At 53.6% G+C, this 68,344-nt stretch overlaps 4 protein-coding genes across 5 annotated transcripts; all 4 read right to left on the bottom strand.

Moving 5' to 3' along the window:
* Nucleotides 1-503: 503 nt before the first annotated feature.
* Nucleotides 504-6,337, bottom strand: LOC125086668 (keratin, type I cytoskeletal 9-like). The gene is made up of 8 exons (XM_047706017.1): nucleotides 6,149-6,337; nucleotides 4,537-4,619; nucleotides 4,269-4,425; nucleotides 3,834-3,995; nucleotides 3,017-3,142; nucleotides 2,687-2,894; nucleotides 2,078-2,170; nucleotides 504-523 (listed from the first exon to the last, which is right to left on the bottom strand). Exons 1-8 carry the CDS (start codon nucleotides 6,320-6,322, stop codon nucleotides 504-506), a joined length of 1,023 nt encoding a protein of 340 aa, XP_047561973.1. The 5' UTR covers nucleotides 6,323-6,337.
* Nucleotides 6,338-15,760: 9,423 nt separating this feature from the next.
* On the bottom strand, nucleotides 15,761-44,408 carry LOC125087548 (keratin, type I cytoskeletal 14). Of its 2 annotated transcripts, none has more exons than XM_047707983.1 (8): nucleotides 19,603-20,188; nucleotides 18,295-18,377; nucleotides 17,589-17,745; nucleotides 17,288-17,449; nucleotides 17,073-17,198; nucleotides 16,749-16,969; nucleotides 16,605-16,651; nucleotides 15,761-16,015 (listed from the first exon to the last, which is right to left on the bottom strand). In XM_047707983.1, exons 1-8 carry the CDS (start codon nucleotides 20,131-20,133, stop codon nucleotides 15,918-15,920), a joined length of 1,425 nt encoding a protein of 474 aa, XP_047563939.1. In that variant the 5' UTR covers nucleotides 20,134-20,188; the 3' UTR covers nucleotides 15,761-15,917. The 2 variants fall into 2 exon arrangements, with proteins under 2 accessions (XP_047563939.1, XP_047563938.1); XM_047707982.1 differs by lacking the exons at nucleotides 15,761-16,015; nucleotides 16,605-16,651; nucleotides 16,749-16,969; ... (3 more) ...; nucleotides 18,295-18,377; nucleotides 19,603-20,188 and adding exons at nucleotides 41,463-41,714; nucleotides 41,819-41,865; nucleotides 41,958-42,178; ... (3 more) ...; nucleotides 43,239-43,321; nucleotides 43,764-44,408.
* A 5,947-nt stretch (nucleotides 44,409-50,355) lies between these two features.
* LOC125087547 (keratin, type I cytoskeletal 17) lies at nucleotides 50,356-55,532 on the bottom strand. Its single transcript, XM_047707980.1, has 8 exons — nucleotides 55,008-55,532; nucleotides 53,860-53,942; nucleotides 53,305-53,461; nucleotides 52,530-52,691; nucleotides 51,773-51,898; nucleotides 51,459-51,679; nucleotides 51,333-51,358; nucleotides 50,356-50,568 (listed from the first exon to the last, which is right to left on the bottom strand). Exons 1-8 carry the CDS (start codon nucleotides 55,437-55,439, stop codon nucleotides 50,474-50,476), a joined length of 1,302 nt encoding a protein of 433 aa, XP_047563936.1. The 5' UTR covers nucleotides 55,440-55,532; the 3' UTR covers nucleotides 50,356-50,473.
* A 1,864-nt stretch (nucleotides 55,533-57,396) lies between these two features.
* Nucleotides 57,397-64,180, bottom strand: LOC125087549 (keratin, type I cytoskeletal 42). The gene is made up of 8 exons (XM_047707984.1): nucleotides 63,680-64,180; nucleotides 61,759-61,841; nucleotides 61,474-61,630; nucleotides 60,155-60,316; nucleotides 59,439-59,564; nucleotides 58,957-59,177; nucleotides 57,821-57,870; nucleotides 57,397-57,698 (listed from the first exon to the last, which is right to left on the bottom strand). The coding sequence occupies exons 1-8, from the start codon at nucleotides 64,178-64,180 to the stop codon at nucleotides 57,601-57,603; spliced, it is 1,398 nt and encodes a 465-aa protein (XP_047563940.1). The 3' UTR covers nucleotides 57,397-57,600.
* Nucleotides 64,181-68,344: the final 4,164 nt, after the last annotated feature.

Below are 68,344 nucleotides of genomic sequence, written 5' to 3'. Positions count from 1 at the left end.
GATGCATGAAGGAAAATAGAACTGCCAGTCTAAACTGCCAACTGCAAAATCATGAGCTAAATAAATGGTTGTCATCTGAATTCACTAAATTATGGGTTGTTTTGTTACAAGCAAAGGTCAACTTACAGAAAACGCAACCAACACTTTTCAAAGTGGATTCAGTGGGTTCTCCCTTCACCTCCTTTCTGCTCTTTTTTAATCCCAAAGAACAAATCAGTCAAAGCCCAAGTTTTATTTGCAGTAGGAATGCTTTATTAGGAACTTGAAATCAGGCAGGGAGTGGGATCACCCCGAGACCAGACAGTGAAAGAGAGGTCTCCCCAACCCTCCCAAGGGAGGGAGTCAATGGGCAGACAGAGACCCACTCAGGGCAGTCCCAAATGAGCTCTGGGGCCCGTAGCCAGCTGTGCCTGATGCCAGAAGACAATGACCAGGCTTCATTGGGAGGTTGCCTGTCTGGAGGACACTCAGCTGGGGCAGGGCCAGGAACGTTTACAGGAGCTCTAATATAGATTCTGGTAGCCTGTGGAGAGAGGAAGAGAGGTAAGAGTGTGAAGAGAGAACTTAGAAGAGGAGAAAGAGAATGAGACTTAAAGAAAGAAGGGCACACTGGGAGCAAGGAGACTGGAGCTCAAAGAGCTGGAAGAACCCAGGGGTCCCAGTGGCCCCCATCTAATTCCTAAACCTCTCCTGCAGCGGCCCTAACATATACTCTCTCATTTCTTTTTTTTTTTTTAAGATTCTATTTATTTGATAGAGAGAGAGAGCACAAGCAGAGGGAGCAGCAGATGGAGAGGAAGAAGCAGGCTCCCCACTGAGCAGGGAGCCTGATGTGGGGCTCAATCTCAGGACCCAGAGATCATGACCTGAGCCAAAGGCAGATGCTTAACTGACTGAGCCACCCAGTCTCAGCCCCAATACCCTTCCATTTCTGAGGATGAAGGCTCATGAGCCTGACCCTTTCTCCACTCAACAGCTATATTAGTAAATTTCTTATATACTGAGGCAAGGCCTCAACCACATCCATGGCCCTGCAGTGCCACTTAACACACAAAACCACATCAGACACCCTAGAGAAGGAGAGCTCCCACACACCTCAAGGCTTCTCTGAGCTAAACATTCCCAGTTGTGTTACCCAGGCTTTTACTACAATTTCATATTAAATTTTTATTTTATAAAATTCAACATACAAGAGGGGAAACTTTCTTTGACCTGGAGACCACTTGACTGTGTGACTCTTCTACATTTAGATTATTATGTTCAGTATCTGCTTTTTTAGATGGTTGCACCTTATAACAGACTTGTATGAGCCAACCATTGGCTACAACACCTGAACCTCTTTTCTACCTGAACTAATGCTGATCCAGGTCTCCCCACCCTCATGACGATTAAAAGTACTGGCTGTAGAGACCCACAGAGCTGAGTCCCTCAATTGTTAGTTGTATGACCTTGAATAAGCTACATATCTTCTCTGAACCTCATTTTCCTTATCTCTAAAATAGGTAAAACAATACCCACCTCATAGGGTGTGGTGGGAAATATATAAGATAATGCACACTTTCCAACCCATCTCCTATGCTATTGAGACTCAGAACATGTGTAGATTTGGTCCTAGCCTCACCCAAAACTCTATCAAAATTAATGAATGACAATTCAGAAACAAGGGCAAATGTATTACACCTCATTAGAGTGTATACACCTCCCTAAAATCTAGTTCTGTTCAGAATACTCATTTCCCAGAAAGCTCAAAGATACTCAAAAAGGGGTGGTAACTTGACAGCTTAAAACCTATGCCCCCCTGACCTCACAAGCTAGAGTTGTCCCTTACCTTGTTTATCATCACATTCACCAGATTTGGAGGAAGAGGACTGGGACTGAGATGATCTTCCACTTCCTTTGGATCCACTGCCTTCTTCATAGCCACTACCACTTCCTCCTCCAGAGCTACTGCCTCCACCATAGCTGCCTCCACTTCCTCCTCCAGAGCTACTGCCTCCACTTCCTCCCCTGCCTCCACTTCCTCCTCCAGAACTACTTCCTCCACCATAGCTGCCTCTACTTCCTCCTCCAGAGCTACTTCCTCCACCATAGCTGCCTCCACTTCCTCCTCTGTAGCTGCCCCCACTTCCTCCTCCAGAGCTGCTGCCTCCACCATAGCTGCCTCCACTTCCTCCTCCATAGCTGCCACCACTTCCTCCCCAGGATCCTCTTCCATGACTGCCTCCACTTCCACCTTGATATCTATTTTTGCCACCTCCAAAGTGGCTTCGTCCAGATTCATGAGATTCACTGAGAAGGAAAGATAACACAGAGAGAAAAATTAGTGACCCCACATACATATTCAAGGATGGACCTGGACAGAGTCAAGACCCAAATATGAGATTTCCTAAGGTTTCCTTCTGCAAAGCAGAGGACAGGCCGGGCTGGCATCACAACTTGAAGAGAGAGCCTCTCTCTCCCTGGAGCAAGGACTAGTCCCTTCTCTCATCTTTGCCAACCTCCTTTCCCAAAACCCAAATGCCTTGAGGTTCCTTTACAGAATGAAGAAGTCCCCAACCCATCAGACCCTTGTGTACAGGAACTTCCCCAGCTGCCTCTATCTAGAGGGACAGATGTAGTGTCAGGAGCATAGAAATTCCTAGGGATTCCACGGAGTCCCGGGGAACTTACAAGTCCTCCTGGCCACCCTCAAGGAGGATGCGGTAGGTCTTAATTTCCTGTTCCAGCCGTGTCTTAATGCTGAGCAGAAGGCTGTATTCTTGATTCTGGCATTCTATCTTTTGCCGGATCTCAGTGAGCTGGCCCTCCAGGTTACTGATCTGCCCCTGCAACTGCTGCAGCTGGCCACAGTAGCGGTTCTTGGTGTCTTCCAAGGACTTCTCCAGGGCCGATTTCTAGGAGGCAGAAGGAGGCTGTAAGAGGGATGCTACATCATAGCTCCTCCCCTTCACTCCAGGGATCATGCCAAGCCTTCAGTGCTTCACCCTGACAGAGGATCTAGAGCAGAACTACCAACCTTGCTGAGCTGAGACTGCAGCTCAATGTCCATCTCCTGAATGCTGCGCTGGAGCTGGGTCACCTCCTTGTGGTTAGACTCCATCTCCTGGCCACTGGTCATCACCTCCTGCTCCATCTGGCTCATCTAAAATCCAAGAGCTCAATGAGAACCAGGCTGGACCAGAGACTTCCATGGGCAAGGTTCTGTGCCCACCCCCATCAGGACCTTTACCTCTGGGGCCAAGAGTGAACCAAAAACAAAGACAAGTAATCCTGAGTTCTGGGTCTGCTAGCCAGCCAGGGTAATCAAATTCCCCCAACTGAACATTCCCTCTCAGCAAGGCTTCAAGACTCTTCACACTTGTCCCCAAACCACCTTTCTAACCTTATTTCAAACTGACCCCCAAAGACACACACACTATAGATATGCTCTTGTGTGCCAGGGTCTATGCTAAGCGCTGGAGGACCAAGGAGGAAGGGAGTCATCAGAGAGCTCAGTGTGGCATGAGAGGCATACTATGTACCTCTATGAGATTCTGAGGGCACATAGCCTTACATGAGTTCTTCATGCTCTGCCTGGTTCACATATGTAATAAACCATGAGCTTCTTGAGGGCAGCAGTCTTATCTGGCTCATCTCTGAGACATCAGGACTTCACATAAAACATGCTACTGACAAGCTACCCAATAATTGTGTTTGTGGTTTAATGAATGAAGATGGATAGGTGACAGCTGAACTAAGAGATGGAGGGGTGGGCGAATAGAGAGATGGGGTGGAGGAGTGGAGGGATCCATGGAAGAGAGAGAGAGATTGAATGGACAGCCCACTCTGCTCACCTGAGTCTCATATTGCACTTCAATGTCCTTGCGGTTCTTAGCACTGATCCACTCATACTCCTCACGCATGTCATTGAGGATCTTGGTGAGATCTTTGCCAGGAGCAGCATTTATCTCCACACTGACATCTCCAGAGTTCTGCCCAGTCAGCTGATTCATCTCCTGCCAGGAACAAAGGAGATGTGATGTGAAGGGGTGAGATCCTCTCCACCAACTTATAGCCTTCACCTCTCTCCCCAGAGGTTCAAAAAGGAGGCACAGTTGTGAAGGCAAAGCACAACTACCATCATAGGCAGTGCAAAGGAGGCACTGGAAGTGTCCTCATATGTCAGGGAGAGGGTGTCTCCCAAGCAGTGCCCCATAGCTGTCCCCTCACTGTCTCTGCATTTCTGTTCCTCCCTCTCCTCAATAAGCCACAAGTACCCAGCGCCGTACCTCCTCATGATTCTTCTTGAGGGCCATCATTTCCTCCTGCAGAGATTCATACTGCATCTCCATGTCAGACTTTTGCATGGTCAGATCATCAAGCCTCTTCCGCAAGCCATTGATGTCAGCATCCACTCCTTGTCGTAGGTTGTTCTCCATCTCATACCTGCACACCAGCCACAGTAGGGAATGAGGGCACCTGTCCCTATAGGGACCTTCAGAGCACTGAAGGTGGGGAAAGACTGATGACAGCAGAGGGAGTGGGAGCAGAACTCACTTCATCCTGAAGTCATCCAGTGTCATGCGAGTGTTGTCAAGATCCAAGAGAGTCTTATTACTGTTCACTGTGATGTTCACAATCTAAAAAAAAGAGGAGGTGGCATGGAACTCATGCTCCCCTGCTATGATTCCCTGCTGGGAGGGCAAGAAGCCAGGCAAATCTGTAAGAGATGAGGACTCCATCCAGGAAGATGCTTAAGAGGTAGAAGGAGCTTCCAACAGCTGGTACGACCCACAGAACTCTCATGGGCTTCAGCAAGGATGTTCAGTGTGGCATTCATTCATTCATTCATTCACTCAACAAATATTTAAAGATCTATTACAAAAGACACTGTGGAGTTTAGAGATCAATGAGATATTGCTCCTCAAGGAGCCCACAGTCAACTAGCACATCCAAAGTTATCATAGAAGAACTCAAGGAAAGGAAAGATGACATATGGCTATAGGAGATCAAGAAAGATTTCAGGAAGGAGGTGACAACTGAATTTGTCCCTGTGCAGCTAAGATTCCACATGGATAAATAGATGGAAGAGGTTTGGGGTAGAAGAAACAGCATATCTAGAGGCTGTTTATCAGAATTTGTAAAGGCAAGGGGAACAGGTGGGAACAGCAAATTGGCTAGACTGTGAGCTCCTCAAGACAGAGACCAAGTCTGCTACATCACTATGTCTGCCAAGGGCAACACTGAGGGTAGTCATTCATTAAATTGACTAAATGAATAAATGGATAAATGGACATTTGGATGGATGGATGAGTGGATAGACGGATGGATGGTGGGAGGGTGGGCAGATGGGAGAAACATGGGGGAGAATGGAAGAGTGGATAGATTACTTCTATCCCCAGAGTTCTATATCCTGTTCATCACGTAAACAACTAGCATGTGCACCTGGAAAGATTGAGACAAGCCTCTATAGAGGTCCAGGAGAAGTAGGAAGGAAATTTCCCAAACTAGAAAGCTCTAAATTCTCAGAGAGTGAGGGGAGAGGCAGGCACAGATTTTCTCCTCTCTTGAGCCATATGACCTACCTGTTTGGGGGCAGTAGCATTCTTACCTGTTTTTCATGTGATTATAGAAGTTTCAAATCAACAAGGACCTAAGATCTGGTCTGCCCATCCTCTGCATTAAATACATAGAACAGGTGCAGAGAGGGCATCAGGTTTCCCAGGATCACACAGTGAATTGATGGCAGACCCAGGACTGCATCATTGGCTCTCACCAGAGCGCCTCCATCTCTGTGCTCCCTCCACACTGCCTCTTCATTTCCAATATGGCCAGGCCAGGATGAGACCCCCTACATCCAGTCCCAGGTTCACCCATGTTCATCTAAGCCTCTTTTCTGCTCTGTTCAGACTCTGAAAGTGAGGAACATGATGGTGAAAGCCCAGAGCCCAGGCCAAAATCCCAGCCCTGGTACCATCAAGAACCAAACATTTTGTTTTTGATGAAAGCATAATGTTTCTTAAAAAATGGATTCCCTATTTCCTAAGCCTAGGGTCTAACATCTGACCTTTTTGAAAGATGAAGCATGTGAGTGTGTGTGTGAGAGAGAGAGAGAGAGAGAGAGATACAGAGAGACCAGGAGAGAGGGAAGAGAGTTTCCCCCACTTACCTGGTTCTTGAGGTCTTCGATAGTGTCATAGTAGGGCGTGTAGTCCCTGTGGAAGGTCCTAGGTCCCTGCTTGTCATACCATTCCCGGATCTTATTCTCCAGTTCCTTATTGGCATTCTCCAGTGCCTGCACTTTATCCAAGTAGGAGGCCAGCCGGGAATTGAGGTCCTGCATGGCGGTCTTCTCATCAGCACCCAGAATACCACCGGCACCACTGTCAAAGCCACTGCCAAACCCCCCAAAACCTCCTCCAGAACCACCTCCAAAGCCTCCTCCAGAGCCACCACCAAAGCCTCCTCTAGAAACGTCGCCAAAACCTCCTCCAGAAACACCTCCAAAACCTCCTCCAGAAATACCTCCAAAACCTCCCCCAGAACTACCACCAAAGCTCCCAGAGCCCCCAAAGCATCCTCCAGAACCACCACCAAAGCCCCTAAAACGTCCACCAAAGCTACCAGCACTAAAACCTCCCCCAGACATCCCACCGTAGCTGGAGCCAAAACTGCCAGCACCTCCCCTCCCACAGGCCCCAGAGCTCCTGGCTCCATAGCTACTGGAAGAGCTGAACCGGCCCCCTCCTCCACCAGCTCCCGAGCAGCTCATGCGGCTGAAGGAGGACATCATGCTGCCCCCGCTGCCCCCAGAGCTGCTGCGGCTCCACGGGGAGGACATGAACTGTCTGCAACTCATGGCTGGCTCGTCGGGTAGGAAGCAGTTGTTGGAGCGCTGCTAGCTCCCGAGTGCAGGGTACCAAGCCATCCCCAGGCCTTCCTACTTATACCCCCAGCTGAAGGTGGCACGCCTCTGTCTGCACCAGCCTCCCCCTTCGGACATGAAGGAGGTCTGGGATCAGGAGAAGGCAGGGCTGCCCCAGGCTCAGCGTCCTTTGTTGACTGCCCGGAGGCAGCCCAGCCTCTCTCCATTGTGTGGGGTAATTTGGTGATATTAGGCTGTCAGGGGTGCCATAAATCAGATCTGCTGCCAAGGGGGTGACCTAGATCTTGGGGTTTGGTCTCTGGCTGGCCTGACAGCGGGTCTGAGGCTTAGCCCCTCTGGGAGGGAAACTCCCAGGAGCAGAGTCACCTCCCACATTGATGATTATCACTGTCTGCACCCGTCCCTGCTCCCAACTTAGTGCCCACTGTGTGGGTGGTAGGACTGGGGTACCAAGGAGTTGTACCCTGCCCACAGAGAGCAGCCAGTGAGGGCGAGAAGACCAGCCCCGCCCTCTCAGAGCCCCGGTCTGATGGGGAGCCCAGTCCTTGCTCCCAGAGACTTCAGTCTGATGAAGGAGACAAGTGGCATGGCAGAGAGGCCAAGACGGTGAGAAAGCAACATGACCACCAGCACTCGGAAATGGCAACCGGGGCTCACACAAAAGACGCAGGAGAAGGACCAAGTACATAAAATGGTGCTGGTGCTGGCTGACCTTTGAGGATGAAGGCAAGGGGCTTGACTGTCCTGGTCCTCCAGCAGGGCCCAGCAGGGGCTATGGAATAGACCTTGGTTGATTGCCTAGCCCGTACTGAGCACTGGGAGGGATATAGAGATGTGTGGCTTTTCCAGCCCTCCTGGAACTTGCAAGCCCCCTACTCTGGCCAGAAAGTGAGAAGCATGTTCTGGTGAGCAAGACCAGAAGACAGAGATAAGGAAGGTGGGGGGTTCTGGTGCCAGACTACCTGAGTCAACCCCAGCTCCCCACTCACAAGCTGTGTGACTCTGGCAAGTTATGTATGTGCTCCGTGCCTCTGCTCCCTCCTCTGTAAAAGGATGTTGTTAATGGGGTGCCCGTCTCCTAGGTAGAGACCCATGAGAAGTGCTCGAGAAACGGTGTGACTGCCTCTGGTCATTCAACCCCAGCAGCTCTCTGGACTCTGCCCTCACCTGGATCTTTGCCATCGGCTCATAGCTGCTCTCCCTGCTTCTCTCAGTCCTGACTCCTCCTCCACACAGCAGCCGGAGTGGTCTTTCCCCCAGACTTGACCACATCACTCCAGTCACTTCCCTTCACCTCCAAGATAAGGTCCACCTTCCTGGCACTCAAGGCTCATACTGATCATTCCATCCCAGACTTATCCACCATTGTTCCCCAGACCCCCTAACCAAATCCTGCAATGCTCCCAAATGCCCCTCAAACCTCAGATAATGCTCAGAGCTTCCAGTTTGCTGCAATTCAAATACCCCTCCATCTTTTCTACCCAGAGACTCCTACTCATCTTTGGCGACCCATTTGTGTGTCCCCTCTTCCATGAAGCCCTCCTGCATCCTCTTCCTCTGGCTTTGCACTTTGCTCCATTGTTCAACTGGTCCTTGTCCCAGTGCCCAGCACCATGTCTCATCCAAGTAAGATCCCAACACATATGGAGTAAAGGAAAGATAACTGGTATTCCAGGTAGGAGAGGCTAAGATCTACAGGTGAGAAGAGAGACACCAGGGGGTCAGCAACAGCTTCTGGAAAAGGCGATGACCTCTGGGCTGTAGCTACAGGATGCTCAGGCTTCATAAAGGACCAGTGTTTCTTGAGATGCTTTTAAGCCATGCATGGAGACTATGAAATAATATTGAGTCACATAGTGAAGAAAACATTCTTTTTTCTATTTTTCAACCTTCCGATCAGTCAAGGAGAAAATCCCAGTTGGACCCTACAGCCCCTTCAACATACCTCCCTAGTCGCCAATCGCCATTTCACAAACCAAAGCTGGCCTTGGGCTCAGAACCTACAGAAAGCAACAGCATCTAGTTAGAAGTTAAGTATTTACTTATATCATTTCCTTCTATTTCCGGCAAGTGATTCTGATTTTCATTTTTTGGTAGTAACAGAGTAGTATAGGATTTCCTTCATAAGCATCTATTTGTTAAAATGACAGGTGAGCTGATATACCAAAATGCAGTAACTATTTAAATGGGTGATACAAAACACTAATATAAAATGTTAAATGTCAAATAAAAAGTTAAACAGGAAGTTCAAAAAAATCTTGATGACATTGTGTGAATGCCTAAGACACGGGAAACTTACACCACGGGTGGTGGCAAGTGTGTTGTTTGTAAACCTTTCCCAGGCTCCTGCCAAGCTCTCTGGTGAGCCCAGCACCTGCTTGAGATGTGATTGGAGCCCTGGGAAGGCCCTAGCCTTTTTTACCTCCTCCCCTGGTCCCTGTGTGAGCCTGTCACCCCGGGATGCGCACCCCATGTCCAAGATGCTGGAGCCGGACAGAGGAGGGGTTGGCAGAGCTGGGTGAGCAGGGGAGGCCAGAGCCAGAAAAGCAGCCCCTCTGGGGTCCTGCATGTGCATGCTCAGCAGAGGCATTCATGTCAGGGTGGGGATGGCCCAAAACATCCAGGCCTGACAGTGCTGGGACAGTTGGGACCCGCCTCCCTGACCAGAAGCTTCCAGCTGGGGTACCTCTACCCAGGTGGCTTTGGTGAGAGAGCCCATTTCCAGCCGGGGTCCAGAGCCCTCCAACCCCTGTCCTCAGCCACCTCCTCCCTCCACCTTCCTGACAGCCTGAACCCACACACAGCTCAGAGCAGCATGTGGCAACCCGCAGAATTCCGGGGCTGCCTGCCTTGGGCGGGAGGGGGTGGTGCGGATGGGGACAAGACACCCATCTGCCTGGGGGACAGCGAGGTGAGAACTTAACAGTGCATGTGCTTGATTGTCACAGCTGGCTCTCCCCTGAATTTTGGACTTATCTGGTCAATTTTCTACCTACACTGAGGGAACCCTGGTCACTGCCAGCCCTGCTCTTCCCTGAGGGCTATGAAGTCCAGGCCTTTCACCCACCTCCGGGCTGTCCCTGCGCATCTGCTCCAGGGCTTGCCGAGCTCTCTCTCGGTCTCTCTGCTCCCTCCATCTGGCACTCCTCACTGGGGCTCAGGAGGCCCGGCCGTGGAGTAGAGAAAGAGGGGCTGCCTCCCAATCCTGGGACCTTGGTCTCAGTCTCCTCATGAGAAGCCGCCCACACACGGTTGTCAGGGGCCATAAATACAGCGCAGGCATCAGGGCTCGCCAGGAGGGGTTGATGGATGAATGCCCCACTGCTCCCCATGGGCAGCCCTGCTCCCCACATCTGCCAGTGCCCTCCACATCTGGCCCTACTTCCAGTGTCAAGAGGAGCTTGCTGCACTGGACAGTCCTACGGTCCGGAAATGAGGCCCTCCTCCCATAGCCCCTGGGCACCATCCCCTCCCCCTAGCCCCCACCAAGTTCCCTGTCACAGGGATCCAGACCACAGAAGAGGGTCTCAGGGATGGGGGAGGCTCGCAGAGCCCTGGCTTGGGTGAGTGATTTCTTCTAGCTCACTCTCATACCCTCTCAGGGCTCAGGGCAGCCTTCTGAGTTCCCAACTGAAACCCCTCCTACAGGAAACCTCCAGAGCACGAGTGAGAAATGACGCACACTCTGCTCAGGGCACCCTGGCGCCTGAGACCCAGGGCGGGTCCCCAAGGCCAAGGCCACAGTCCACACCTGCCCACCACACCAACCCTGGCAGAGCAGGCCCTGCCCACAGTGGGTGGGGGGAGTGGGACACAAGGGGCTGCTCAGATTCAGGCAAACAGAGGAGCAGAGAGGAAACCAGATCCACCTAAGGTGTTCCCAGAGGGCAGCGGGGAAGGGGGCTGGGGACTGAGGGGGCAAGGACAGAATTCCTCGGGCTTGCCTGCAACCAGCCGCTCACACCTCACACTTGCTGTGTCACTGAGCCCCAGGTGGGGCCCAGGGAGCACCCTGAGTCATCGTGCGTGGCTGTTCTGGGAGGCAGGCGTGGGCCCGCCGGCCAGGCCTCCATTACCCATCTAGGCAGGGACTGCTTGCTGGCTCAAGGTCAGGTGCCTTCACCTGTTTGCCAACACTTCTGTCCTCACATCTTAGGCGACTGCCACCACCCCACATAGCCAGAACCCATGACACAAGGGGCCCTGGGCAAGGGTGCCAGGACATACCTAGCAAAGAGGTTCAGAGCACCAGCTTTTGGAGCCAGACAGTTCTGAGTCCAAAGCCAAGTTCTTCCATTCATTTGGGGAAAGTCGCTTCCCCTCACTGAATCTCAATTTCCCCACTGTAAGTTGGGATTCTTTTCTTAAGTGCTTGCTCTATTCCAGGCATTGTCCTAAGTGCTGGGGATAAAGCTGTGAGCAAACTGGACATTTGCCCCTGCCTTCTTGGACAGTCATGGGATAAAACAGATCATCAAGAAGAAATGTATAGTTCAAAATTGGGTTGGTAGAAAAATGGGGAGTATGTAATAAAGATGAAATCCATCTGGGAGATTGGGGAGGGCCTCCCTGGAAAAAAGACACTTAAATAAAGAGTGAGTAGGAGTAGGCCAGAAGAGGAGCATCCTCGGGAAGGCATAGACAGCATGTGCAAACATCCTGAGGTGGAAAGGAGCGACATGACTGCAAAGGCAAAAGGCCAGTGTGGCTAAAGGGTTGATGGTAAAGCTTAAAAGAGCTAATGTAAAGCTACTTGTGTGGGTCCAGCACCTAGTGGGACATGTTCCTGCCCATGACACTGTGCCTCCCCCTAAATTCCCCTGGAACCCTGTGGACAACTTGGGTTATCAGCCCTCTCTCTTGTTATCAGTCTACCCCTCTGGTCTGTTGAGCTCCTAGTAAGATTGAGGACTTGTGCTCAGTGGGGGTTGGAGAGGAGGGCACACAAAGTTTGGAGGACCATGATTTCTTCCATCAAGAAACCTCCAGGGCTCCAGACAAGACCCCATTGCTTCGCCTGCCCCGTTGTATTTAATCCTTACAATTGTTTAATGAGGTAGATACTAATTTTAGACCATTTTACAGGTGACTAAATTGAGGCTCAGAGAGGCCAAGTGTCTTGGCCACAGCCACAGAGCTAAACAAACAGAAGGTAGAACAGGGCTTATGCTCCAGTTTGTGGGAGCTAAGACGGACACACAGTTCAGGGCTCCTCTCCATCCCCAGCCTCACACCCCTTCTGGGGCCCTCTCTACCTTCCTCTTCACTTGGCCTCTCTCCTTGTTTCAGTCTATCTCAATGCCCCCCATATTCCTTCACTCATGAAAGAGCACATTTCAATAAATATGTGTGAGTGAGTGAATGAATGAATGAATGGTCCTCACTGCCTAGTCCTAGCCCAAAGCCTTCACTCTTGTCTCTGACTCTGTCTCTGTTCCTGACTCTCTCTCTGTCTCTCTCTGTCTCTGACTCTGTCTCTCTGTCTATATGCATTTGTTTCTAACTCTGTGTCTCTTTTTACCCTTTCTCTCATGCCGAGATGCCCCAAAGTTTGGAAGGATACCTCCAAGGAAAAAGCTTCCTTTCCCAGGGCTGGCCCTACAGCTGATGGTACCACACAGGGAAGTCCCTGCAGGAAAGTGCTGGCCCAGCAAAGGGCAAAGGAGGAGCTGCTGGTGCGTGTCCTGTCTGCCCGAGGCCAGGCCCTTGCCCCAGAAGTCCCTAGCATCCCCGTGTCCCCTCTGTGGCACCATCCAAGCTCAGTGAGGTGGGCCAGGCTGCGACATCAGGACCTCCAGCCTCCTGGGCCTAGGACGTCCTTGGGGCTGCCCCCTCTGACACTCAGTTGTAGGACTAGTTTGGCTACATTACCCAAATCAGGTACCAGTGGCCTTGAGGAAGAGCCTTTCATCAAATCAGGTAACCACAGGCTGACATGCTACTTAGGCCCATCAAGTTCCCTGGACACAGTTGAGTTCCTTTCACAATAAAAAGGGCGCCCAAAACTAAAGAGGACCCAGTATTTCAAGGTGGGCCCATCCATAAGACAAAAACCTCGGAGTCAGCCAGGAAAAAATTCATACTGGTCCGGTGGGGCTCTCAGCTTGGTCCTATCCCTGAGCCAGAACACAGCAGGAAGGAAGCACAGGCCTGGTCAAGGACCAGAGGCCTGAGTGCCTGGTCCACTTTCAGTCTGTATGACCTCGAGCAGGCCACCATCCCTCTAAGTTGAGGAGGTTGGGGGAGCGGTCGCCCACACTCCTCCAGCACTGCCCCTCTGTACTCTGAGAGGGCGTGGAGAGAGGACCACTGGTGCCAAATGGCAGAGGCAGAAGGGAGCCAGAGAAGCCACGTGACCTGCCCCAGGCATCCCACAGGCAATTCCTTCTGCATCCACTAGACTGTGCTGTGGAGTCACTTTCCTGGTTTCCTATGGTTCAAATCCGGGGTGGCTGTGGGGAGGCAGTCTTGCTATTGTCATCAGAGTCTGGCCCTGGTCTTTAGGTGGTTCTTGTGGTGCCAGACCTTGTGAACATGGGTCAGCAGCATTACTCAAAGCGTTGACTCCACTCTTCCCAGTGCAATATAGTGGTCAGGGACCCCAGAGAGGGAGGTCTCCATGTGAGCTTCTGGCATGACGGCTCTGTCTGCTTTTTCCCTGTGGGGCCCAGACAGGGTGGAACCACCTCAAGACCCACTGTTTGAGTTCCTTCCCTCCCACTATTGAACCTGCTTTCAACCAGGTGGCCTCCAGCCACCATCGTTACCATCAAGCACTCCCACTCCTCCTATATTCCCTGCAAACAGATTTAATGGTAGCCAGCCAAGAGGAGGGGAAGTTCACCACACCACACTCAAGTCTAAAAAAATCTCACATTCTCTATTCCTCTAAAACAGATCTCTTTTGGGGGTGGAAACTTTAATCTGCCACCATCTCCACAGCAGAGTGATGTCTGGGAATTTTTACACAATCTGGAATGTTCTAGGCTTCCATCCTCATGGAAGGATGGAAGGTTTGGCTCTTTTCCCAGATCCATGTGGACTCCCAAATGGGAACCACTCCCCCAATTCCTGCCATACATGAGTTCATTGCCCAGCTGGGAATACTAGTCCCTGGGGTCTGGCATCCCTAAAGATATCATGTGGGTCTTATCACTCTTAGGGCCACAAAACCATCCCTTCCCAGTATCCAAGGAAACTCCTTCCAACACCCTCCTCCCTGAGTGGTCCCCTCATACTTCCAAAACTAATCATTCATCTCCAGAATGGAGCACCCTCCCCCAGACATCACCCAGATAAACACTTCCTAATGCCAAAACTCAGGTAAAAAGACATCCCAGAGTTTCAGGAACACAAAGCAGGCCTCTCTTCCCTGGGGTGAAGATGAGGTGAAGAGAAACCAACATCACTTCATTCCAATTCCTAATAACTCACCCTATTACTCTGCCATTTATAGAGCACCAACTATGTGCCAAACACAATGCTAAACTCTTTCCTGCATGAGATCATCCAATCTACCATTGGCCTTATGTGGTAAGGGTTTTCATTCCCTATTTTGTAAAAGAGGATCTTTTCCAAATTCTCCCAGGCTAGTCCGTGTGGGAGCCAGGACTCCAACCCAAGGTGTCTAATTCCAGAGCCTGGGCTCTCAAGATCCCAGATCCCTTGCTCTCAAGAACTAAGACTTTCTTTAACCCCGGTCCCATCCTTGGTTCCGCCTTGAAGTTTCATTCACGCAGCCAAATGAATGAGCTCTTGAAATTGACACAGTGACTAGTCAACTCTTCCCTAGCTCAAGGCCACGAGCCCCACCCAACATCTGGAATCTTCACTATGCACTCAGGTGAGATCCTCCCCTTTCTCCCTCTTTTCCAGCCCCCTACAGAAAGAAAGACTTTCCACCAGAGAAGTCTCCTGCAACATACAACCTGTGCATTCACTTACTGGATTCCCATAGTAACTCCAAGAAGCTGAGTTCACCATGCTTACTAGGTAAGTGAGGAAACAGACTCTCCAAGATCACAGAGCTATACAGAACAGAGCCAGTGTTAGAATCCAGTCAGTCTGTTCCCAAAGCCTGTAAAACTGCCCTCATCATAGATGGAGAATCACCACACACGAGAGGTAATTCACCCAGTATTGTTCACAGTGAATGAGCCTGCACAGTGCCAGGCCCTGTGCTAAGGGGCTTCATGCATTCTTCCAGCAAATCCTCACAAAAAGCCCATGAAGTAGGTAGTGTCATTGTACCCACTTTACAGACAGGGAAAGGGAGGCTTGGAGATGATAATCAACCTGCACTACACCAACTGATAGCAGGCCGGTTCCGCCCCAGCTCTAGAGGCAAGAGCAGGTGGGATGGAGGGAGACAACTTCTCAATAAAGCACGAGTTCTTACTAGGTTTCTGGACCTCCACTGATAAGTTTAGGGGACCCATGAACCTCATGAGTTATGTGCAAGTGTGTGTGTGCTTATTGGGCTGGGGGAGGAGAGAAGATCTATAGCTTTCAGTATATTCTCAAAGAAATCCCTGATGACAAATTGTTTAAAAAAAAAAAATCTTTAACCTTTCACAGTGCCTGGCACACAAAAGGCATGTTGTGTCCTCGTTATCGGCAAGTGAATAAACAAACCAATGAATAAGTGAGTAAATGAATGAATGAGTAAGTGAATGAATGTTCCTCCGTGCCCTGGGAGACACCACAACGACCTAAGACACACTTCTATCTGTATCTTTCGAGATGAGGAAATCCAACCCAGGACCTGAGCCCAGCCCACCCCCAGGCCCTTTCTCCCAGTCCCAGAGGCCGCAGCCAGGTGCTAAGCTCCAAAGAGATGCTTCCCCCACTTTCTCCCCACCTCCACTCCTGACAATGACCAGGCAGAGGCGGGAGTTGTGCAACTCACAATGAAGCTTTATTGATTGCCAGGAGGGGGAAAGGGTGAGGAAGGACTCAAGTGTGAAGTGCTTGGCGGGCAAGAGAGGGGATCCCCCAGTGAGATCTGTGTCCACATGGGGGGCCTCCTAGGCCTGAGCGATGCTGAGCAGCCTCAGTTCTTGGTGCGAAGGACCTGCTCGTGGGTGGACACCACCTTGCCATCGTGCACATCCATGACCTTGGTGCGGATCTGGCGACTGGAGGAGGTCACTGGGGAACAGGAAACAGAGGGTGTTACCAGCAGAGGACAGGCAGTGGAGAAACAGAGTGGGGAGACCAGGGAGCTGATGGGACTTAAATGAACTATCTCCCTGCTGCCCTCTACCCTGACTATCCCTTCACTCACTGCCCTATCCTAGCACTGATACCATCAACACATTTTTTTCAGACTAGAGCTCCCTAAGGTCAGGAGCAGAGTCTGTGTCCTCAGACTGGAGGCTCTTACAGACTCGGACCAGACTGGTTCAGTCCAGATCAACCCACGTGGACTGGTCTCATGGGAAGAGTCACTTGGGGCCGGGGGGCGGGGGGTGGGGAGGTGAGGGGGGGGGCTGTCCTTGGTGCTGAACACCAGAACCATGGGGTCTGCCACAGACACCAGGGGACAAAAGTAAAAAGTAGAGGCCACCAGCTCCTAACACTAAGGAAGATTTAGAAAATGGCTTCTCCTTCCCAAAGAGGTTTATTAGGGATCCTGGGTGAGAAAACTCTAGCTCAGCCCCTCAAAAAGCCAACTCCCTAGACCTGCTGGGAGACAGGAAGCGGTGATGTCCAGGCCTGATGAGGAGGAAGGTCTTACCGTCTCTGGAGGACTGAGAGCCAGAAGAGAACTGGGAGGAGGAGAGGCTGTGAAGACAGAAAAGGGCAAGATCATTAGACACAGGGAGTAGAACAGGTGAATGGGGAAGAGGGAAAGGACTGGGCTGGAGGGCAGTGCACTCACTGGGCATCCTCGCCCTCCAGCAGGCGACGGTAGGTGGCGATCTCCTGCTCCAGCCGTGTCTTCACGTCCAGCAGGATCTTGTATTCCTGGTTCTGCTGCTCCATCTCGCAGCGCAGCTGGGCCAGCTGCTCCTCCACGTTGCCGATCAGGTCCTGGATCTGGGCCAGCTGCATGCAGTAGCGGCCTTTGGTCTCCTCCAGGCTGTTCTCCAAGGATGCTTTCTGTGAGGGAGGGAAAGATCAGGGAGTCGGGGATCAATGAGGGTAGTCACTCCCTCCTGCCTAGTCCTGAGTCCAATCCATGCCTGGCAGCTAGCTCGCCTACCATGCTGAGCTGGGACTGCAGCTCGATCTCCAGGTTCTGCACCGTGCGCCGGAGCTCGGAGATCTCGCTCTTGCCGCTCTGCACCAGCTCGCTGTTGGTGGCCACCTCGCGGTTCAGCTCCTCTGTCTGCAGAAAAGAAAAAAAAAAAAACATTCACACTAGAAATACCTGGAAGGCCAGTCTTCTGGGTCCCTTCCACCCGGGATGACACCCACCTTGCTGAAGAACCAGTCTTCGGCGTCCTTGCGGTTCTTCTCTGCCATCTTCTCGTACTGGTCGCGCATCTCGTTCAGGATGCGGCTCAGGTCCACACCGGGGGCGGCGTCCATCTCCACGTTGACATCTCCACCCACCTGGCCTCTCAGAGAGTTCATCTCCTGCACAACCAAAGCACAGTCCGCAGTCAGGATCCTCACTGTGGTTCCCCAGTCAGAGATGTTCCTGGTCTGAGTATTGCCCTCCCCCATCTCAATTCCATCCCTTCCCTCCCAGCTCATCTTCTAAGCCAGCCCTCACCTCCTCGTGGTTCTTCTTCAGGTAGGCCAGCTCCTCCTTCAGGCTCTCGATCTGCATCTCCAGGTCAGCTCTGGACAGGGTCAGCTCGTCCAGCACCCGGCGCAGGCCGTTGGTGTCAGCCTCCACGCTCATGCGCAGGTTCAGCTCTGTCTCGTACCTGGAATGACCCGAGAGAAAACGAATGAGACACCCATCCGGGCCACACTGAAGGCTTTGTTCTCTGCCCCCTGCAGCCACAACCAGCCCCCGCTGTGGGTAGTTTAGGGAGTCCATCTTGAAAATGGCATGGTTGGACACAGCACCCATTGATGGCTCAATTCTGAGCATTCCTGGGGGCAGGGAATAAAGAAGTTCATCAGGCTGTAGAACTCGGGGAGCGGGGATGCTTCTGGCCCCACAACCAACAACAGGCAGGACTCCAACTGCAATTGCTTCCTGCACTTCAAGGGCAGGTGGGGAAGTAGGGAACACCTCTCCCTAAAGCAATGGCACCCAAACCTGGCTGTGGATCAGAATTACTCAGGTAGCCTGTTAAGAATAACTGAATCAGAACTCCAAGGGTGGGGCCCAAGAAGCTTATATTTTTACAAGCACCCCAAGGGGTTTTCACGTGGCCATCCTGGCAACTTGCCAGATCTGTTTAGGGAACATGAAAATGCCCTAGCCTGGGAAGATTGGACATCCCGAGCCACCACTGCAAACTCACTTGGTCCGGAAGTCATCAGCAGCCAGCCGGGCATTGTCTATCTGCAGGAGGACATTAGCATTGTCCACAGTGGCCGTGAGGATCTGCAGATGGAGAGGACACAGGTCGTTGGTCAAACAGACATCACTAGCCAGACTTCACTGCAGCCTGAGACATCAGGCTTACTTTCCTGCTCTCACCTGAGTCTCCCCTTCTCCCAAAGCCTTTGCCACAGCAACCTAAAGGAGAAGTCCCAGTGGTCCAGCTCTGACCCAGGACTTTGCTGACTCCTGGTCAGAAGAATGGCTAGAAACAGCCCTGGCCTTGGAACTGAAAGCCCTTGAGTCACGGCTCCTGGTTCCACCACTGATGGGTTGCAGGGCCTCAGTTTCCCCCACCTACAGAGGAGAGGAGGGACCTAAGATTCTCAAGACTCCCTTCCCAGGTCTGATTCTCCTCTTTGCATCAGCCAGCCCTGCCAGTCTTCACACATTCCTTTTCAAGCCTGCGAGATCATGGGACCTCAAGTGGGGCTTTCCCAAAAGAGGAGACCCAGCAAGCCCAGGGGATAAGAAAAGAAGAGGCAGAAGAACAAGAACAAAGATTGAACCCTGGATTGGCTGGAGTTCCCTCCCTCATCATCTGATTTACCTAATCCACAGAAGACATCAGAGCCAGACGCCCAGAAGCAGGATCAGTGGGGAGGGCTCCCAGGTTGGAGCAGGGGGTAGGGGTGGGGCTGGAGTCAGGTGACACCAGTCCCCCAGGCTCCCTCCTGTGCAGGCCATGTAAGGTGGGTCATCACTGAGTGTCTCTGCTGGGTTTTTGTGGGCCCCCCCCCTTCTGTGGGGAGGGGCCGGTGCCAGGGCCCATGGGCGGCAGCCGCCACGGCCCAGACTAATGAGCTAATGAGTGGTTTGGGTGTCTAGCCTGGTCCCGTTACAGCCTCGCTCCTCCCCTGTGCTGGGCAACAGGTAGCTGCCTCCTGCATTAGCAAGTGGGCCCAAGGGTTCTAGACTCAGTTCTGCCACTGATTTGCTGAGTGGCCTCGAGCATTTCCCAGCCCCTCTCAAAGCTTTGACTTCTCCCTCTGTAAAACACAAAGGCAGGAATCCCCTGTCTCACATGGCCTGGGGTCTGGAGCCCAGAAGGCCATGAGCTAGGCCAGGGACGCTGACCAGCTCTGCCAGAGGTGTCTGGAGCCAGAAGAAGGGATCTGGGGTTGGAGTCGGCCCTGACTTGGAATCTAAAGATGCCAGTGGCCTGAGGCCTCTATTGTTCCAGTGTGAGGTCGCTGGAATGACAGGTCCTGCTGCCCAATCTGCACACCTTGTTCCGCAGATCCTCAATGGTCTTGAAGTAGGGGCTGTAGTCCTTGATCTCAGCGGGCCGCTGCCTCTGGTACCAGTCCCGGATCTTCACCTCCAGGTCAGTGTTGGCCTCCTCCAGGGCCCGCACCTTGTCCAGGTAGGAGGCCAGGCGGTCGTTGAGGTTCTGCATGGTCACCTTCTCACTGCCCACCAGGAGCCCGTCCCCACCACCAAAGCCACCGCCGAAGCCAGCACCGAGGCCACCACCAAAGCCACCACCAAAGCCAGCACCCAGGCCACCACCATACCCTCCACCAAAGCCACTACCCAGGCCCCCACCAAAGCTGCTGCTGCTGCTGAAGCCGCCACCGTAGCCACCCCCCAGGCCGCAGGCACCCCCGGAGGAGTAGCGGGAGGAGGAGACGTAGGCGCTGGGGGCCCGGCAGGACCCTCCAGCCAGGACAGAGGACATGCGGCTGGAGCCACCGCCGATGCCACAGGAGCCCTTCATGGAGCTGGAGGAGGTGAACTGGCGGCTGCAGGTGGTCATGGTGCCGAGGAGGGAGGTGAGTGAGTGAGGAAGCGAGTGAGTCGGCAGCGAGGAGAGAGAGGTGCTCAGGTAAGTTGGAATAGGATGTGGGTGCTTTATACTCCTGAGTAGGGGGCGGGACTGGCATTTTCCATTCCCCTTGGCTTTCATCACCCACAGCCAGTGCCAACTCCCAGTCAGATCCCTCCCTTCCCCCGCCTCATCACGTCTATCATATTTTACTGGAAACTCATTGTTTGGGGTGTTTTTGGTTTCTCGTCCCGCCAGGCGTGATTCACATAGGAGGTGTGGGCCTGCAGGCTATACTTTCCCATCCGGCCCTAGGAGCCACGGCCCTCGGGAACCCAAGCACCGGGCTCGGCCAGGCGGCGGGGAGTAGGGCCTCTGCACCACAAACCTGGGTCCCAGGAACCAGGTGGGCCTCTGACATCCACAGAGAGGAAGTCCATCACTCCAGGGGGTCCCTGGCTGGAAAAATGCCAGCATGGCAAGGTTACGGGAGGCACAGCGATGCCCTCTCAGCATCACCATCTATGGAAAAAGACAAGAAGTTCTTGGGGGTCTTCCCAGATCTGACCTGCTAGGCTGTGCTAAGAAGCCTGTCCCATCCTGGAAACATGCCCAGCCAGTCCTGTGGCTCAGGCTCCCACCCTGCCACCCCCCTGAAGGGAAATCCAAGAGGCTTTCCCCAGCCCTGGGCACAGACTCTGAGATCCTCCACACACCTGTGGGTGGACCCATGGCATTGGCTGGCCAAGGGCAGCTGGCCAAGGACAGGTGGCATGTCAGGCACAGCCAGAGCCATGGTGAAAGAGCATGGAGTCAGACTGCTGCTGGCTCTGCTACGGACCCCGTGCCACCGAAGACCCGAAAGTTCTCTGAGCCTCAGTTTGCTCATCTGTAAAGTGGGGATAAATATCCTCTGCCCTGCCTCATGCAGTCAGCTCTGAGAATCCAGCGTGGTAGTGTATGCAAAAGGGGTTGGTAAGCCAAGTGTGGTTAGCATTGCTGTAGCCTAGTCTGGGCCCAAAGAGGAGGGAGCAACAGCCCTGGAACAGGACAGGAAGGACTTTTCCTTCTAGCCCCAGGGGCCTCTCAGCCACCCCCTCCCCGGCCACTGCAGTGGGAGAGGCTGGCTCAGGCACCCTTATTGGAGCCCTTTTGGAGCTGGTCCAAGGGGTTTGAGGGTGGGAGGAAATGCAGACGCTGGGAGCAGACTTGCAGGACCCTGACTCCCGAAATCCCTGAGGCTCAGGGGACGTTTCCAGGAGTCCATTTGGCTCTGCCTTGGAGGTTTGCATATCGGGACCTCAGCTGCCCTGCATCTCCCAGACAACCTCCAAAGCCCCCCCCCCCCCCCCCCGCTCTAGCCACGCCCCGCCCTCCCGCCAGCCCCTCCGCACCGTGGACCCCAGCAGGCATGTTGGGCGGAATGCAGTCGTGTCTGGGGCTGCCTGATGCGTCCCATCTTCCCAGACAGGCCCCAACAGCCCCCGCTGGAGGCTCCAACGCACTTCCTAGGATCAACTGCTCCCAGAAGGGAAGCAAAACCACTCTCTTCCCCCAACCCTGACTGCCACCAAGGCAGACGCCAGAGAGCACCCCCTCACTGGGGCTGAGGAGCTCAGAAGACAATGCTGAGACAGACACTTGAGGCTGTGGGCTCCCCAAATTTGCCGCCCAAGGACTTGCAAGGATCTGAGTAAGTAAGGGCCACACCTCGCCCCACCCACCCCTGACAGACACTCTAATCTCCTTCCAGAGGATGGTCCCCCACCCTGGCCCAGCCCTACACCTTCCCCAGTGAGAGGCAGCAGGGATTTTGGCTGAGGGACAGATGCATTTGTTAGGAGGCATATTGCTATTGGGTGTGGCAGGGGACCCACTTACCAGAGAAAAATACAGCACCCACAGGGACCTGAGCAGTGAGAATAGGTGCAGAGCCCAACACCAGCTTTCTCTGTGCTGCCCACCACCCCGTCTCCCCACCTGCAAGGAACCACGGATAAAATCCCTAGAGCACAGGAAACAAGAAAAGCTCTCCGTCTGCACACTTAACCTGATTCGGTGGAACCCAAAAGAGGTTCCTTCCTTGCCAGCCTCCAAGGGAAATCTAAAAGTTGAGAGGGATAGGGAACCGACGACTGACAAGCTCACACACACAATCTAAGAAGAGACTTTTGCCAGCCCTCCTTACCCCTACAGACCCTGGAACCCCAGCATGGAATAGAACTCTGATCTCCTCCACCTCCACCCTGCCAGCACCCAGGATTAGAACCCTGGCCTGGATCGTGGGACTAAGCCCTACAGACATGGAACCAGGCACAAATGGTCTAGTCTGGCGGTCACGACATTTTGAGGAGAGGCCGCTTTCGGGGACAGCAGGAGTTCATGGGATGGGGGTTTGTCTGTTGGGCGCTGGACTCCTAGACAGGCTCTGTGTGGACACTGGTACCTGGCCTTCACTCTGGCTGCCCCAAGAAGGAGGGGGCAAAAGAGAAGTCTAGGGCGGTGTCTCCTGTGGTTAGTGAGTCTCCCTGCCAGCCTGCCTCTGGGGACCAATGCCAATCCAAACAGGTGGGGTGGCTGAGCCAGGCAGCCCCCCCAACAGAGCCCGCATTGTGTGCTGAGGATGGGCTGGGCACCCAGGGGATGGGTTCCTTTTTTTTTTTTTAAGACTTTATTTATTTATTTATTTATTTAACAGAGAGAGAGAGAGAGAGAGAGAGAGAAAGAGAGAGAGCAGCAGAGGGAGAAGCAGACTCCCCGCTGAGCAGGGAGCCTGACATGGGGCTTGACCCCAGGACCCCGGGATCACAATCCAAGCCAAAGGCAGAAGCTCAACCAACTGAGCCACCCAGGAGCCCCAAGGGTATGGGTTCCTAAGGAAGGAGGGGACTTCATGATATCCCAGTTCAAGGAAAGAGGCAACACCCCTGTCCTCAGAGCCCAGTCTAATGGAAGAGACAGTCCCTGCCACCCAGAAGCCCCCAGCCTACAAGGAAAAAGAGGATACACATCAAAATTACTTAAGATTTGGACAAAGATAAGAAAAGTACAATCCCTAGGTATTAGTATCCTGGGACTGCCATGACAAATCACCACAAATGTGGGTTCAAGTAACAGAGGTGTATTCTCTACTGCTCTGGAGACCAGAAGTCCAAAATCAAGGGGTCAGCAGGACCACCCTCTGAAGGCTCTAGGGGAGAGCCCTTACTTACCTCTTCCAGCTTCTGGTGCTCCTTGCATCCCTTGGTTTGTGGCAACAACACCCCAATCTCTTCCTCTCCATCTTCACATGGCCCTTTATGTCTGTGCCTGTCTCTCTGTGTCTTTTTCTGTGTCTTCTAAGGACACTCATTCAGGGGAGCCTGGGGGGGTCAGTCAGTTAAGTGTCTGCCTTCGATTCCAGTCTTGATCCCAGAGTCCTGGGATCGAGCCCCACATTGGGAAATCCCTGCTCAGCGGGAAGCCTGCTTCTCTTTCTCCCTCTCCCTGCTGCTCCCCCTGCTTGTGCTCTCTCACTCTCTGTCAAATAAATAAATAAAATCTTTAAAACCAAAAAAATAAAATAAAATAAAAGGACACTCATTGGGTTTGGTGCTCACCCTAACCCAGTATGATCTCACCTCAATTCTTACATAATGACATCTGCAAAGACCCTATTTCTGAATATGGTCACACATTTCAAGTTGCCGGTGGACGTGACTTTGCAGGGGACACTGTTCAAAGGACCCACTATACGTGTAACAGACCAGGACCTGTCCACATTGCAGGAGCAGGGGTAGACACTGGGTGGAAGCATGGCTGTAATGAGATGTGAGCAGGGCCAGTCTAGAAGGCTTCTAGGGACAGCTGGGAGCTCAACATAGAAGGACGCTATGGAATGGGGCAGCAGAGACACAGAATTTTCAGGTGTCCAGGCTACATTTCCCACCACCCAATTTCTCTAGGCCCTTTACACACAGACAACTACTCTGGGAGAGAGCTCTTTTTTATATTGCTTTTAAATTTTTTTAAAGATTTTATTTATTTATTTGATACAGAGACAGAGAGAGTGCACATGCACAAGCAGGGGGAGGGGCAGAGGGAGAAGCAGGCTCCCTGCTGAGCAGGGAGACCAAGAAGAGCTCCAGCCCACATAACCTGAGCCAAAGGCAAATGCTTAACCAACCAAGCCAAGCAGGCACCCCTGCTTTTAAATTTTTATTTTAAAATCATTAAAGTTGAGAAAATAATACCGAGAGTTCACGAGCACCCTTCACCCAGCTTCCTCAATAGGCTCATGTTACATAAATATTGAGCAACAGATGAGTGGATAAAGAAGATGTGGTATATATACACAATGGAATACTATGCAGCCATCAAAAGAAATGAAATCTTGCCATTTGCGACGACGTGGATGGAACCAGAGGGTATCATGCTTAGCGAAATAAGTCAATCGGAGAAAGACAACTATCATGTGATCTCCCTGATATGAGGAAGTGGAGATGCAACATGGGGGGTTAAGAGGGTAGGAGAAGAATAAATGAAACAAGATGGGATTGGGAGGGAGACAAACCATAAGTGATTCTTAATCTCACAAAACAAACTGAGGGTTGCTGGGGGGAGAGGGGTTGGGAGAGGGGGTTGGGGTTATGGACATTGGGGAGGGTATGTGCTATGGTGAGTGCTGTGAAGTGTGTAAACCTGGCGATTCACAGACCTGTACCCCTGGGGAAAAAATATATTATATGTTTACAAAAAATAAAAATTAAAAAAAAATTTTTTTAAATATTGAGCAACTGTCAAAACAAATAAATTAACATTGACCCAATGCTATTAATTAACTACGGACTTTATTCAATTTTCTGGCTTTTCTACTAATGTCCCTTTTCTGTTGCGTGAAGGCACATTCCATTGGCTGTCAGGTCAGCTTGGTCTCTTCTGGTCTGTGACAGCTCCTCAGTCTGTCCTTATATTTCATGACCTTGACAGTTTGGAAGAGGTTTTGTAAGACCAAAATATCCCCCAGTTTGGGTTTTCCTGACAATTTTTTCATCACCGGATTGAGGTTCAGCATTTTGGCAAGAAAACCAGAAAGATGTGTCTTTGTCAGTGCATTGTCTCAGGTACAGAAGACATATATTAAATGGGTTTATTGATGTCCATTGGTTAAGGTAGTGTTTGCTGGATTTCTCTGTGGTAGCATTACTATTTTCCCACCGAAATTAATAAATACCTTGAAGAAGATACTTGGAGACTGCAACCATTCTGTTTCTTCTTCAAAAAAATTTTTTTGCATGAATTCTGTGTCCATTAGCTGTGGGAAAGAGCTCTTGATACCCAGTGAGCTTGAGAACCTCATTTTCCCTGGACTCCTTGAGGGACTATGACTTTTAAGAAACACTTCAGGGAAGGGGGTCCAGGCCCAAGAAAGGACTCTTTCTTCCTCTCTCATTCAATCCCAAAGCCAGACTGGCCCTCCCCAAACCCTCTCTGTACCCAGGCCACTGTCCTTGAAGACATACTAGCTATTTCTCTTTTTTTAAAGATTTTATTTATTTATTTGACAAACAGAGACAGAGAGAGAGGGAACACAAGCAGGGGGAGCAGCAGAGGGAGAGGGAGAAGCAGGCTCCACGCTGAGCAAGGAGCCCAACATGGGGCTCGACCCCAGGACCCTCGGATCATGACTTAAGCTGAAGGCAGATGCTTAATGACTGAACCACACAGGTGCTCCCATACCAGCTATTTCTGTAGCAATTGAGGTCCAGCATCTTTTCCTAGGCCCCCACCAGCCTGGAGGAAAGAAGGGGACAGTCAGTGTCTTCCCAGTGTCACAGGTAGAAAGTCCCTTTCCCCACCAAGTCCCAACCTTCTGTCTGCTTGTAGCAAGAGTAAAGTCTCCTAGAGCTGAGGGCTGTCACTTCTAGAAACGATATACTGGGGCCTGAGCCTACCTGGAGCTCAATTTCTGCCTCCAGAAATTGTGGGTTAGCATGGGGACAGGTAGAATTGCAGGCACAGGAGGTAGCTGGGAGCCTGGAGCACCTCCTGGAGGCCCCATGTCCCTGTTCCCCTAGAAAGGTCTGCCACCCACTGGTTTCCCAGGCCAGCCTGCCCATCTGGGCCTTGTCCTTGTGAGAGCCTGTGCTGACACAACAGATGGGCCGAGCCAAGTGTTTCAGTGTCCATGGCCTTGTCTGTACCTGCCAGCAGCTAAGGACGACAGCACAGACATCAACTGTCCCACATTATGGATGCAGGAGGCTCAGAGGTTGAGGTAATTCCCAAGGTCCACAGAGAGGAAGCTGGTCAGCCAGGATTCAGTCCCAGCTCTGCCTGGCTCTGAGCCTCACTTTTCAAGGACCAGTCCCCTCCTGATAAAGGGTCCCTGAAAGTCAGAGCCAAAGGTGGCCTCAGGGGACATGTAAACCAGCCTCCTAACTTTACAGATGGGCAAACTGAGGCCCCGGGAAGGAAAAGGTCATGTCCAAAGTCACACAGAGCCTGCTTTGCAAGTGCAAAAGGTTTAACAAGTGTTTCCCAGAAATCAGAGCTAGGTATGTTGCGAATACGTTGGGTGAAAAGAGCTGTGCCTGCACCCCAGAGTCACATTTAGGTTGTTAAGAATATGAAGGGTTAGGTAGCCAAAGCCCAGCAACAGATGTGTTCAACTAACCACCTATTAGCTACCTACTCACGGAAAGTAAGACTTAGATTTTCTAGCGAATTTCCCATAATGCTCACTGAAAACTAAGCTCCACCCCCTACAACCCAGCCCCCTCACCAACCCTATATCCCCAGCCATTTTTCCAGCCTCTGCCTAATTCCTACTTCTGTCCTCTCTTCCTGCCCAAATTCTTCATGTTCTTTAAGACCAAGCCTCAGTTCAACATACAGATTTAAGATACGGTTTCTGAAGACTGTGTGGCATAAAATAGAGGAGAGATGAACAAAAGGGAGGGAGAAAGGGAGGGAGAGGGGAACAGGAAATTGGTAAAGGTCTGTGAAAGGATGCATGGGATAGATGGATGGGTAAGTGGATGGGCAGATGGATGGACGGATGGATGGATAGATGGGCAGATGTACAGGTGGATGGATGGGCAGGTAGATGGGCAGATGGATGAATGGATAAATAGATGAACTGGCAGGTGAGTGAGCAGATGGAAGGATGGGATGATTGAAAGGAAGGACAATGGATGGAAATAGAAGAATGGAAGGTGGATAGATAGTGGGTGGATACGTGGAGAAAGGATGGATAGAAAACAGAGGAAAGGCAGTCATCCCACCCACCCCAGGGTGGGAAGCATCCTGCAGGAGCTCTCAACTTAGCTGCACTTTGGCAATGAATAGATGCTGAGCAAGAGAGGAAGTGAGGAAGGACATCTCTTTTGCTCACCTGAGCAAAGACTCGGTGGCATGAAATGCTGGTCGGAGGAAAGGACAGCACCTAAGCGTTGCTACAGCACGGAGCTGAACTGCCTGACAGAACTGAGAGCAGGTCAGGGAGATACAGGTGGAGCTGAGGATCGCAGACTTTCTCCTAACAACACTGGGGGGACCGAAATTTCCACACACGGGAGTGACCCTGTCAGGTGTGTTTCATAAAGACCCCTTTGGTGTCCACACAGAACATACTCTGGGAGAAGGGACAGAAAAGGGAAAACCTGGAAGATGTTGCCTTGTCATTATCCAGGTAAGGGATGGGGTCGGCTTAGACCTCTCCTCTGCCTGGAAGGCCCATCCCATCACCTTGGATCACCTGGCTTTCCCCTTCTCAGCCTTCCCACTGCCTCTGGGTTGTGTGCCAGCCCCCAGGAGAGCTTACTATAGTGCCTGAGGGGGCCACGAAATGTCTCTCACGTAGTAGGTGCTCAGCATGTTAGTTTACTATAATTACTCCAGCCTGATGGCGGAGACAGAGCCCTTGTCCTTGGAGATGTCCAGTCTGATGAGGGAGGGCAAATGAGTGTAGAACTTTCTCTACTCTCCAAGGGGAGCCTGGAGCCGGGGAGCCACCAGGTGGGGTGGGTAGTACATAGAAGACTTCTTGGAAAGGGTGCGTTTGACTCAGGTTTTGAAAGAAGGAAGAGCCCTGCATGGGTGGAGTGGGGAGAGGGCAATCCCAGGCAGGGGAGTGGCTGTGGGAACTCCAGTGCCAGCGGTGAGTCGAGAGGAATGTCAGCACCTCAGCTGGAATGGCTGTGTCAGGAGTCCTGAGCTACAGGGTCAGCAGAACAAAAGGCAAGGGAGGGAAAGGAAAGCAGTCCCCCAGTAGTTCCAGGACTCATGAGTAGAAAGAATAAGACCTCCACCAGACAGAGGCTGGGTAGTAATCTCAGTGCCCTACTGCCCTCCCCCAGACTGAGCCATCATGTGGGACTGGGGAAGGCCCAGGGTCTCCCAAATCAGTCAGACAAGGTTTCCAGGCAGGGCTCCCCCACTGATCAGCCATGTGACCTTGGACAAGTCACTGCAGCCCTCCCAGCGAGTTTCCTATCAAATGGGTATAGGAGTTCCTACTTTGCAGGATTATTGAGAGGACTAGATTACTCATGGTAAGTGGCCAGCATGGTGCTTGGCACAGAGTAACAATCTGGCAAAAAGTTCTCTTAAAGTAAGCCCTAGAGTTTGACCAATGGGAGGCAGGGGGTAAGCTTAAATGGAGAACAGGTGTCAAAACTCAGGCAAAGACAGAATCCAAGAAAAATGAGGGGCCCAGGATAGTGCTGGGCAGTGGAGGAGCAAGAGGAGGGAGGCCTCAGGAGAGCTGCTGAGGCCACCAGGCCCAGGTGATGAACTGCTGAGTCTGTGAGGGCCCAGCCAGGGTGGAGTCTATGGGAATGGGCAGGCCCGGAAGCCTGCCGGGAAGAGTCATCAGGATGGTTTGGGTGTGAGGAGAGAAGGCATGGGAGCTGCTGTAAGGCCCACATTCTGAGGATGGAGGCCCAGCACTCCCTCCCCTGCCTGGAAATGAAGAGGACAGGGAAGCAGCAGCTCAGGGATTCCAGTGAGGCCCCGAGGTCTCCAAAGCCCCACCAGTCACTCAGCATCACCCAGAGGCTGGTTCTTCTTCTCCCAGGCCTGCCTATCTGTGCAATGGGGCGACATCTGCATACACACACACACACACACACCATTATTTCTGCGTCACTCACCTCCAAAAAAGGGGGCTGGATCAGCTGATGATAAAAGACACGTGTACAATAAAACTGAAAATATCCAGCAACGGTCAAAGACAAATCAAAATTAGGTAATAGGGCACACTGATAAACATGTTTTGGTTGCAAGCAAAGGAACTTGAATTCGTTTCAAAAAGAGGCAATTCATTGACTCATTGTTCTCTCCCACTCTCCCCTCCAGCCTCAACACATACATACAAACACACGCATACACACACAACCCTTGTCCTTGATCTGCCTCCTGACTTCACCTGCACACGCCAGCCACCCCCGTGAGGCCGGGACCATAGCTGAGACAGCCCTGAACTAACCCTTCAACCTCACGGTCAGAGAGGATCAGCTCAGGACCCTGATATCATGAACTGAGCCGAAGGCAGAGGCTTAACCCACTGAGCCACCCAGGTGCCCCTTGCACTAGAGTTCTCCCTCCAACCCCAGGGAGGGCTGATATGGAGAGTGGCCAGAATCTTATATGACCAACCCAGCAGGCAACCTGCCTTCTGTCCATGACCAAGGAAAAGGGATCTGGCATCAGAAGAAGGAAGGCACAGATTTGGCCCCTAACTTTACAAGCTAAGCAGCTACCCCAATGCGTGTCTACCGCCAAACTCTACGGAGGTAGCTGCTATCCCCATATGTCTCTGGGTTTCTTGGCAGCCAAGACAAACAGGAAAACATAATGGAATATGAAGCCTTACTCAGAAGGAAGCATATTTGAGCATCCAGAGACAAAAACGTCTTCTACGTTCTGAGGTGTGAGAAGAATCTATCTTCAGAGATTCTGAAGGATGTGAAGAGCTTCTGTTTACTGAGTCCCACTCTGTTAAGCACAATGCTAGACATTGCCACTGATACTCTCATTAAATCCTACAAACCCCCTTGGGGAAGGTGTTGCTGAGTCTCTGTTATAGACTTAGAGAGGTAAAGGCAGGGAAGCTCCACTGGGAGCATATCCCGTGAATAGGTAGGTGCCCCCAAAGGTGCTGATGTGCTCCAGAAAGTCAGGTTCCCGAACCCTGGCAGCATGGCGGCCTGCCTCCTGTAAGCACCAAGTTCTGGTCCCTTCTCCTGGGTACTCACTGGCCAGAATTCCAACTGTCAGCACCAAAGACCTCTGCCTGGGGGCCTTCTCTGGCCACCAGAGCCCATTCTGCCTCTGCACAGGGCAGGCGGTAGTGCTGGAGATTTAACACCCCTCCCCTGCCTGACAGCCCCCTCAGCCTATCAGGATGGGAGGATAAACACCCCAGCTCCCTCGTCCCCTGGGAGGAACTCTGAGGGGGTTTTACTTCACTGTCCCTAAGAATTACACTACAGTGGTCCACAGTGTTTGCTTGCTGGATCACACACCCTTATTAGCTCCCTCCCCTTCCCTGTCCCACCTACCCTCTCCCTAATGGTGTTTCCTGAGACTCCACCCAAAAATACTTTTCGCACTTCAGTTCTTTTTTTTTTTTAAGATTTTATTTATTTATTTGACAGAGAGAGACAAGTAGGCAGAGCAGCAGGCAGAGAGAGAGGGGAAAGCAGACTCCCCGCTGAGCAGAGAGCCCAATGCGGCGCTTGAGCCCAGGACCCTGAGAGCATGACCTGAGCCGAAGGCAAAGGCTTAACCCACTGAGCCACCCAGGCATCCCTCACACTTGAGTTCTTGTTTAAGGATCTGCTTCTGGAACCCAAACCAAGGTACCTGAGAGGGGAAATATATATATTAAATGTGATATATTATGCTAATAGATAAAATATATTATCTTATATACATTATAATAACATAATAAATACTATAAATTGTACTAATATAAGAATATGGAGCACTTAACTTACAAAGAAGAGTACTCTTTATCATAAATTCCACATAGTCCATCCTTCATAGGATGCTTTCATCGATTTTTGCCAAATTCTTACAACCTGTAGTGGCAATCGACAAGGAAGTTTAGTTCTGACATGAATGCTCATTGAAGTTTTTATTTATGTTGAAGAGGAGGATCAAAGAGAAACAATACAGACGTATGCCCCAACTTGAGCCATTCATCAATGACATGAGTAACCTCTTCGCTGAACTAGATTTCAAATACAGAAAGCAAATTTTCTTACAATTTTTGCCATTAACAATGCAACAGCTAGAGGCATGACACTCTTTTAAGATTAGTCTGCTTTAAATTGGTGCAGCCACTTTGGAGAACAGTGTGAAGATTCCTTAAGAAATTAAAAATAGAGCTTCCATATGACCCTGCATTTGCACTACTGGGTATTTACCCCAAAGATACAGATGTAATGAAAAGAAGGGCCATCTGTACCCCAATGTTCAGAGCAGCAATGGCCACGGTCGCCAAACTGTGTAAAGAACCAAGATACCCTTCAACGGACGAATGGATAAGGAGAATGTGGTCTATATACACTATGGAGTATTATGCCTCCATCAGAAAGGAAGAATATCCAACTTTTATATCAACATGGATGGGACTGGAAGAGATTATGCTGAGTGAAATAAGTCAAGCAGAGAGAGTCAATTATGATATGGTTTCACTTATTTGTGGAGCATAAGAAAAAACACGGAGGACATGGGGAGATGGAGAGGAGAAGGGAGTTGAGGGAAATTGGAGGGGGAGATGAGCCATGAGAGACTATGGACTCTGAAAAACAATCTGAGGGTTTTAAAGGGGAGGGTGGGAGGTTGGGTGAGCCTGGTGGTTGGTATTATGGAAGGCATATATTGCATGGAGCACTGGGTGTGGTATATAAACAATGAATTCCGGTATACTGAAAAGAAATTTAAAAAATCAAAATTTTTTTAAAAAAAGATTAGTCTGCATTATTTTTAGCATGTTTCCTTAAATTATTTAAGTCTAGATTTTCTTAAGTCTAGACAATCAATAAAACACAACATATCTAGCCCTGATTTGTAGCATTTACCATTTCCAAGGTGTGAATATCCTACTGCTTCACTTTGTGGGGGGGGGGAGGATGGGCAGGAAGAGGAGGGGTTGGAGGGGGGCTGCCAAGGAAGAGTTTGACCACAATAGGCATGCGCACAACTCAGTACAACTCCAAGCCCGGAGCAGCCCCTTGTGGATGCGGGCTGACTTCACTCTGCTCCTGCAGGAACTTGCCCTCTCTGCAAACTTGCTAAGAGTGAAATAAGTCAAGCAGAGAGAGAGTCAATTGTCATATGGTTTCACTTATTTGTGGAGCATAACAAATAGCATGGAGGACAAGGGGAGATGGAGAGGAGAAGGGAGTTGAGGGAAATTGGAAGGGGAGGTGAACCATGAGAGACTATGGACTCTGAAAAACAATCTGAGGGTTTTGAAGGGGCAGGGGGTGGGAGGTTGGGGGATCCAGGTGGTGGGTACTAGAGAGGGCACGGATTGCATGGAGCACTGGGTGTAGTGCAAAAATAATGAATACTGTTATGCTGAAAAAATTAAAAATTATTAAAAAAAAAAAAAAAAAAAGAACAGCAAGGCCAGGTGTCTGCTCCTCTGGAAAATCACCACAGAGGTAGCAGACTCCCTGATAACCTACCTACCAGTCATGCACCCTTAAGGAGGTCGCCCAGCCTCCCTGAGCCTCCGTTTCCTCACCTGTAAAATAGGATGAATATGGTGCAGGGACATAGCAAGGAATCTTGGCAGAGAGGAAGCAGGAAGGAGCCATTTGCTCCTTAGGAGGAAGGACACTACCGTCTGTCCCCAGCCTTGCTGCAAGAATCAAATGTAATAACGGGTCCCCTTCAGGTAGATACTAACACCCTAAATTCACGAAAGGAACTGAAATTCAGAGATGAAGGGATCAGCCAAGGTCATACTCCAGGCTCAACCCCAGGTTGACCTCTTGCCTCCTTCCACTATTCCACATTACCTTCTGCGAGGGAATACAGTCTAACTTTAGGGTTTTTTTTTTTAAAGATTTTATTTATTTATTTGACTGATAGAGATCACAACTAGGCAGAGAGGCAGGCAGAGAGAGGAGGAAGCAGGCTCCCCGCTGAGCAGAGAGCCCGATGTGGGGCTCGATCCCAGGACCCTGGGACCATGACCTGAGCCGAAGGCAGAGGCTTTAACCCACTGAGCCACGCAGGCACCCCTTTCTTAAAGGTATTTTAAGTAATCTCTACACCTAACGCAGGGCTTGAACTCACAACTCCAAGATCAAGGGTTGCTGGCTCTTCCAAATAAGCCAGCCAGGCACCCATGTTTTTAACTAGGAAACCAATGTGGTATTCAACAAATGAACTGATTTTATAGTTCTTAAATTTTTTTATGTACTTTTTTTGTTCCTATACACACACACACACACACAATTTTATAGATACGTGTAAAATTGTATGCACTCTTTTTTTTCCTTCCTATTTTCATGGATCTCTTCATTCCCTCTACTATCCATTACACCCACCTAGACTCCCACCCTAACCCCAAGGTAATCCATGTTAATAACATATGCACCCTTTCATATTTGCAGTGCTCCTATGTACGCACACACATATGCATTCACATAAATTCACACGTAAGTGTGAATACATACATATTCACATAAGTGAGGTCAGCATACTACCTGTTCTTTTCTGAGCCTGCGCTTATTTCCCTTTCCCCCAAAACCTTGAAAAATCTCTTCTAGCCATCCTACACAACTCCAACTTATTGACTCTGGTGGCTTCTTAATACTCCGTAGTATGAGCGAACCCCTATGTACTCAACTGTACACTACCTTTGTTTTCCTTTTTTGGTCACTGTAAATAATGTAGTGATAAATATCCTCGCACCCATGCCCTTTTATTTCTATTTTTTTTATTCATTTAATAATGAAGCCCTTTGATCATTTGAAAGTCATCTTGGATGTGTACTCACACGTAACGAACCCAGAAAGGAGCCCGAGAGAAGAAAAACTCTGGGAACTGAACAATGGATGAATGTGTTTGGTTTTCGTATTTTTTTTTTACATTATCACACTATCCATAAGGCAGATAAAAGCTACCTGTTTTATGTGTAACTATCCTATAATCATAGGACAGGAAGGGACCCCGCGCCCCAGGGATGTGTTTACAGGGAGTCGAGTCAGAAATGGACTCTCTTTCTAAACAGCTGACATCTTTGCTTTAACACCTCTTGACTTGCTCAAAGCCCTGAGGGCGTCCTGGACTGTTGAGGGAAGGGGGGCACAGAGCTACATCCGCCCATGGCAGTGACCACACAGCACATCAGAGGAAGCCTTGGTGCCTCAGCTCTGGCAAGACCAGGCTCCCATCCTCTCACTGCTCAGGAAGAAACTTGCTTTCTCTTCCATGCAGCTCATCAACACCTACCATGGTGGCTGCCTTGTACCAATATGACAAGGGGCATGTGGAATCCAGAGAAGCCTGTCCTCAAGAAACTTGCTTCTGGGGAACCTGGGTGTTTCAGACGGTTAAACGTCTGTCTTCTGCTCAGGTCACAATCTCAGGGTCCTGGGATCAAGCCCTGCATCCTTGGCCCCTCCCTCCTTGTTCATGTGCATTCACTCTTTCAAATGAATAAATGAAATCAAAAGAAAGGAAGGAAGGAAGAGGGAAAGGAAGGAAGAAAGAGAGAGAGAGAGAAAAAGAGAAGAGAAAGGAAGGGAAGAGAAAGGAGGGGAAGGGAAGGGAAGGGAAGGAAAGGGAAGGGAAGGGAAGGGAAGGGAAGGGAAGGGAAGGGAAGGGAAGGGAAGGGAAGGGAAAGGATAGGAGAGAAGAGAAGAGTAGAAAAGAAAAAAGAGAAGAGAAGAAGAGAAGAGAAGAGACTTGCTTCTGAGTCCATGGAAACCTGAAAGAGCAGAGGTCTGCAGTCCAAATCTAAGGTCTGACTCCACAAATCCTTACTAAGTGTCCCAGATGTGCTGGGTGCTAAGGGTTGTGGGGACCAGCAAAACAAAAAGCTTCATTTGTGTTTACGTCTCAGGGAACTGTCAGAAGGCCTTAAACAACAAGCCTCAGAGGTAGGAAGACAAACATAAGAAATGACTTATCTCAGACACTAGGAGGGACCCTGTGCTTTTTATAGCCCTTGGAAACAATGGGCCCAAAGAAGGCAAAACCTGACGCGCTTACCACTCATTTATTTACATCAGCAGATACACTTTATGGGCTATCATTAATTCTCACTCCAGCCATTGTTTTAGCTCTTTATGCAATTATCTAAAAGAATATTTCACAAACTTTGACACTAACTCAAGCCTAAAGAATCTGAGGGTGTGTTCAAAATAAAGTTACAAGGAACATTCGGGAGCACACAACCTCCTCATCACAGGTGCCATGATCTTAGGAAATGGGAAAGGCCAGGCAAGAGCAAAATGCTGGTCTGATTTGGGACTTGAATCTGAGCTTGGGGAATCCAAGCAGCAAGTCATTTCCAGAGGGCAAAGCTAGTTCCCTTCTTGAAGGAGAAGCTCACATTTCTGCCTTGATGCCTTCCTTTAAAAAGGGTTCATGTTTTGGGGCGCCTGGGTGGCTCAATGGGTTAAGCCTCTGCCTTCAGCTCAGGTCATGATCCCAGGGTCCTGGGATCAAGCCCTGCATCGGGCTCTCTGCTCGGTGGGGAGCCTGCTTCCCCCTTTCTCTCTGCCTGCCTCTCTGCCTACTTGTGATCTCGGTCTGTTAAATAAATAAATAAATAAATAAATAAATAAATAAATAAATATAAATAAAAACCTAAGGGGCGTCTGGGTGGCTCAGTGGGTTAAAGCCTCTGACTTCAGCTCAGGTCATGATCTCAGGGTGCTGGGATCGAGCCCTGCATCAGGCTCTTTGCTCAGCAGGGAGCCTGCTTCCCCTTTTCTCTCTGCCTATCTCTCTGCCTACTTGTGATCTCTGTCTGTGAAATAAATAAATTAAATATTTTTTAAAAAAAAAACATTTTAAAAGGAGTTCATGTTTTGTCTCCACACGATATGACAATGAAAAGGAGAAACATGTTTTCTTCTCAGGTAGTTTTACTAACTAGCTGGAAGACCCTAACAAAGTATTTTTTTCCCTTAATTAGTTGAAGCCTCACTTTCCTCATCTGTCAAAGGGAGGCCTTTATTTCCAGAGTTCCACCAGTTCACTGGTGGCAATAGGCACCATGAAGACACAGACACAGACAGCTTTTTTAGCTAAAGAGTATTCTGCATCCTCTGCTCTGACGTCTTATTGCTGAACAACTCATAAGCATGTGATCTAGTTCAGGAGTCTTTTAGCAACCAAGACCAGGAGTCTATCTCTATGTGAGGATCCTTTCATAAGGTCACCTTTGAAAGGGAGAGATGAGTTCATTAACAGCAGAGATTTTTTTTTTAATTTTTTTATTTTTTCAGCATAACAGTATTCATTACTTTTGCACCACACCCAGTGCTCCATGCAATCTGTGCCCTCTACAATACCCACCACCTGGTGCCCCCAACCTCCCACCCCCCACCCCTTCAAAAGATAATACTCCAATTTGGTGAGCAGGTTTTGAAACAGGTACTCTCATTCCCTGCTGGTAAATTATGTAGAGTGGTACCACTTCTCTTGAAATGAACTGGACAGTATAAGTCAAGACCCTTGAAATAGTCGTTATTTTCTCATCTAGTAATTATACTTCTGGGAATCAAGCCTAAGAAAATAATGCAAAATATTTATAAAAGCTTTATGCAGAAAGAGGTTATTGCTGTAATATTTTAATTTACAGCAACAAAAAAAAAAAAAAAACAGTGGAAACAGCATTGAAATGTGGACACTTTTAATAATATAGGAAAGTACTTCTCTTAAAATATTAATAAAATTTAATACAATGTGATATAGTGTGATTGTAGATGGATAGGTAGATAGATAGATAGATAGATATACAGACAGATAGACCTGTAATATATATATATATATATGACAGAAACTCACCAAAATGTCATTAGTGGTTGCCTTTGGGTGTTGGAATTTGAGGTTCAATCTGAGTCATAACCTCACCTATGGCCCAGAAGACAGTATCAATGACCATAAATAAGGACACATGTTTGCTGAACAACCAACAATGATCATGCATTACAGAGTGATGAATCAGGCTCAGCAGCCTTAAAAGATGAAAAGTATTTTTCCAGGTATAACAGGGACTTTGCATCATTTATCACCACCCCTCCAAACACCCCTAAAATTAGTGTAAGTGGATAAAACATGTATTGGACAAAGAGAATAAGAGAAGGGATTATAGTAACAATATTTTGGGATCTAGGAAACAAACAAAAAAGTGTATTGGTACTTTTCCAGGAGAAGCCAAGAAGCAAGCAGATTCACACAACAGGACCCTGGGAAGCCTCTGGAATAAGAGGCACCAGGCACCTCTGAAGGTGGAGGGCAGGTGGGCTAGAAACAGGAGGATAAATGGGTCAAAAGTCTGTATAAAAATTAGGTATACCTCCATAGCTCCTTTCTACCCCAACCCTACCTGATGCCAACCACTCCTCCTTTACCCCGGGAGAAACCGGAGGTGTACTCTGGAGTATTTACCCAGAGGGACTAAACCCTGAGGGACCAAGCACAGCTAGGGGTGGGGTAATAAATTGATTTAATTCAGATTAACTGAGACTGAGACCCTCTCAGTCTCCTTCCTCCACATAGCTTCCTGAAAGCTGGTAGGCCAGGCAGAAAATTAGAGGCATCCTTCCTGAGGAAGACCCTACCCAAAAGAAAAGGTCTACATATACTGACATTTGAGGTTTCCCAATAGAACAACATAATCTCCACCAGATTGCTCTACAGTGAGACTCAGCAAGGGAAAAGCCCCTTACCATGTCCACACACACACACACACATACACACACACTCACTCACTCACTCACTCACTCACATTCCAATCAGCTTCTTAGTACTTACTCTTAAATATTAACCAAAAATCAAGAAACACAGACTTTGAGGGAAGCTTCTGGCATAAATGACAGAGATAAGACAAATCAGGAAAAAGGCAGCTGAGAAGAAACTGAAATGATGATGGAAATGAAAGAATTATTAAAGCCATGATCAATAGCTCAACAAGGTAAAAGGAAATATTATGTCTTTTTTTTAAGATTTTATTTATTTATTTGACAGAGATCACAAGTAGGCAGAGAGGCAGGCAGAGAGAGAGAGGAGGAAGCAGGTTCCCCGCTGAGCAGAGAGCCCGATGCAGGGCTCGATCCCAGGACCCTGGGACCATGACCTGAGCCGAAGGCAGAGGCTTTAACCCACTGAGCCACCCAGGAGCCCCAGGAAATATTATATCTTGAAACAACAACAAGAGACTATTTTTAAAAAGCATCCAGAGTTACTAAAATGTATCCAACTTTTTAAAAACTAAGTAATAAGGGACGCCTGGGTGGCTCAGTTGGTTAAGCGGCTGCCTTCAGCTCAGGTCATGATCCCAGAGTCCTGGGATCGAGTCCCACATCGGGCTCCTTGCTCAGCAGGAAGCCTGCTTCTCCCTCTGCCTCTGCCTGCCACTCTATCTGCCTGTGCTCACTCTCTCTCTCTCTCTCTGACAAATTAATAAAAAAAAAAAAAATCTTAAAAACAAAACTAAGTAATAAGATTGGATGGCAAAGTTTAGGGAAAGCTCAGAAAGTTGAAAAAAAAGAGAAGTTAGATGAAAAACAGAATGAAATACGTAGCAAAAAGAAGAGTTCCAGAAACGGAAAAATGGAGGGGAGGAAATTGTGCAATAAATAGGAACATGAATTTCTACACTGAAAGATGCTGTCAAGTGCCCAATCCAACAGATCCAACACATCCACAGGGAGGCAGAACATGTGATAGCGCAGCCAGCTAGAGAGCAAGAGAAGAGCCTAAAAGCTCTGGGGGAAGGGTCAGGAGTCAGATAGCATCAAATATCTAGAATCAAAACAGCATTAGACTTCTCAGTAGCAACACTGGAAGCCCGGAAATAGTGACACAATATTTTCAAAGTGCTGAGGGGAAAATTCTTTGCAACCTAGAATTCCATACCCAACCAAACTATCCATCAAGAATGGGAGTTAGACTAATGATGTTTTCAGACATGAAAAGTTTACACATCCTCTCTCAGGAAATTGCCAGAGGATGTGTTTCATGAAAATGAAGAGGGAAGAAAAGAAGAAGGGAGTCATGGGATCCAGAAAGAGAGAAGCAACACAGAAAGAAGGGATGTCCAAAAGGACAATGAAGGAAGATTTCAGGATGACAGGAGGCACAGAGAGCACCCAGAACTTGCTGGAGCAGGACAGTGGGCTCCAAGAGAAATACCTTCAAGAAGATAAAACTGATAGAATATTCAGTGTTTTAACATTTTAGGAGATCTATACTTCTGGCAGTGAACAAGGGAATACATTTAGGTTAGGTACACAGAAAACCTCAGCAAGTTAAAAAAGATATTTATTCCAAAGAAATGTAAAATAGTATAAAATATTTTTGACTATAAAGAATAGCTAAATAGTCATGATAATGTAAAATTAAACATTTCTCTAGTGAAAATATGGATATATTATTGAGAGAGTAGGAAGAAGGAGGGAAGGGCAATGTTGCATAAGAGAGCTGAATCCCCCTCCTTCACAGCAGGAAGTCAAGAAGTTAGAAGCTAAATTTGAGGGGCCCCGGGTTGCTCTGTTGGTTGAGCATCTAACTCTTGGTTTCAGTTCAGGTCACGATCCTAGGGTCATGGGATCAGTCCCCACATCAGGCTCCAGGCTCATCGTGGAGTCTGTTCGAGATTCTCTATTTCCCTCTCCCATTGATTCTCCTCCTGCCCAGACCCCACTCTTTCTCTCAAAATAAATAAAATCTTTTTTAAAAACTAAGACTGAGGGACGCCTGGGTGGCTCAGTTGGTTAAGCAGCTGCCTTTGGCTCAGGTCATGATCCCAGGGTCCTGGGATCGAGTCCCACATCGGGCTCCTTGCTCAGCAGGGAGCCTGCTTCTCCCTCTGCCTCTGCCTGACACTCTGCCTGTGCTCCCACGTGCTCTCTCTCTATCAAATAAATAAAATCTTAAAAAAAAAAACTAAGACTGAAAAAAACAACCAAGAAATGGTTATATAAGCCTGGGATTTAGAAATAAGGCCAATACCTAAAGTAATAGCTAGGAGCTGAAAGTGGAAGGTGGGAACAGAGGCACATGACACAGCCTGAGGATGGTTCTTTTCCATAAAAAGACTTATTATGTGACACATACATAACTTTGATTTTGTTAATTAAATTTTTTAAATATAGAAGGCACCCATAGCAAGTGAGAAGTGTGGGGCAGGATGGTTGACTACTGTGTGCAGAGCAGGGAATGATGGGAAAGCACCAGAGTGGGTTGAGACAGAGGGTCAAGAGGTAAAAGGAACATCATGGGTGGTTAAACAGAGGAGTCCTGATCAACATCCTTGCTCTTGATCTTGACCGTATTCTTGCTAGAAGGGCCATCAAGCAGAAATGGGAATGAGAGAGATGGATAGCAAGGGGCCTGCTTAGGGGGCTGTGCCTAGTTCTTGGGAGAGAGGAAGAGGGTCTGAATGTGGGGGTGGTCATATGGGGATGAAGAGGAGGGCATGAGTGACAGATGTTTCCTAGGGGGCTTGTTGGCCTCAGGCCCCTGTCCAAGGGGAATGAGAAAGAAGAGGCTAATGTGGGTGATGAAGAGGAACAGGTTGGGAGAAGAAACTTCCGTTCTAACCATGGACCCCATCCCAAAGAAGAAGACTCTGTTTCCCACCATCCAACACAGAACTTGTTGGACAAGTGTGAGGGGCCAAAGGGTAGAGTTAAGAGCTCAAGCTTTGGAGTCTTTGGGATAAAATACCTAAAAAGAGTGAGTGACATTAAAAAAAAAAAAAAAAAAAAGCACAGCCTTCTTAACCAGACAGACCCAGTGTGAACAACAGTCACCTCTTACTATCTGCATGACTTTATGCAAGTTACTCAACCTCTCTGAATGGCAGGGTTGTCTCCATTCCAAAATGGGCCTGACCACACCCACCACCCAGGGTCGCTGTCTGCTCCCGGGAGCTCCTTCATGTCCTGTGTCCCCACCTCCCACGCCCTTGCTAGCAGAGGGCTTTTCTAGGAAGACCCTACCGGTGCTTCTGAGTGTTGCTGTTTCCTGGACCCCTCGGGCTGTGAGGTCCCAGACGATCCCTGGGAGACACCTTCAATCCCCCTCCCATTAGGACCTCCCAAACCCCCTCCCAAGAACAGAGACCACACAGGTTTGCATCAACCAGAAAGTCAGCTTTATTAGCCCACCACCAGCGGAGGGGAAGGGGAGACAGCAGGGCATCGCGCTGGGAGAACAAGGCCCTGGCCCAGGCCGTCAGGAGGCGGGGGCCGGCGGGGGGCAGGATGCTCTGGAGGAGGCAGCTCAGTGCTTGGAGGCCTGGCCCTGGTTGAAGCTGGATGAGACCTGCTCCTTGAGGATGGGCCTGGTCTGGTGGCCGGAGGAGGAGGAGGAGGAGGAGAAGACTGTGGGAGAGAGATGAGGGGGTGAGAAGGGCATTGGGAGCTAAGAGGCCCCACACAGGGACAGCTGGGGTCCCTGAGGGGCCCAGGACCCTCAGGAGCCTTACCATTGTGGGAAGAATAGGAATGGCTGGACCCTTGCTGGGAGGAGAGGCTGTGGGGGAGACAAGACAGAGCAGTTAGCTGTGCTGGGAGCCGCTACAGGGCTAAAGGGTCTGGGGGACGAAGTTGGGGGTGGGCACTCACTGGGCGTCCTCGCCCTCCAGCAGGCGGCGGTAGGTGGCGATCTCCTGCTCCAGCCGCGTCTTCACATCCAGCAGGACCTGGTACTCTTGGCTCTGCTGCTCCATCTCACAGCGGAGCTGGGCCAGCTGCTCCTCCACGTTGCCTATCAGTCCCTGGATCTGGGACAGCTGCATGCAGTAGCGGCCTTTGGTCTCCTCCAGGCTGCCCTCCAGGGATGCTTTCTGTGAGTGGGAGAAAGAGAGTCAACAGAGGTGGTCACTATTGTCCCCCCAGGCCTCTGGGCATGTCTCCTGAGAGGTACATGGACTGTGACTCCAGCTGGGCTACTAATGGGCCAGACAATGTGGAGAAAAGTTACTCCATTGTTCTGGGCCTTAATTTCCATGTCTATAGAATGGATAGAATGATCCCTCTAATCCCACTCCTGGGTTGAGAGAGGCAGAACTGAACCTTGGCAGTGTTAAGGGGCTGGTGGCCCTTACTGGGGACTTGGGGTTGGGGGCTGGGCGGGGTCCTTCATACCATGCTGAGCTGGGACTGCAGTTCGATCTCCAGGCCCTGGAGCACCCTCCGGAGCTCAGTGACCTCACTGCGGCCACTCTGCACCAGCTCACTGTTAGAGGCCACTTCTTTGTTCAGTTCCTCTGTCTGCAAGAGCAAAGAAGAGCAGGTGGGAGGCACTCCAGAGGTGCCCCCTGCTTGGGTCTGGGCAGTCCTGCAGGAGGACAGAGGACCCGAGCCCCACCTTGCTCAGGAACCAGGCCTCTGCGTCTCTGCGGTTCTTCTCCGCCATCTGCTCGTACTGGTCACGCATCTCATTCAGGATGCGGCTCAGGTCCACGCCTGGAGCGGCGTCCATCTCCACACTGACGTCCCCGCCAGTCTGACCCCGCAGGGCAAGCATCTCCTAGGAAGGGGAGGCGGGAGGTGGTCAGCTCAGCTGACCCCTTTCCTGGCTCCTGAGCCAGCCCCGGGCGGCCATGCTAGCAGCAGCCCTCACCTCTTCGTGGTTCTTCTTCAGGTAGGCCAGCTCCTCCTTCAGGCCCTCGATCTGCATCTCCAGGTCAGTCCTGGCCAAGGTCAGCTCGTCCAGCACCCGGCGCAGGCCGTTGATGTCAGCCTCCACGCTCTGGCGCAGGGTCAGCTCGTGCTCGTACCTGGCAGGACAGAGGTCAGGGCATCAGGCTCCATCCAGGAGGCTTCTGAGCCTCAAGGCCAGTGGCCCCAGCGCTTGCCTCCTGCCCTCTGCCCCACACTCAGCCCACCACGGTGGTTGCTCACTTGGTCCTGAAGTCGTCCGCCGCCAGCCTGGCATTGTCGATCTGCAGAATGGGCTGAGCATTCTCGATGGTGGCAGCGATGATCTGCAGACAGGGTGGAGGGACAGGCCTATCAGCCAAGACTGCTGCTCAGGAGGGGAAGAGCAGAGAAGGGAAGAAGGTATCTCCCCACTTTCGAGGGTTGCCTGGCTGGCAGGTGAAGTCCTCCAACCAACCTGGGTGTCTTTTCCACCCAGCTCAGGGTGTGTGGAGGGATGTCCCCCAGTCCCTCCACTGCCCCCCGCATCCTCCATCCCAGGATGAGAGAAGCTGAGGGTGCAGAGGGGATAAGAGAGTCAAAGCTCCAGACCCAGCTCAGACATCTCGATGCTGCCACCAATTGAGTGGCCTGTGGCCTCTCCCCCGAGGTGGTTCAGTCTCCCTGTTTGTAAAATAAAGATGCTAGAAAGTGGCTTCTTAAGGGCCACTGCAGCCATGATCTCTCTCAACGCTCCACCTCCCAGCGCCACCCACCTGCCCTGCGCACCTTGTTCCGCAGGTCCTCGATGGTCTTGAAGTAAGGGCTGTAGTCCTTGACCTCACTGGGCCGCTGCCTCTGGTACCAGTCCCGGATCTTCACCTCCAGCTCCGTGTTGGCCTCCTCCAGGGCCCGCACCTTGTCCAGGTAGGAGGCCAGGCGGTCGTTGAGGTTCTGCATGGTGATCTTCTCATTGCCGGAGAGGAGGCCGCCATCGCCACCACCAAAGCCACCACCAAAGCCAGCACCGAAGCCAGCACCGAGGCCACCACCAAAGCCAGCACCCAGGCCACCACCGTACCCTCCACCAAAGCCACTACCCAGGCCCCCACCAAAGCTGCTGCTGCTGCTGAAGCCGCCACCGTAGCCGCCCCCCAGGCCACAGGCACCCCCGGAGGAGTAGCGGGAGGAGGAGACCAACAGGCCCCCATAGGCGCTGGGGGCCCGGCAGGACCCTCCAGCCAAGACAGAGGACATGCGGCTGGAGCCACCGCCGATGCCACAGGAGCCCTTCATGGAGCTGGAGGAGGTGAACTGGCGGCTGCAGGTGGTCATGGTGCCAAGGAAGGAGGTGAGTGAGGGAGCGAGCAAGTCGGCAGCGAGGAGAGAGAGGTGATCAGGAAGGCTGGGAGGATGCTGGGGCTGCTCAAACCCCAGGAACTTTTATATACACCGGGGCAGGCGGGGCCTCCCAGCTGCTGACTTGCGGGCTCCCCTCCAGATTTCATCACTCCAGGTCCCGTCCGACTCCCCACTCCGGATCAGGATTATTCAGCCCAGGGTCGACTCACTCCACTGGGTGCCGCTTGAGTTCCCACCCAGCTCTGGGGGTGTGGGGCCGAGAGAAAAACACACAAAAGCGAGTCGGTCGTGACTCAGGCTGGGTGGCGGGAACCCGGCTCTCGTTCCTGGAGCCTCAGGGCCCAGCGGGGCCTTGGCACAGACAGCCTTGTGACGGCCGCGTCCCCAGGCTGTGAGTCAGCCCAGAACGGACTCCCTGCCCCACACGACAGCCTTGACAGCAAAAGGCCCCAGCAATCAATGCCGGCCCAGGGTGTCTTGGGATGTGTTGTGGGGGTCCTACTAGCCCAGCGCTGGACCGGAGAGCTGGGGTGCTACTCTCACTCTGCTTTGCTCACTGTGTGACCTGACACCCCTTGCCTCCCCTCTCTGGGTCTCTGTTTCCCCTCAGGGAAGTGACAAAGCTTGGGCCAGGTGATCACAGAGACTTCTCTGATTGTAAAAATTCTCTGACTCTCTTTCCCTTATTGGATCCAATCCCAGTTCCAGTGGCGGCCTTTAAGCCCCCAGGATCCTCAGAAGTGTTGGGTACCATGGAACCAGCATGTGCCATTGAGTCAGATAGGCAGAGGCTCCCCACACTGCCCCTTACAAACTGCACAGGCAGTCCATCTTGTAGCCCCTCTGGGCCTCGATTTTCTCATCTGTAGAAGGGAAAGACACGCCACAGAAGAACATGCACACAGAACCCCCCTGGCTACTCCCTGATGGTGGCCCTGCCCCTCAGCTTCCCCATCCTTCCTTTGCAGCCAGCTGCCCCCTTCCCTCCCTCCTCACACCCACCCCTACACCCTGGCACCTCCCTTCATCTATACCCCAATACTCCCATCTTTTGAGCAGCACACCCCCAATGTATGCCCTACTTAATCATGGATGCCCACCACAAACAGCAGTGGGAGGAAGTCCCCATCCTACCAGTAGTGCCCTGTGTGACTCCAAACCCAATGGGGGCACTGAGTCTCCACACTGGATCCGGGGTTCCATTCCCAACAGTTTTGTTTCGAGGATTCACAGATTCCGGGTTGGTCATTGAGTGGAGGAGAGAGGTGTCATATGGAGCCCTATGTGTGTACCACATGGTTCCAGGAAGGGAAATATTCCTACCACAGGTTCATAGATGAGGCAGCTGGGAGGTTAAGTGGGCTTCCCAAGTCAAGGGGGTGTTGAGGTTTGGACCCCTGCCTGTCTGCTTGCCCAGTCAAGCCCTTCCCGCCATCCTGAACCATCCTCTCTCTCTATGCATCGCCAACATGCGTGATTGTATTGAATTAACCCTGTGAAGTGGGGAGGACAGAGGAAGAACCAGAGGGAGGGAGTGGTTCGCCCAAAGTCGCTCGGCTTTAAGCTGCGGAGCCAGGACTAGAACCCCAGACTCAGGGCAACTCCACTTGCCCATGATGCCTTGCAGGCTGGGACCAGGTGTGTCCATTCTCATTCACCTCCCCACAGCACCTGGAGTAAGCTCTGCCCACGGTGGGCATGACCTTGGCCTGAGGGCTGGAGACAGGATTGGGGGCATCTAAACCCCAAAACAAAAGCCACTTCAGGGCACTCTAGGGGTAACCCACAGAACGGCCACTGTCACTGCTCTGACGTGCCTCTGTGGGCTTGCCTTAGCCTGGGTGGGGCTGGCAGATACTACGGGAACCAGCAGACAGGAAATGCTCCCAGAACATCGTACCCTGTCAGTCACTCAGCTTGTAGGAACAGGGCCCAGAGATCTGAGCAGAGCAGGTGCCCAACACACACCTCCAGGGCCAGTCTTGGGAGACAGAACCCAATGCTCCCCTCTCCCAACCCCCAAAATGGGCAAAATGGGTCCTAGAAGCTTGGACAAAACCCCTAGTGTCAAGATGGGCCTGGAGTTCAGGTCCAAGCACAGACATATCACACTCAGAAATAAAAAGGACCTCTGAGGCCACTGAAGACTACCGAGCCCCAAGCAGAGAGAGTGAAAAAATGTTCTGGGTTAAATAGGACAGAAATGGGAGCAGAAAATCAAACCCGGGTCCTGAGATTCACAAGTACTCTCCACGGGGTCTCTGGGAGCTCCTCCTTCTCTGCCCCAGAACACTCTCCACCTCCCTCCCTTCTGATTAGAGCCCTGCCCCTTCCACTGTTCCTGGAGTCCAGGTGGCAATGCCAGCAGGCCGGAGCTGATGGCTGGGGATCCACGTGGGCTGAGAAGCTACGCAAAGTAGCCAGCCAAGCCATCAAACCACTCAGACAACACCGCAGACCAAGCTCCCACTGTGTGCCCAGCACCTGGGGCGTAGAGGTGGGGAAGATGGAGCAGGGCCCCTTTATTCCATGCCAACGAAACAAACCTACTTGAGGTTGCTGAGAGCCAGGATTGCTAGGACTGTGGGCACAGGGACTCACAGCAAACTGGCATCTCTCCTAAGAGTGGGTTCCTTCCCCCTTCCCAGGCCTCTTTCCTCTCTCCTTCACCCGCCCCATCTCAGGTCTGAGGTCATCTCATACCTGAGTTGGCTGGGAAATATTATTGGCATGCCTCAACTCGCAGTGATTCCCCAACCTGACTGATCACCGAGATCCCCATTTAGATTCCCAACCTGCTCTGACCCACTGTCTCAGCATTGCCCAGGACAAGCCTGATCGTGGGGACGTTTTACAAGTTCCTGGGGAATTCTGCTGACCAGCCAGGCTTGGAAGCAGGATGCAGCCTAGGGGGAGGAAGATGGGGGGGGGAAGGCCCCCAAGGAGATTGAGAGGAGAAAGGGGACTGCTGCAGGGCCCCAGCCCATGGAGCTTCAGGGCAGGGTGAAGAAAGAGATCCCCAATGAGCCAGGACAGAGCAGCAAGCAGGAGTCAGATCTGGGCTGGACACTCAGTTATAAAGAATAAGGCGGAGAAGCCACTTATGGACAACCCCACACAGTACAGGCCATGATGGGGTACATGGGGGCTGCCAGGAGGGAGCAAGAGTGCCCGGTCTGGGCTCTGGCCCCACGACTGGCCCCAGGATCTGGGTGAATCTGTAAGTATCCGATGGCAGGTGGTCCTTTCAACTCTCCCCATGTTACACACCGCTCTTCCGAAGGTGGGGGCAATAACAGCCTATCGTGATGGTCTGCACAACCAAAGGGCCCTCGAGGGAACACTCAGGGGAACCAGCTTGAGCTCTGTCACAGCCTTGGCTCTGGGCCCTGGCTCCAGTCCCTCTGCTCTCCTCCACCTCCCACCTCACCCCCTGCATAAGAACAGCAAGAGGATCACCAGCCCCAGCGTTCTGCCCTACCCACCACCTCTAAACCGGGGTCCTCCAGGGTCCCTCCAGGCCAAGGCACTTGTCTCCTCCTTCTGCCCAGGCCCAGTGCAGAAGCACAGAGGGACACTGTGTCCTGGACAGAGTGTTACTGCCACACGGCCTCCTTGCAGAAAGCGGGGCCAGCTCACACGGTCAGGGTGTGGGTGTGGCAGAGGAAGAGTCACAGTGTCTGGCTCTGGCAGGCCCTGGGCCTGGAAATCAGGTCTGTGTGTCCATCACATGAGAGTGGGTAAGTCCACGCCAAGGGCAGTCACACACTGGTTCACTGATGGGGGAGAAAGATTTCATGCAAGGCAATGGGTTGATGTGGAGGAACTGTGGAGCCCCACAGCTGGGTCCCCCAATCTAGCCACAGGCACGCATCCCCAGCAGCCCAGGTTAACTCGGGGCCCCTGGACAAAAAATTCCAGCCACCAAAATTCCCCGCACCATCCCCAAGGGGACCATGGGTCTCAGGCCCCAGTCACTCCATCCTGTGGCTCTGCCTGCCCAGGTGTGGGATAAGCACTCCTGGAAAGAGGGGAGCTTCCCCTCTCTGGGCCCTGGACCCTCCCCCGGGGACCCACATTCTCTTAAACCACACACCCACTCACTTTGTGGGAAGGGGCTTCTGACCCAGCAGAAGGGTGCTGTCCAGGGCTATCTTTGGCCATTCCCACACTGTGACCCCTCCCCACTCACCTCCCCACTCAGTAGGGTGGGCCCCCAAACTCTGCAGCGAGAGAAGACTCCTGCCTAAGAGCCGGGGTCAAGGCAGGGGGTGGGGCTCTCCTCTCCTCTTCCCAGCACAATCTGGACAATGGCTGAGTCACGGTTCCTTGGAGCCTCAGTGTCCCTATCCACACAATGGGGCGCCTCTTCCCAGACCCTCCCCGCTTCCCAGGACTGTTGTTCAGATAAATGAGATCACCCTCCAAATGAGCCATCCTCAACCCAGAGCTGGTTCTTCTGGTTGTGGCTGGAAGTGTGGTGGGGCCTGGTGGGAAGCACACCTCCCCCTGCCCTTCATCCTTCATGGGCAGGTAGCTGGGAGACACCAGCCTCTGATGGAGCGGAGTCTGAGCTCCCAGCCTGCTCTGAGTCTTGTGGCTGCCCCTGCAGACCCGGGCTTTGGACTCCAGCCAGTCGTCCCCACCGTGGCGGGAAACTCACTGTCCTCATCGTCCCCAGATCAGGGCTGGAAGGACCAACAGCTGGGGCTCATCTCTCTCCTCAGTCACCACAGCCTCTGAGGTACAGGAGCAGGTCGGGACCTGTCCGAAGTCCCACACCCACCTACTCACCTCATAGACCCTGCTCTTATACCACTGGTCCCCAGCTCAGCACCGCACCCCCTCCCAGGCTTCAGGGGCTCAGGCTGATCCTGCCCAGCCCCCACCTCTCATCTCTCGGTACCAGGAGGCCCCTGGTCCGATTCTACAACAGAAGACAGCCCCAGGCCTGTCAGCGAATTGGGGTGGGGGTGTCCTTCCTCTCATTAACCTTTTCCACTCACCCTCACTTCCCAAAGAAAACCAGGAAGGCTCACCCTGCCCAGGGGTTTCCAAATTTACTCAAAGAAAGATTTCCAGGTATTGGGGCTCCTCCCCTACGGGCTCACGGCCTGCCCCCAGAGTGAAAAGGGCTCGGGCCCAGAGAGTCCTGGGAGGGGCTAGGCAGGACTGCCCTTCCCACCTTCCTCAGAAGGCAGTTTCCCACCCTCCCCAAACTCCAGGCTACCAAGGAGGGTGGTGCCTCTCACCCCCCCCACACCCTGGCACACACCCCTCCCTTGCCCCTATCCTGACCATTTGAGGAAACATCCCTGAGAGAGGCACACCCTTTCTCCCACACCCACCCGGGGCCCATAGCCTTCTCTAGAAGCAAGGTCTACAGTTCATATTCCTGAGGTGAGGCAATGGGAATACCCTGGGGGCCCACAGACCTCTTTGGGGGGTTTTCTGAGACTCACAAAAGAACTTGGGCCCTGACCACCCAGCCTGCCTCCCTGCCTTCCCTATGCTCACGCCTCTTCCAGGAGAATCCTGACTGTCCCCCTGCCCCCGCCGCCGTCCTTGTCCACCCCTGCCCCCTCTTGGAGGGGGCGTGTCCCACAGGACTTCGGGAGAAATTGACTGGATGCGTCATCCTTTAGGACTCTGGGTCCCATGACATCTCCTCGGTCATTTATGAAAGAGAAAATGAAGTTCAAGGAGGCAAAGCCACTCCCCAAGGTCATGGACCTTTTTACAGGGCAAGAAGAGGTCACCTGAGACCTTCGGTACATTGGCCCCACCCTGGGTCTAGCACAGCCTAGACTGCCCTCCCAAGGATCACTGACCCTTTGGAAATACAAATTGGCTCCCCAAGCTCTGCCCAGACCTACCTACTAGGATCCTAGATGACCCATGAGCTCCAAGCCAACAGCAGTTAGTGTCCACAGACTCTTCCCCCCACCCTCGTTTGCCCCAATACACCCATTGTTCACGAGGGCCCACCTCAGTGGCCCCAATCAGAACACAATCCATATCTGAATTAACAAGCTTTATTGGTCAGGCAGAGGGGTATGGAAAGGGACGGAAGCCAGGAACCGAGGCTGCAGGGCCAGTAGGGAACTCTGGGGGGCTGGCCATGGGAAACAGAGTTCTCAGCGGGTGGTCTGGTGGACCTGCTCGCGGGAGGAGATGACCTTTCCATCCTGGACTTCTTCCACAATGGTGCGCACCTGGCGGGTGGTCACGGCTGCAGGAGACAGACCGTCGGAGGTGGGTGGGGGCCCAGAGACCCTGGCTCACCTCCCTGAGCAGAGCCAGCTCTCTTCCCCACAGCCGCTTGCTTGCCTCTCAATATGACATCCAGACACGTGTTCCTCCTGCTCTTGCCCTCTTCCATCCCAGCCCTGTGCCCATGTATGAGTCCCGCCTCCCAGATGGCTGGTTTGATCCCGACCCACTGTGTCCTTTGCAAGACTCGGCACTGCCCAGTGGACTCTGTCTCCTGTCTTCTGTCTCCCCTATCCCCAGAGTGGGATCTCCAAGACAAGAACCAGGTCCGCATCACCCCCATTGGACTAGATACCCAGGGTCAGGATCTGATCTTCCCCATCAGACCAAGATCTGGAGGACAAGGACCATGTCCCTTTCTCCCATCAGACTAGAGATCCCAGGGACAGGACTGCTTTTGCTCATCTGCAGGGTCTCAAGAACAAAGACCATGAGACCATGTCCCTAATCGCCCCATCAGAAGAGTGTCCACAGAGCTAGGACCTTGTCCATGTCTCCCCATCAGACTAGGATCTCTAGGGTAAAGACCATCTCTCTGCCCAGCCCCCTCATCTGATCCACCTGAGCATCAACCCTGAGCCCTAACAGGTCATTTCCCCCATCCCTGCTGAGGATCAGCCATCATTTCCTGGAGCTCCTGGGGACTAACGCCCCCTCCCCCAGCAATATGCAGATGGGTTGCCTGCCCTATGTACGCCCACCCTCAGCTACCGAGATCCTTACGTTCTTTGGGCTTGTACTGAGTCAGGCTGGAAAAAAAAAAAAAAGACAGACGGGAGATTAGATTTGGGTCTGAGAGCTACACGCCCACCCCAGGCCCCCAGTCCTGGCCCCCAGCCTCCAACTCACTGGGCGTCCTCGCCCTCCAGCAGGCGGCGGTAGGTGGCGATCTCCTGCTCCAGCCGTGTCTTCACGTCCAGCAGGATCTTGTATTCCTGGTTCTGCTGCTCCATCTCGCAGCGCAGCTGGGCCAGCTGCTCCTCCACGCTGCCAATCAGCCCCTGGATCTGGGACAGCTGCACGCAGTAGCGGTTCTCCGTCTCAGCCAGGCTGCCCTCCAGGGATGCTTTCTGCAAGAAGGTGAGAGGATCAGGGGTCAGCGAGAGTGGTCAGTGCCCCCTCCAGGGTCCCAGGTGCACCCCGGGCTTGGCAGCCCCCGCTACCATGCTGAGCTGGGACTGCAGCTCTATCTCCAAGGCCTGCACAGTGCGCCGGAGCTCGGAGATCTCGCTCTTGCCGCTCTGCACCAGCTCGCTGTTGGTGGCCACCTCGCGGTTCAGCTCCTCCGTCTGCAGACAGGACACAAGACAGTGCAGCGTTAGGGATCCCTTCTAGTCAGACGACCTCCACGGCCTCCATACGCTCAGCCCAGCACCCATTCTGTGCCCACACAGGCACCTGGGGCTCTCCTCACTCCCCATGACCCCCCTGGACGTGATCACCTTCCTGAACTTCCCCGGGTCTCTCAGGCCTCCTCCCAAACGTGACCTCCCAAACGTGACCATGGGAGCAGTGCCTTCTCACCAGCATCCCACTTCCCAAAGTCCAGAAACCTTTGAAATGATTCGAAGATTTATCTTTAGTTCCTCCGAGTAGAAGGCACTAGAATGGGCAACTTGAGGACCAGCTAGGATATCAACCAGTCCCTTGGTGCCAATCCCTGACCTCTTAGAGAGGTGGAAGCTCCTAGGGTCTTCACCCTCTGGCTTTATTCCTGGGGGGGCTCTCCACCCCACCCTCCACTGAGATCCCAGCTTTGGCCAAGCTCCCAGCCCATTGATTCAATGGGTGGCCCTGTGAGGTCCATGCAGCTCACTGAGGATAGGGCACCCCAAGATGCCAGGTACTAGGCATCAGTTGGGGACTCAGTCCTTGACCCCCATCCCCTGGGAGAGGCCTCTGGCCTGCAGCAGCCCCCACCTTGCTGAAGAACCAGTCTTCGGCATCTTTGCGGTTCTTCTCCGCCATCTTCTCATACTGGTCGCGCATCTCAGACAGGATGCGGCTCAGGTCCACGCCGGGAGCAGCGTCCATCTCCACGTTGATCTCACCGCCCACCTGGCCTCGGAGGGCGTTCATCTCCTGCAGGGGCAGAGGTTGTGGACATGGGCATTCAGGCCTGTGCTGATCTCTTACTTCCAACCCTTCCCAGACAAGTGCTCCAGACCCCTCCCCAAGGAGCCCTCCTTCACTCTGCCTATCCTCTACCCTCTACCCCTCCTGTTGACTCTTGTTCATCTGCTCTGTATGGGCTCTGCTTCCACCATCAGACTGGGGGTTCCCTGTGGACAGGTTCTCTGTCTCCCCCATTAGACTGAGGGGTCTCCAAAGAAAAAATCTAATTCTTAGATCTGTACCCCTAAAATATCCCCTCTAATTCCCAAACTTCCACATAGGGTCCAGGTTCAAAGGTTTGAGCTGGAACAAAGAGACCTCTTCAATCACCCCTTGTCCTCATGAGGAAGGTCAGGATGGGCAGAAGAGGCCTCTGCAGGCCCTGGGAGGGTCCCCAGATGCTGGGCAGAGGGGTGGTACATGGAGGAGGCTACCCTCCATGGGGACCGGGTCACCCTGTAAGGTGACCAACCTGGAGCACCTGCTCTGAGCTCTTCCCATGGTCTCAGCCTCGGCGCACCCCCAGAGCTCAGCTGCCCCCTCCGTAGCCTCTTTGACCTGCTGCCCCACCCCCCCTCACCTCCTCGTGGTTCTTCTTCAGGTAGGCCAGCTCCTCCTTGAGGTTCTCAATCTGCATCTCCAGGTCGGCTCTGGACAGGGTCAGCTCGTCCAGCACCCGGCGCAGGCCATTGGTGTCAGCCTCCACGCTCACGCGCAGGGCCTGCTCCGTCTCAAACCTGCAAAAGGAACCAGAGACTTCGTCTTGATGCTTGGACGTGCAGGTGCGTGTCCCAGCCAGCACCCGGCCTCTGCCAGGGCTCTAAGAGCTCGGGAGGGTTGATGGGGGCGGAGAGGGGGCTTGTGGATGGCAGCATACTGTAGCCCCAGGGCCCTGGGACCACGCAGGGCAAAGTCCCACCCTCAAGCAGCTTCCAGCATCTCTCTCCTCTGCCTCCTGCCTCCCCTCCCCCTCCCCGCCTAAGCCCAGTGACCTTCAGAATCTGCTGCATTTGCCACATCCGTGACTAAGAGGTGGACTCCCCCAACCCCCAGCTCCTAGCCCTCGTCACAGCAACTGTAGTCCTGGGGTGGGAGGGGTGCCCCAGTTCCAACCAGCCCGCTGGCTAGGGCTCACTTGGTCCGGAAGTCATCGGCGGCCAGGCGGGCATTGTCAATCTGCAGGAGGATGTTGGCATTGTCCACAGAGGCCGTGAGGATCTGGGGAGATGGGAAAGCAGTAAGGTCATTGGGAGGGAGAAGCTCAGCCCAGCCCTAAGTTACAAGAAGGATCTTCCTGCCTCGAGGCCAGGATGTGGCTGCCTTCTCCAGGAAGACTCTCTTCCTGCCCAGACTCTCACCTTTGCAGTCATTGTTGGCAGAGGCGGGGCCGGCAGGAGTCTGAGGAGCCGAAACTTGCCTCTTCTCCCTGCCCACCCTGACCTGCCTCCCCCAACAGAGCCCCTCCACTAGAGCAGGCAGCCAGCTGGGAGTGCCCAGCTGGGAAGAGAAGAAAGGCCCCCGGGGGCAGAAGTTGTCCCAGAATCCCAGACAGAAAAGGGGAGATGAACAACCCCCTCATTTTACAGTTGGGGAGATTGTACCCAAGAGGCTCCCCAAGAAGGGATCCTACAGGACCCTTCACCAAAGAATAGTTCCACATCAGAAGTCATGACCCCTGCTAGGCCCTAACCCCAGACTCCAGCAGGCAGCTCTGCCTTTGGAGGTTTGCTGAGCCCCATTCTTGGGGGGGGCAGTGGGAGGGATGGAGAAGCCACAAAAATCCCCAAATAAGGCACACAGACGCCTTCCTTAGGACCCGCCCCCTCTCTCCACTTCCTCTTCCCAGCAGGTGCCATCAGGAGCTCACTAGACCCCTCAAACAACCATCACCCAAAATCCCCCTCTTGCTTCAAGAAGAGAGGTACCCACATATCTGGCAGCTCCATGGGCCCAGCCTCTACGTGCATCCACTCATCTTATCCTACAATTACGTGAGCTGATGGCAACAAGCCCCACGATGAGGAAACTGAGGCTCAGAGGAGCTCCATGAGACCTGCTTGTCCCTGGCTTAGCTGCCGCCCCCCAAAAAGGGGAATGTGGGCCACACTGTGACTCCAAGGTGGGCTCCCAGAGGCCAAGCCAGTCAGAGCCACGCTGTCCTAGACCCCCTGAGACCCTGTGGCAGCTCCCCCACCGGCCTAACTCCAGGCCACGGTCAAGGGAAGGAGATGGGAGAGAAGTCATGACCCTCCCACGGGTCCTGTCCCCCCCAGTAGGCCATACCTTGTTCTTCAGGTCCTCGATAGTCTGGTAGTAGTGGCTATAGTCACGGGCGGGCCCCGGGGCCTGCTTCTGGTACCAGTCCCGGATCTTCACCTCCAGCTCCGTGTTGGCCTCCTCCAGGGCCCGCACTTTGTCCAGGTAGGAGGCCAGCCGGTCGTTGAGGTTCTGCATGGTGGCCTTCTCCCCGCCCGCCAGCAGCCCGTCGACAGCCCCGAAGCCGCCACCATAACTGCTCCCAGAGCCAAAGCTGTAGCAGCTGGAGTAGCTGTTGGCCCCGAGGGCGCTGCCCAGGCCCCCGGTGGACCCCAACCGGCAGGAGCCAGCCCCCAGGCCACCAGACAGCCTGCAGGAGGTGCGGGACGAGCCACCTCCCAAGCCGGAGGAGCCCTTGATGGAGCTGGAGGAGGTGAACTGACGGATGGTGGTGGTCATGGTGGCAGCCGGCGGGCTTGGAGCAGGAGGGCTAGACAGGAGCGAGGCCCAAGGTGCGAGTTGCTGCTGGCGCTCGCCCGCCTTCTTTATAGGCCGCCAGGTGGGCGTAGCGATTACAACAGGCTCGCTCCTCTGTTTCCATTCCCCTGAGCTTTCATCACTGCTGGCCACACGCCAGCTCCCAGGTGGCTGTGGGCCCCCCTCCCCTCCCACCATCGGGCCTTTGCCTCACTTCTCCAAACCCTGGTGCTGGGTGTCTGCCTGCGCGTGTGCGTGTCTCTGGTCTCAGGCCTGTCACCTGTGATTCAGGCAGGCCCTCCAGCTATGCTTTCCCATGACCTAATACGGAGAAGAGGAGCAGCAGGACGTCACCCTCACCAGGCCCTCCCAGGCAGCTGCCACCCCAGCCCGGCCCACCTGGCCCCGGTGTCTGGTGGGGAAACCGGTTGGGGAACCAGGCAGCCCCCAGCTCTGAGGCTGCTCTCCTCCACCACAGGCCACACCACACGCAGTCCTGCGCCTGGGCTGGTGGCCGGGGAGACAGCGAGGACAGAGACCCTGCCCTGCCTCGGAAACTAGACCTAAGCCCGCTGGGCTCACGGAACAATACGGTGCCTCTCAGGTTACCGTCCCATTTTACAGATAAGGAAACTGGGGCTCTAAGAGGGATGGGGCCCCACTGCCCCCACCTTACTGCAGAACTGGGCTGGCGGGGCTGCTGCACCTTCATCCCCCACTATGCCACGGCCCCTCACGCTCCCCTGGGGCCCGACACCCTGCCCCCGCCCTCTGCAGATCCCCAACACCAGCAAAACACTCCAGGAACTAGGAGTCCACCCACCCATTTCTCGGACACTGCCCCTAACCCTGGAAACCTCAGTGACCCAGCCTCCTCCTGTGACCTTTCCCCACCTGCCTGCTGCAGGGGCGAGTCCTGGGCCAGCGTGGACAAAGAAGAGCATGGCCTCGATGGGGACCCGGCAGGCTGGGAAGAGAGCATCTTGGTAAAAAGGGACGGGAAAATGATGAGAGCCATGTCGCCTGTCACCCTCACCTACCCTTCCTGTACCTGAAGAGACCTCCGGGTGAGGTGAGGGGTGTATACCTCAAGTCCCAGCCAGCTGGAAATGTCAAGGACACAGTCTAAATGTCTACCTGAGAACCCCCAGCCAGGCTCCTCTCCCAAAGCCTCCCCCAGAGGCCCACCCAGGCCCCTGATGGGGACCCTCAAGACAGGCCCTGTGCAGCTCCACCCTGCCTTGCCCACCACTCCCAGCCTGGCCCTGGGTCCAGGGTCCCCGCGGGCCTGCTGGATGGAATGCAGTCCTGTCTCAGACTGCTGATGGCTTCCACTTCCCCGACAGGCCCAGACAGCCCCTGCCAGCAGCTGAGAGAGATTCCCCAACAGCCCAGCAGCTGCCAAGCCACCAAAGCAAACAGGACGCCCCCCACGCTCACACACGGAGCGGCCACCCCACCCCACACACACCCCGAGTGGGGCCGAGCTGGCTTCCAGGGCTGGCTCTGCCACTGCCACCCCCTCTCATCCCTCAACGCTTTGGACCACGCCTTTGGAAAACCCCCTGCCCAGGCCCCCCTCCCTCTGATCTTGAACCCAGACCTGCCCCAGGCTGAAGTAGGGAGTTCCTTATAACAGGCGTGGCTCCTCAGAAAGTCTGTGGGGCCCTCCTAGGGACCAGCCTGTGTGGACCCACAGCAACCCACGGACTGATTCTTAGAAACTTTCCCAGCCTGATGGGCTGTCCCATCCCTCCGCCCTCACTCTGCTGCTTTCTTCTCTCTGGCCCTCCCGGGAGCCCCAGGCCTGGAAGAAGTGGTCAGAACAGATTGGCAGGTGACAAGTGACATCCAAACACTCCATAAACCATCCTCCTCCCGGAGTCCCTCAGCACACACTGCCTTATGCCAATGACCAGACCAGATCACACGAGACATTGAACTTCAGGCAAAGCTTTACTAGCAGTCACTGGGGCAATTCCAGGAGGCCCCCTGGGGGAGGGGTTGCAGGAAACAGACACAGGGAGGCAACAGCTTTTGGGTGGTGGCCCAGATGGGCACTCAGGGCGCAGCAGTAGCATGCTGGGAGCCCAGGGAGATGGCTGCCTCATGACCCTCTCCCTGTCACAGGTGGAAAGGGGCCTCAGTGAGTTGAGCGGTGGACCTGCTCTCGGGAGGACACCACCTTGCCGTCCTGGACTTCTTCCATGATGGTGCGCACCTGGCGGGTGGTCACTGTGCCTGCGGGCCGTGGAGGAGGGGACACAGGGAACTTCAGGCCAGAGACCCTCCCCCAGTCTTCCGCACAGAAGGGTCCTCGACATCTCCCCACTCCTGCCAAGCCAGATGGGGCAGCCTCTTACCTTCCCGGGTGGGCTGTGAGATCAGGGAAGAGGAGTACTGGGTGGCCAGGCTGCAGAGAGGGAAAAGGGGGCCTGTCAGTACAGGGGTGCCGGCACAGAGCCTGGTCCCCTGGAGGAGGAGCAGCTGGGAAGGCCTGGGGTGAGGGGAGAGAGGTCCCGGCAAACAAGAGAGAAATCACAGCTGAGAATACATGGAAAAGATTAGCAACCATAAGGGTCAAAGGGCACAGGCCCAGTAGGCAGGACGGAAGAAAGGGCACACCCCAAAAGAGGACCCAGAGGCGCTTTGTGGCTAACCAGCGTTTTACAAGGAGAAGCTGAGCGAGAGGTTTTCCCATATCCCAAAGGGCCCAACAAATAGACTCTATTAAAGCTTGCGAGACTGTGGTTAGACTACAGGCTGACCTCACTATCGTCAAAGAGCAAAAAGCTGGACGGCGTGACTTAGTGTGGAGACTCCAGGACATTCTCAGTCACTGTACGGCAGGGCCCTGATCTACCCTCCCAGCTCTAACCAGATCACCAGCCACCCCGCTCTTCCTCCCGTCCCTGGTAATGGCGTCACCAGCCACACAGTCATCAGAACCAGAAAGCCAGGGTCATCGCGCCCCACTCCCTCATGTGCTCACTCACCATGTGTTGCCGCCCGCCAGCAAGCCACGCTCGCCCCCACATTCAGGCAACTAGCCCTGCTGTTCTTACCTACCACACATCCTCCTCACACACCACCTTCCTGTCCCGGCCCTACACCCCCGCCTTACAGTAGGGCTGCCCTGGCCTCACACTGCACTCCGGCCTCCCAACAGGTCTCCCTGACCCCACTGGGGCCCCACTGATGCATTTCTCCCTATGCAGCCAGAGTGGATGTTCTAAGACATCTTGACAATAGCACCACTCCTCTGTGCAAAATCCCTCCGTGGCTCCCCACTTCCCACGTGATCTAGCCCAGATGCTTTCATTTGGTCTTCAGCGCTCCCCAACAGTGGGGCCCCAGTCAGTGCTCCCCGTGTCACCTCCTGCAAACCTCTGCGCCTGCTGGCCTCTGCCCCCTCAGCACCAACGTCCCCGCCTAGATGAAGCACCCCCAGCCGAGCCAGGCATATGCCCCAGTGGCCCCCCACCCCACCCCCGCTCACTGGGCGTCCTCGCCCTCCAGCAGGCGGCGGTAGGTGGCGATCTCCTGCTCCAGCCGTGTCTTCACGTCCAGCAGGACCTGGTACTCCTGGTTCTGGCGCTCCATGTCGCAGCGGAGCTCGCACAGCTGCTGCTCAATGCTGCTGATGAGTCCCTGCAGCTGGGCCAGCTGGGCCCCGTAGCGGGCCTCGGTCTCCGCCAGGCTGCCCTCCAGCGAGGATTTCTGTGGGCCAGTGTAGACATGGCCGGGTGAGACCAAGCTGGGACCCTCCTCCAGGGTGAGGACCCAGAAGGGGGACCCCCTCCTCCAGTGTGGGCTTGTGGGTGCTGCCGACACCACGGGGCAGTAACGGGGGCAGAGAGGGGCCCATGTCACTGAGTGTGAAGTGACAGGCTGGGTGGGGAATTCAGGTTTCTCTGAGCGGACGTCTGTGAGGCTGGGCCCATCCCGGGGTGACGGGTACAGGCCAGGGAGGGGGCCTACCATGCTGAGCTGGGACTGCAGCTCAATCTCCAGGTTCTGCACTGAGCGGCGGAGCTCAGTGATCTCTGTCCTGCTGCTCTGCAGGGCCTCGGTGTTGGTGGCCACCTCCCGGTTCAGCTCCTCTGTCTGAAAGGCAGGGTGGGTGACAGGGACTGGAGAAGCTTTGCAGAGATGGGGCAGAGGACAGGGTCCGCCCCTGAGCCCTGACCTCCCAGACTGCCTCCCTCCTCCCTCCTCTCCCTGGCCTCTATGTGGCTTCAGACACACCAGCACCCAGACACCCTCTGTGACCACCAGCCCTTAGTCGATGGACCTTGCTTTGTATTTGATGCTCCTACTGAGCACTGCTCAAAGACAGGAACTGGGTTTTACTCCATGCCCATTACTGTGCTGGGCCCTGTAGCTGCTCAGTGTGTGTCTACTACGGGCATGAGTTATTCCTCCAAAAACATACACACCTACAAATGTGCTGGGAGAAGTCCTAGACAGAGATGACGAGATCTGGACCTGTTCCCTGAGCCACGGTGCTGCTTGTGCGAGCTTGAGGCCTCTCTGAGCCTCCCATTCTGCATCTAGACATGAGCACTGGGTCCAACTGGTTTCCAAAGGTCCTTCCAGCTGGGACAGCCTGTGGATCTACAGGTTTTCCAGCCCAGCCCTGACACCCAGCACACGTATGCACACATGTGCACACTTGCTCACACACGGCCACCCACCTTGCTGAAGAACCAGTCCTCAGCGTCCTTGCGGTTCTTCTCCGCCATCTTCTCGTACTGGTCGCGCATCTCATTCAGGATGCGGCTCAGGTCCACGCCGGGGGCAGCATCCATCTCCACGCTGACATCCCCGCCCACCTGGCCTCGGAGGGCATTCATTTCCTGGGCAAGAGGAGAGCAGGATTTCACCAGGGCCATCCCAGGGAGAGACCCTGGGGCCTGCCTTCTCTGCCTCAGGGAGATGGGTACAGATGACAGACAGACAGACATAGACAGCCTAATGGTTCCTCCTCTTGAAGATGGAGCAGATGTGATCTTGTCACAAACACGCAGGGCTGCGAATATGGTCCATCTCCCCAACGTGCACTCGGGGATGGACTTTGCCCCGTTCCAATATGTGCTGGGCAAAGAGAGATGCTAACTCCCCAACATGTTAGGGGATAAGTCAGACAGCCTCACGGCCCTGACTGCCTGCCTTATCCCCTACCACAACCACACAGTACGGGCACAAGGAAAGCAGCCCCGTGTTGGTAACAGCGCAGAGCCAGACCTCATTAGGAAATGTTAACTATTGCAGGGATGCAATCCCTATGACCAGCCTCAAAGTCAAGTGGAAACACTTTCTGGGCTCCTGTTACTCAAAGATTATTCTCCCCCAGCGCAGGCCAGCACAGTGGTCAGCTGAGAAGGAAGCGGCAGGTTCATTAGTCCTCCTACAGGGTCTGGGATCCCCATCCTTGTGTTGAGCCTTAGGATCCCTAGGACCCCAAACTCTATGAAAAAGGGAGGTAGGAGTGGTGGCAACATGGTGAGGTCAGACCTGGGTGTGAACATGGGTCAGATAGACCTGTGTGGCTTTGGGTAAATTCCTTAACCTCTCTGAGCTTGTTTCTTTACCGGGAAAGGGAGGGAAGAGCACCCCGCACCCAGCGCCAATGTCAGTATCAGCTGAGCTAATTGCCATGAATCACTTGTAATGTGCTGAGCAGATTTTGGCTGTTGTTATGACTATCACTATTACAATTAATTGGAGTAATTAGCATGCATGTTCTTGGGCTGATTTGCTCATTAGATAGTTAACTGCCACCGCTCGGTAGACTGTGCCTTGAGGGACAAGGGAAGTATCTTTGCGGGGAGAGGGACCTCTAGGCTTCACGCAGGGCCCTCCGAGGGTCTCCCAGGGTCGGGGCCAGAAACGGACCAGAGATGGGAGCTGGATTGAGGGCGTGGCCCTTGCCCAGGAGGATTTGGGGGCCAGGGCCACCAATCCCCTTGCTCCTTATAGGAGTCTCTCCTGCATTCCCCAGGGCCCACCTCACCTCCTCATGGTTCTTCTTCAGGTAGGCCAGCTCCTCCTTGAGGTTCTCGATCTGCATCTCCAGGTCGGCTCTGGACAGGGTCAGCTCATCCAGCACCCGGCGCAGGCCGTTGGTGTCGGCCTCCACGCTCATGCGCAGGTTCAGCTCCGTCTCGTACCTGGAAAGGGTGGAGGCATGAGCCAAGGGGGGGCCCCAGGACACCCCCTTGTACACACAGATATTTCTGGTGTGCGGAGCCCGACCCAGCACCAGCCTCCGGGGGCAGCCCTGGAAGCCCAGACTCACTTGGTGCGGAAGTCATCGGCTGCCAGGCGGGCATTGTCAATCTGTAGGACCAAGCTGGCGTTGTCGATGGTGGCCGCCAGGATCTGGGGGGCATAGTGGGCGAGGTGAGCAAGAACCATGGGAAGGCCCGGCAATACCCTCCTTGCTGCCCTTTGAGAGTGAGCCAACTAGAAGAGATGAGGGTTCACACAACCTCCCCCTTTGAGCACCCTCTTGGAAGGCTCCCAGGATGGTGAGGGCACCATCACGGCCCTGACTGCCTGCCTTATCCCCTGCAGGCCCAGCAGCCATGAGGCCAGGACAGAGACCCATACATAGTCACCCTCCCCTGCCCAAGCTGGAGGGACCTCCCTCTCTTTTCTTCAACTAAACTGACCTCTAGTCTCAGTTGCTACCTCCTCCAGGAAGCCCTCCTCAACTCCCCTCCTTCCGGTCACACCTCCTCCCGGCCCATCCTCTTTCACAGCATTTCTCCCAACTGTGATTCTTCTGTGACTTCTTTGGTTATTTCCTTCAACGGGCTCTGCGCTCCAGCCGGACAAGACCTCATCGGTGACCATTCTTTTCGGAATCCCTAGCCCTGGGCAAAATACCCATCCCGCAGTCACCCCCCAGGAAACATTAGTTTAATTAAGCAACTAATTAATTAATGAATAAGATTATGACCAGCCCCAGCTGAAACCTGGAACAAAGTTTTCTTTTCCCACAGGGTCGTCAGAGAGGTTTAAAGGAGAACAGGGAAGGAGCTCTAGAGGGAGCAGAGGATCAGTTATTATGACTGCTTTTGTGAGAAATGTCAAGAGGCTGTACTCAAGAGCCATATGGGGGGAGGAGAGAGGAGGTCTCAATGGAGGCAGCAGATGAGCTAAGAAGAATCCAGACGTTTCTAAGGCTGCAGCCTGTTGTGCAGAAAGAAGTCAGAGGAGGCAGCCCCAGCAGGCCCAAGTAGCCCCAATAGCCTCTTTATGGGCCTCTGAACCCCCGGAAGGCCCTGTGATGTGACCCTGGGTCAGGCCCTGTTTCCAGAGCGAGATCAACCCAGCCCTCGGTGGCCTACAGACCTGCCTTCCCCCCTACTTCCTTGCTCAGGAGGCTGATAGGGCCTCGAGAGGGGCCCTTGGGAAAACCCCCGAGGGGTGCGGTGATTCTGAGGGGCGGAGGCCTGATGCTCCAGGCGCTGGGGGTTGATGGTGAGCAGCTGGCTGACCCCAGAGCTTGGAACGCTGACTCACCAGGGCTCCCCTGGGCTTCCCACTGCTCAAACCAAGCCGGATATCTGATCTGGCACTCCCAGGAGCTCTGCTTCCAGGGGGCAATTGCAGGATTTCCCTTCCTGGCTGAGGTCCCGGGCAGGAGGAGGCAAAGCCCCTCACAGGGCAAGCACGAGACCTGGTTCTGCACCACGAAAGAGCAGGCCCCAGCCCACCCTCCCCCCAGACATCTCCACACTTCTTTGAACTTTCACCTGCCTCTGGGGGCTGCAGCACCAGAGGACCCTCCAGGAGGAAGCTTGTGCGGAAGACCCAGATGCCACATTCACAGAATCAGAATGCCAAGGCCCTGTTCTTGGAGGTCATGAGCATGTGGGTGTGTTGTATTCTCCTTCAGACTAACAGAGAAACGCCTTCCCTTGGAAGCTTCCAGTCTGAGTGGGAAGACATAGCTCCCTCCCTCAGGGACCCCCAGAAAGACCAGTATGGACAGAGTGAGGAAGACACACAATGAAACCAGTTAGGAGAATATGCCAGACTCTGTGAAATCAGCACGGTGAACAGGGCATAGGGCATAGACTGAACCTCCTCTAGGAGGTGAGACAGGCAGAGAGCCAGACACAGAGGGTTCAGAGTTGGGAGGGATCCCAACTTCGCAGAAGGTCCTACGGACAGAGGGCAGAGGGCAGGGAGCTGCCTGGCCCACACACCTTATTCCGCAGCTCCTCGATGGTCTTGAAGTAGTGGCTGTAGTCGCGGGCGGGCGCGGGCCCCTGCTTCTGGTACCAGTCATGGATCTTCACCTCCAGCTCCGTGTTGGCCTCCTCCAGAGCTCGCACCTTCTCCAGGTAGGAGGCCAGCCGGTCGTTGAGGTTCTGCATGGTCTCCTTCTCGCTGCCCCCAAGCAGGGCGTCCGGGGAACCGAAGCCAGCGCCAAAACTGGAGCCAAAGCCCGTGCCGAAACTGGATCCGAAGCCCCCACCCAGGCTGCAGGTGTAGCCCCCGCCGTAGCCGCCCCCCAAGCCCGCCGAGAAGCGGGAGGAGGTGACAGACATGTTGCCACAGCTGCTGCCTCCCAGGAGGCTGGGGGCCTGGCAGGCGCCCCCAACACGAACGGAGGACATCCGAGAGAAGCTTCCACCAGGCACACATAGGCCCTTGACAGAGCCGGAGGTGGAGAACTGGCGGATGCTGGTGGTGGTGGCAGCCATGGTGTCCACAGGTCAGGAGGAGGGTCTGGTCTGGACAGGGACCCCAGGCAGCCCTTTATAGCCAGGCTAAAGGGGGGCTGGGCCCCCCAGCCCTTGAAGTCAGAGCCAAAACCCCAGCCATGTAATTTGCTTCTGTACCAGCCACCCAGGGCCTGGGGCTCAGGCCGGACATGCTGAGTGCATTCCCTCGGGGGGGGCCCCCTCTCCTGCCTATTCCTGGCCTGGGCTGGTGGCCTCTTAGCAGCCCATTGTCTGTTCAGAAACAAAGGTGGTGTTGGAGCCGCAGCCCCGGGGGAGGGTGAACCTCCATCCTCAGCCACAATTAGGCAGCTGAGCTCATTCTTGGGGGCAGTCCGGAGAACCCAGCCCTGGGAGCCAGCTGGGCCTGGAACAAGGCTCCACAGGCCTGGAACCCAGAGGCTGGTCTGGCCCCCCAACCAGCATTCCTGGGCCCCAGGAAGAAGGGTGGAGAAATTCAGGGTGACACCCTCTCCCAGGCACAATGTGGCCCTGAGAGAGCCCCCAGGCCGGAGGTGGGGGGAATCCACCTCAACCCCCAGCTGATGAGTCCACATCTGTGGGAGAGGGCACAGACCCCGGCCTGAGGGATCTGGATCTGAGGGGAACTGACATGGCTGCTGGCCTGAGGGAACTTTGGATCCAAGCCTTACAGGAAGTCAATTCACAAGTCTTGGTTTCCTCATTTGTAAAACGAGGGTAATTCCTGCCTCCCACGGTCTTTGAGGGAATCTAGAGAGATGGGGGCATCAGGAAAGCTGGGGTCAGGGCTCTGAGACCAGAAGGGACAGAATGAGGCAGAGAAGGAAAGCCACTCTAGAGGGGCCCCCAGAGGAGGCAAAGCAGGGCCCATGCAGCAGGCTGCTACGGCTAGCGCTGTGCCCCGGGGAAGGGCTGCCCCAGCGAGGGAGCAGTGCCATCCCACATCCTGGCAGCTGGCACCCGCCCGCGCCCAACAAGAGATTACAGCCTAATCTCCTCGGCGCTAACGATTTAGGCGCTGCCGGGACACTGATGTCTGCCCCAGGCCCGTCTGAATGGGGAGCTTCCAGGGGTGGCCAGCGCCTGAGGGACAGGCAGGAGAGGGCGAAATAGGCTCCCATGTGGGTGGCCTAGACTCTCAGCCCACACACGGGGACAGGGAGGAAGTTGGGTCTACCGTGCAGGCCAGAGCACCCATGCTAAGGCTAGACTGCGGGAAGGACTTCCTGCTTAGAAATTGGGGGTCCTCTCAGGGGAGGATGTCTCCTGGCTTGGGAAGTGGAGACAGCGCAAGCTATCTGGGAGAGAGGGGACGAGCCCCAACCTAACCCTGCTCCGGCCCTGCCTGAATTCTGGGGGTCCCCAGCGTTGTTAGGGTGGGAGGGTGGAGAAGCGGCTCCAAAGCCAAGGTGAGGGGGCAAGGTGAGACCACCAGGATTCTCTCATGAGGTGAGACATCAGGAAGGACTTCCTGGCCATCCAAGATGGTCTGTGGGGAGGACCCGGGGTCCCCTGAGTGGGCCAGAGACGGGCCCTGTACCAGCAGCTCACCTTGGCACAGAACACCCAATGCAGACTCTCCCATCCCTGCGCAGCCACGCCCGCAGGGAGCCCTCTCCCCCAGGAGCTACCTGACCTGCTCCCTCCAGGCAAGCCTCACTGGGTGTCTGCCTTCCACATGGAACCTGAAGTTGAACCCCCAGCTCAGCCCTCACCCTGCCTCCAAAGCTCCCAGACCTTAGTCTTAAGTCTCAGTTTCAGGGAGCAGAGAATTTATGAACCTTCCTTCCTCCCTCCAAAATCACCAAGGCCTCACCTACCAGCACCACCATCTGGTCCCTCAAGCCACCCCCCCCCCCCCTGCCACCATGACCTCAGACTGAGTGCCCCAGTCTGGGCTTGTTTCCCCCACACTGGTGACTCCCAGGCCCTTTGTCTCTGCTCTTTAGAGGGAGAGCCACTGTCTGTGGATCCCTGAGGGCACCCCAACCCAGAAAGGCCTCACATGCTGAGTGAAAGAGCAGACTTAGACCCCAGAAGGCCTCCTTTGCCCTCTGGAGAATACGACTATATCTGGCTTAAGCAGCTCTCTTACACAGCTCTGGGACAGCCCTCGCCACATCTTCCCAGCAGTATGGAGAGGAAACTGAGGCAAAGGGCCCTTGCAGGGCAAGCAGGAAGGAGGGGCCAGGCTGGGGGGGGCCCGGCCTTAGCAGCAGAGCTAGGGCCTCAGCTGCTCCCACTCTCCCCGTGAGGGGGGGAAGGTCTGACAGGAGCTCGCTGGAGGGCTGCACAGAGGTCTTCTTGGCCGTGACGCCTCCTGCCTGGGCTTGTCCTCCACCCCCGGCAGGGAGAGGCCCCTGGCAGCCAAGCACGAGACCCACAGGCCCCTGCAGTCGTCAGCAGCTTGGCCCACATGGAGGATGAGAAGAAGAACTCCAGCCCTGGAAGCTGCTGGGGGACCAGCACAGTGGCAGAGGGGACCAGAGGAGGAAGCCAGAGAATGGCTGGGATCACCCCGAGTCCCCCCAGAGTGCCCTCATGCCAGCCGAGGCTTGACTAACCCCACAGGCCCTGGGGCTCCTCTCCAGAGGTTGCTGAAAAACCAGCGTGCTCACCAGTGCAGTGGAGACAGGGCTTGCCTCAGATTTGAGCAGAAACATGGGTGTGGGGAGAGGGTCCCTGGAACCACACCCACCCCTGTGATGTTGATGGAAGCCTCGGAGTGTATCATAATCTGGGGGCCCCAGTATACGGTTGGTGTCCCATAAATGCATGTTAAGGGGCGTCTGGCTGGCTCAGCCAGAAGAGCATGCCACTCTCTCGTTATCCAGGTCATGAGTTCAGGCCTCACATTAGGTGTAGAGATTACCTAAATAAATAAATTAACTTTAAAAAAATAGACACATATTAATACTGACCAAGGTCATTCCACATCAGCCCAGCTGACCTTGGCTCCAATAGCTCCCCCAGCAAGCATTAACTGTTACCCTCTAGGACAGTGCCCACCCCCCACCCCACCCAGGACCCAGGGCATGGCCTGGACGCAGCGGGTGCTTGTTGTATGGTTTGGAAGTTGGAGGCTGGGCCCTGACTAGGGTAAAGACAGGGACACAAACAGGAACCATGGCCACCTCCCCTCTCCACCAAGGAAAAGGGTGCCTAACAGGTGAGGTCAGAAAACTGAGAGGCCTGGGAGTCCAGGGGTGGGCTCCCTGCTGGGACCTTGGCTTAGCTGATGAGGAGAGGGCCTCAAATCCTTCAGGGGTCCCAAAGACTTTCACTCAACCCACAGACACCTGCTGCTAGGGCACCTGTCCGCTCCTGTCCACATACTATAGACACTGAGAACTTCTCACCTCTCCTCTGTGGGAACCTCACTTGGGATAGGAGAGGCAGGACCACCGAGGAGCCCACAGGCCCCTGCCTGGCCAGCACAGCCTCAGCAACACCTGCCCTCTGTGGGGGACTCCTCCTCTTCCTCCACCTTCTCCTCAGCCTCTGTCCCAAGACCCAAGGCCCCAGGACCACCCCACCCAGATCCACCAAGGGAAGATTTCTGTCTAGCTCCAAGGAGAGCCCCACCCTCCACGCCAGAGGCTGTGGGAGATGGGGAACATTCTCGGGGCTCCTGAGAGTCTTCTCCCTGTTAGGGGACTCAGAGTCAGGGGGTCCTCCAGTGTCTCCTTACACACAGGGATGTCTGGGTGCTCCCTCCTTAGGGACAAGCAGATGCAGCCGCCTCCCTCTGACTGATTTCCAGGAATCACCAGCCTCGGGTGGACCCATCACAGCACCCAGAACACCTCTCCTTTTCCAGGCAGGGCCATATTAGCTGCCCAGGGCCCTCCCCAAAAGGACCCAGAGGCCTGAGTGGCCAAGATGGGACTGAGGCAGGAAGACAGGGCAAGGAAGGAGGGCAGGAACCACTGGGAATGGGTGGAGAGGAAGTCTGGGGCCGGGGAACCCGGGCCTGAGGGAGGCATGTGTGGGAACTCTAGCTGCTTCCCACAAGCTAGAAGACTCCAGCCTGACGGGACTGACTTCTCCCCTCAGTCCTTCTCTCCCTCCTTCCCTCTTCCTCCCTCCCTGTCCTTCCTCCTCTTCTCTCTCCCTCTTTCCACTCTCCCTTCCCTGGCCTGAGGGCAACAGCCTAGGTGGGTT

This window comes from Lutra lutra, chromosome 16 (assembly GCF_902655055.1).
Source record: "Lutra lutra chromosome 16, mLutLut1.2, whole genome shotgun sequence".
In the NCBI taxonomy this organism is placed as follows: domain Eukaryota; kingdom Metazoa; phylum Chordata; class Mammalia; order Carnivora; family Mustelidae; genus Lutra; species Lutra lutra.
This window is presented reverse-complemented; position numbering and strand designations above follow the sequence as displayed.

Excerpts from the sequence above, each read along its gene's own strand:
- LOC125086668 (XM_047706017.1), bottom strand. The coding sequence starts at position 6,322 with ATGCAGGACCTCAATTCCCGGCTGGCCTCCTACTTGGATAAAGTGCAG. Across the intron at positions 4,426-4,536 it reads CTGGATGACTTCAGGATGAA|GTATGAGATGGAGAACAACC; the intron begins GTGAGTTCTGCT and ends GCTGGTGTGCAG. Across the intron at positions 3,143-3,833 it reads AAGTGCAATATGAGACTCAG|ATGAGCCAGATGGAGCAGGA; the intron begins GTGAGCAGAGTG and ends CTTGGATTTTAG.
- LOC125087548 (XM_047707982.1), bottom strand. The coding sequence starts at position 44,309 with ATGACCACCTGCAGCCGCCAGTTCACCTCCTCCAGCTCCATGAAGGGC. Across the intron at positions 43,322-43,763 it reads TCGAGGACCTGCGGAACAAG|ATCATCGCTGCCACCATCGA; the intron begins GTGCGCAGGGCA and ends CCCTGTCTGCAG. Across the intron at positions 42,606-42,702 it reads AGGCCTGGTTCCTGAGCAAG|ACAGAGGAACTGAACAAAGA; the intron begins GTGGGGCTCGGG and ends TTGCTCTTGCAG.
- LOC125087547 (XM_047707980.1), bottom strand. The coding sequence starts at position 55,439 with ATGACCACCACCATCCGTCAGTTCACCTCCTCCAGCTCCATCAAGGGC. Across the intron at positions 51,899-52,529 it reads AAGACTGGTTCTTCAGCAAG|ACGGAGGAGCTGAACCGCGA; the intron begins GTGGGGGCTGCT and ends TCCTGTCTGCAG. Across the intron at positions 50,569-51,332 it reads TCAGTACAAGCCCAAAGAAC|CCGTGACCACCCGCCAGGTG; the intron begins GTAAGGATCTCG and ends TGTCTCCTGCAG.
- LOC125087549 (XM_047707984.1), bottom strand. The coding sequence starts at position 64,180 with ATGGCTGCCACCACCACCAGCATCCGCCAGTTCTCCACCTCCGGCTCT. Across the intron at positions 59,565-60,154 it reads AGGACTGGTTCTTCAGCAAG|ACAGAGGAGCTGAACCGGGA; the intron begins GTGGGTGGCCGT and ends CCTGCCTTTCAG. Across the intron at positions 57,699-57,820 it reads CTCACAGCCCACCCGGGAAG|GCACAGTGACCACCCGCCAG; the intron begins GTAAGAGGCTGC and ends CACGGCCCGCAG.